General features: G+C 41.6%; 2 protein-coding genes across 2 annotated transcripts in view; both read right to left on the bottom strand.

Moving 5' to 3' along the window:
* Window positions 1-681, bottom strand: part of LOC114639402 (calcium-activated chloride channel regulator 1) — a 29,309-nt gene extending 28,628 nt beyond the window's left edge. Inside the window, exon 1 of the mRNA XM_028788154.1 lies at window positions 497-681. Coding sequence (XP_028643987.1) covers window positions 497-658 — 162 coding nt within the window. The 5' untranslated portion in view covers window positions 659-681. The remainder of the gene's footprint in view (window positions 1-496) is intronic.
* Window positions 682-43,674: 42,993 nt separating this feature from the next.
* Window positions 43,675-70,952, bottom strand: LOC114639397 (calcium-activated chloride channel regulator 2). Its single transcript, XM_028788148.1, has 14 exons — window positions 70,767-70,952; window positions 69,792-69,929; window positions 67,086-67,236; window positions 63,712-63,820; window positions 61,853-62,012; window positions 59,291-59,518; window positions 57,802-58,032; window positions 56,435-56,615; window positions 55,575-55,681; window positions 52,648-52,872; window positions 50,260-50,530; window positions 47,664-47,834; window positions 44,723-44,956; window positions 43,675-44,278 (listed from the first exon to the last, which is right to left on the bottom strand). The coding sequence occupies exons 1-14, from the start codon at window positions 70,950-70,952 to the stop codon at window positions 43,836-43,838; spliced, it is 2,835 nt and encodes a 944-aa protein (XP_028643981.1). The 3' UTR covers window positions 43,675-43,835.
* Between the last annotated feature and the right edge of the window lie 1,137 nt (window positions 70,953-72,089).

The raw sequence follows: 72,089 nt of genomic DNA, 5'->3' as shown, positions 1-72,089 counted from the left end.
TCTGCACACTGGAAGGGTCATCTTTAAGCTAGAGCCTTAAGTTAGAAACCTCAGGTTCCTATTTACCATCACAAGTTAGTTAAAAGTAGAATAAAATCAGGGTCTAATATGTGCTGGTGGTTACATCCTGCAAATAAATTACCTGCTGTGTAGTTACCAATATCTGCTGAATACAGCTGAATTTGCCTTTGTATAGAGCAAAGTAGGCTTTAGTGACAATGTTCCGTCAGTAAATACACCTGTCATTTGTTAAGTGCCAACAGCACAGCTAGCTTGGAGTTATGTGCATTATGCTTACCTTGGTTCTCATAAAAATCCTAGTGGGTGAAGAGTTATTGTTTTCCTTTTCTAGTTAAGGAATCTGAGATTCAGACGTAAGCAACTAGAGCAAGAAGAATCAGGTTTCCTTTATCACAGGTTTATTCCTGTTGAGGATTAGATTAGCGTTAGCTAGTTAGGACTTACCAGAGCATAGGTAGTTGCCGCAGGAACATACCTTTATCTGCTGAATGAGGGCTTCATCTTCAGGCACACCATGGTCTATGGCAATGACAATGCCTTCATAGCCATTGTTGTTCAGCTGGATGATGGAGTTGCTCAGAACCCCTTCCAGAAGGTGGAGGATCAAGAGGAAGACAGGACTCTTCAAAGATCCCATCCTGGCGCTTTCCCTCTGGAAAGGGTTGGCTGTAGAAGTGTCTTCACTCCTGTATATATACACACAAGACAGATGTAGTTTTCTCAACTTATTGGAGGTGATTTATTATAGGCCTTTAACCTCTTGACCCTAAATGGTTCTTTACCACATTTGTCTATAGTATAATAGGAAGTATTGTTGAAATACCAAACTGTGTACTTTTAAGTGTTTCTGATGAAAAGGAATGTTGGGCTTGTCTCCGGCTGTGCCAGGTGTTTAAGCAAGGCTGAGAGATCCTAATCTGGCTCCCCAGAAAGACTCATCCAGGAAAAGCAGGTTGTCCATTGGAGTATCTGTTTACTTACAAATATTTGTCTAGTTAGGGACACTGACCCGCCCACCTCCACCCCTGAACCCCACCTTCCCAGCTTGACATTGGTACATTAAGTGAGCTTTAGTTTCCTGTAAGGAGCCATGCCCGTTCTCTCTCTTGGTGAACTCCACTTTTCTCCTCAGCATCCCCAGCATGCTCCCTCCATCCCATACACACCCAAAGCATCATGGAGTAGTTCAGATGTTTCTAAATACTTCACAGCAGAAAGAAGAGGTAAAACTTCTATTTTATTTTGCAAAACAAACTTCCCCCAGTTCCCTCAGGCCCCCCAGTTCCCTCAGGCCCCCAGTTCCCTAAGGCCCCCAATTCCCTCAGGTCCCCAGTTCCCTCAGGCCCCGCTTTGCTTCTCTACCCCATGTCTTCTACCAGTCAGTAAAGTTTAAACCAATGGCATGGAATTATTTTCCTGAAATTATGTCAATCTAAAACACAAATTATGGAGGGTCGGCTACCCCATAGATTCTTTCAAGCTTACCAAACTTCAGAAGAAAGCCCAAAGTGGCCTGCCATTGCTCCTGACTTCAATTCACTTGGAGATAGTTTTCGTCCATTAGATCTGCAGACAGACACAATCATCCATCTTACCTTGTCTGTCCATTCTCTTTGACATTCGGCTCAAAACAACTAAGTTAGTACTTTCCATATGAAACAATTGAAGACGAAGGATTAAAGTAGAGGTTTAAAGTTCTTGTCCAGATGATTCAAAGTGCTCGTTCATATGAAAAGATGAACACATTTATCAGACACACAAATACAAGGTTGAGATTTGGGGCCAGAGAGATGACTGTGTGTATAAAGAAAGGGGCTTGCTGTCAAACCTACAGTCTGCATTTGTTCCTTGGAACACTCATGGTGATAGAATAAAGAAGACCCCTGGAAGTTGTCTTCTGAATTCTAACCGCATGCCTTAGCACATGTACGTGTGCGCGCACACACACTCAGAGTCAGTTATATCTATACTCCCCCACACACATAGATTCTAAAATATCTGTCTCCAAACTGTAGCTTTGCTCCCCCCACCCCCAGAAAACAGGCCCACAGGTAAGTTTAGGGTCTATCTGAGAGTTAATCACATATTATAAGTAGAGGAAGGGCAACAGTCATGGAGAAATGGAAGCTACTGAATTGGCCACTGCCATCCAGTGGGAGACCAGGCAAGCCAGCCTACAGCAGTCCCTGCCCCTCCTTGGGGACATGTCCTATAAAGAGCTAGACTAGGAAACCTTCCCTGTAATAAACCAGTCATTGGAGTAAGGATAAATATTCGCTTCCTGCTCATCTCCAACATGAGATCTCACCTCCACCCCCCTCCCCCTACCCCCTCCCCCCGCCCCTCTCCCCCCGCCCCCGCCTGCCTGTGTTATCCACTGCCTCCATCAGTTGTGTGAAGAGAACACCAAGCCTTTCAAGAGCCTTCCTGGGGTTTAAGAAGTCAGTGTTTGCAAAAAGCATCTGATTGTCCTATGGTGGTGGGGACTCTGGGGTCTATAAGTAGTGGATCACGACTGAGGTGAGCATGTGACCAAGGATCTAGCGGGCAAATGGAACCCGGAAAACCTGAAGATTCACTAAGATGAATCTGCTGTGTTCTCTAGGAGGAGCCCTTTTTAAACTGCTCAGATTCACTCTCAGCATATTCTGTTCCAATACTATAATTAAAGAGGTTGCCTGTGTGTGTGTGTGTGTGCAAGCTGAGAAGGGCAAGTTCAGTCATTCATAGAATCTCAGGTTGCTGACTAATCATTATTGCCTAAAACATATGAAGTCAGAGCGTTATTGTAACTGTGCTATCAAAACCATAAACAGCTACATCGGTTTCAGTCTGAAATGTTAACGGTTACTCAATAGAATTAGATTGACAAGCTACATCAACTCTACCAGATACAGTTTGTCAAGTTGTCCTGATTTGTCTTGAGACAACGGTTGTTAACAATCACAGATTCTGTAATCTCAGTCTTAATTACTAATGTTAGCTCTGAGATCACATGCTGAACTTCACATAGTTATATATACCTATAGCTATGTATTTCAGAATGGCCACCAAGGGTTTACAGAAGCCACACAGAGTACAAAACAGTATCACTCAAGGCAGAGTTGGAGAGTGCTATAAAATCAGTCACTGAAGATGCTTAGACAGGATGCTTGCTAACAAACTCCAGCAAAGAACTGTAGACACTGAGGCAGTGAAGCACAAGACCTCCAGGTTGAGACACAGGACCAGATCTACGTGCACAAACAGATGTATGTATGTATGTACTTATATACGGACAAACAGCAATTAAAGTGGGTCTTGTCACACAGTAGAGATTGCTAAGCTGAGGGCCCTTGGGAAAGGCTAGGAGTTCTGCTGAGGGCCATGCAGGTGTAATGACAAATGACTTTAGAACTCATGAGATGCAGCCTACTGGTTACATGGGTGGCCTTGGTGTGGCATGGCCCTGAGGACTGTGAGTCCTGAGGACTCCATGCTGTTATGGAGTTCTGCTCTGCCTGCTGCCCTCACATCCCTCTTAATCTAAGAGTTCTAGGAAAACTCTAAGGGGGCTTCTAGTCCCCCAGTATCTCTGGCATTCACAGTACTAACGCTTGATCTCTTTCAGGTATTGCTGCAGGAGCAGATTAGTGACTCTATCACCACCCTAGAGAAGAACTTAGAGATGTAGATCACCACCCTTAGAAAACACTTGGAAAAATAAAATTGTTAGTGAAGCTATACTGAGATGTTTTTACTACTAGATTTGATGTTAAAAAAAAATCTTAGGGAACAATGTGAAGTTCGGAAAGGCACACTCTTATTAGTTAAGCTAGGGACCGTTTGTGGTCAGGGAACAAGAACAATGGCAGCACTGGCTGACCTGACTCTCACTGAGGCTGGACTGGTGAGGATTGATTTCTTACACCCATGTTTGCCCTCAGCTTCCTGATGTGACTTATTCATAATTGCTGATGAATTGATGTACATTTTGAGGGTTTAAGGTAGATATGACTGGCTTTTATATAAAAGATTAGATTTGTGATTCTCTTAAGGTTCTTACAAGATTACTTTTAAAGATCAATAATAAAATAATTACTTCTTTCTCTGTAAACACAAATTGCTGCCTGCCAGTAAGAGAAGCCGGCTGAGAAAACTGCCTTGCTTGTTCACACTTTGTTAATCTACAACAAGTCACTTGGTTATGAGTGTATGTGGATTTTTTTTTGTTGTTGTTTTTTAGAATAATTTGGTTTCCTTACCTGTAGTATATAATGTTACTTCTTGTAAAGGTACTGGAAAACACACTGGTTTTTTTTTTTTTCACTAATCCTTCACTAGAAAAAAACTAAAATGTAATCACATTGTAATTGTATATTGAAAGGTTTTGCTGGGTTATACAAGCTATGGAAGAAAGAATAAAGTATAGTATGGCTGGAACATTGTCTCGACTATGTGTGTATGTGCAAAGTTTGTGTGAATGGGGGTTGAAACATTGTTCCTTCCATCCACCGATTGTGTGTATTCGTGTATATATGTGTGGAATGCTTAAAACCTCCTTGCTGGAGCTTTGCGCTAACCATTCTGTGTGCGTGTATGTGTGTGTACATACACACACATATATGCATATACACACACATATATATGTCTGTATGTGTGTGTGTATATATATGTGTGTGTGTGTGTGTGTGTGTACATGTGTGAATTTTCTCTTTTTCCTTCTTTTTCTCGTCGGTCCCAAGGAGTTAAAAGAGTTTGTAGTTTTTTCCACTGGCCACAGAGAGTGCCAGCTCTAGTAAATGAAGCTTTGTTCCCTCAGAAAGTTTACTGATCAGCTTCTGTAACCGCTGGATACCTTCCTCAGCAGCCCCTGTAGGTATCTGGATTCACCCCGATCAGCGTCTTGTCTCTAAGCACTGACCCCCAACTGCTGCCTTTTTCAGTTTACCCACCACATGGATACCAAAGCCAGTCACTGGCATCTGGTGCCCTTACAGGGACCTGAGGAGGTAAGCCCCTATTGTTTTGAGTAGAGCAGGACAAGGAACTTGAGCCTTTGGAGTTGAGTTCGCCCAGTTGCCCGTCAGCCAACAGCTGAGCCAACAAAGCGTCTGCCACTGTAGATGGAGGCTTCCCTTCAGCTGAGAAGGCTGACCCTGTAAAGCTCCTGCCAGCATGGGTGGAGGCCCCCATTGACTGGGAAGGCTGATCCTGTATATTGCCTGCTGCTTTGGGCGGAGGCTCCTTCCTGCTAAGCATTGACTCCACCAAAATGGAACAAGGTAAGGACACAAGGTTTTTCTTGGGTGTTACTAAACATATACTTAGGAAAAAGGAAATTAGGATAGCACTAGTCAGCTGACTGGTTTTCTCCAGCTTGTACAGCCAGCCAGCCCTTGGTTCCCTGGACCAAGAAACTTCAGATATTGAAACACGGGAGACGGCAGGAATAGATATTAAGAGCTGGTTTACAGAGAATGGAGGGAAGGACGCGCCTCTCACTGCACCTGGTGTCTAGAATACTCTTAAGCAGACGTCGGCAGATGATGGCGAGCTCTGGTCCACTCGGGAGCCCTCTGCTCCCCGTCTTGAAGAGACTCCTTTATTGATGTCTCGTTCAGGATCTAAGAACAATGTTTATTTCTTGATAGAAAAGCACAGGGACAGTATCTCAGGAGAAGATAGTAATGAATCAGAGGAGGAGAACTTGACCTTGGAGAAGGAATCTGACTTGAAAAGAAAGGCAACAGAATACTGTAAACCTGAATGGCTCCAACCGCAATACCTGACCCTAGGCCTTCCCTCAATACCGTAAAAACCAACTAAAGGGGTCTTTGGGATTCACAGCTGCTGTGCTGGGCTTTCAGGCTTGACAAGAGTGTGATTCATTAAGATGTTCTTTTATTTAAAAAATCTAAATGGTTTTCAAAAACGTCTATAAAAATATCACTTGGATTTGTTCTCCCTTAAAAATAATTACAACTAAATTGAAGCCATTGTTTGATATTCTCAGCCTAGATGCTGCCATAGTGTCATTAAGAAAATTGACTTCTACAGTAAAAGTTTTATTAACCCTTTTAGAACCAGATCAGCCCCATCGCCTTGAGAAATCTATGTTTATCTATGGATTGTCCTCAGACACGCTACCTTCATTATTGATGCTCAAACAAAATCTCCCCCACCCACACATCTCCAAACCCCCCTTCCCCTCCCCTTGCTTCTATGAGGGTGCTCCCCCACCCACCCACCCACTCCTGCCTCAGCGACCCTAGCATACCCCTACATTGGGGCATCAACCCTCCACAGGACCAAGGGCCTCTCCTCCCACTGATGTCCAACAAGGCCATCCTCTGCTACATATGCAACTGGAGCCATAGGTCCCTCCATGTGTCCTCCTTGGTTGGTGGATTAGTCCCTGGGAGCTCTGAGGGGTCTGGTTGGTTAATATTGTTCTTCCTGTGGGGTTGCAAACCCCTTCAGCTCCTTCAGTTCTTCTCCTAACTCCCATTATGGTCCCCACACTCAGACTGATGGTTGGTTGCTTGCTTCTTCATCTGTATTGATCAGGTTCTGGCATGACCTCTCAGGGGACAGCCATACCAGTCTCCTGTCAGCAAGTGCTTCTTGGCACCAGCAATAGTGCCTGGGTTTGGTGTCTGCAGATGCGATGGATCCCTAGGTAGGGCAGTCTCTGGATATCCTTTCCTTCAGTCTCTGCTCCACTCTTTGTCCCTGAATTTCCTTTAGACAGGAACACTTCTGGGTTAATATTTTTGAGATGGTTGAGTGGCCCTCATCCCCCAACTGGGGGCCTTGACTAACCTCTGGATATAGTCTCTATAGGTTCTCTCTCCCCTTTCTTGGGTATTTTAGCTAATGTCATCCCCATTGGATCCTGGAAGTCTTTTGTTTTCCTGGTACCTGGGACTTTCTAGTGGCCACCCCCATTTCCCCATCCCCCACTGCTACACACCTCCGTTCAATTTTCTGACCCTCTGTACTTCTCCCATCTCCTCCTACACCTTATCCTGCCCCTCTTTTTCCCTCCCCCTTCTCTCTCCCTCCCGGGTCCCTTCCTCCTTCTAAGTAGGACTGAGAACTAAACAAAGAATTCTCAACTGAAGACTCTCCAATCACCAAGAAGGACCTAAAGAAATGTTCAACATTGCAAATTACAACCCTGAGGTTCCACCTCACACCACCTTATGTTTTTCTACCTGTTAATATTCCCCTGCCTTGATGTGAGGATTTTGCTGAATTTGCATTGAAATGGGTTGCTAATGGTCTCTCACAGCCTAAGAGATTCATTGTTGCACTCTTTTAGATGGTGGGATTTATGTCAGCCTCAACTGCCACTTTGATACGACAGGTGCACTTTGATAGGACAGGTGCACACTACTCATCGTGCAAATCCTTTAACTCAAGATTGGTTTTGATATTAATTACTCAGAAAAAATATAGAGGATTGACCAATACAGTCTGCTCTAGAGGAAAGTATTGTTTATATGGGCTCCAAAACTCAAAATATTAAGACTCACCTGACCACCTCCAGACTTTAATTTATTTTTATTTATTAACTTTAATGTTATATCTCTGCCTTAAAATATTTTGAGAACAGGTTCAGACTTTTTTTTTTTTTTCGAGACAGGGTTTCTCTGTGTAGCCCTGGCTGTCCTGGAACTCACTCTGTAGACCAGGCTGGCCTCAAACTCAGAAATCCACCTGCCTCTGACTCCCAAGTACTGGGATTAAAGGCATGCATCACCACTGCCCAGCCAGACTGTTTTTTTTTTTATTATAAAGAATATTGAGAGTAATGCACACACAAAAGCAAACCTGACTTCTGTCGCTATAAGGGAGGTACATGAATTTAAACTTTACTGCACAGGTCAGAATTATTTTGCAATGCAACCACCTATCTACAATTTACAGTCATAAAATAACACTCATGGGACCAGAATCAGATTCCCAGAGCACACGTTTTAGACTGTATAATTTTCTTCAGGAGCACAGATACGCTCACGATTCTTCAACATAGTTAAACAATGGAAGCTTGACTCTCCTCACAATGTTTTACAGTCCTTCCATATGTGAACACCACATTTGCTGACCTCTTTATGATCATGGTCAAATCTCTTCTGAAGTACTCGCTTTTCTGCTTTCCTGACACAAGGCATGATAACATGTTCCACGTCCTCTAAAGCAGTCATGGACATATGTCTTGTAATAACTAAGGAAACAAGAGAGAAAGTGACTTAATGTTCTCTCCAGGTGAAAACTCTAAGGTCATATTGTAAACTTCCAAGCACTGGGAAGTCTGAATTTAGATGCAGCTTCTGCATGTCTGATTCTGAGTGAGTGTAGAGAGAAGAGGCCCTTCATGACCTGTGTGGATAGAATACTGATACAAGATAAATTGTATCGTGGTAAGTCTGGGGAAGAAATGACTCCTTTTTAGGCAGGTAGCTTGTGTTGCAATCCTGGCTACACTATGTATGAGGGAAAGTCCCTTGACTTCTCTTCTGCACTAGTTTTCTTATGTGAAAATGAAGATAACACTACATTTGTTATAGGAACATTGTAGGATTCAGTGAATAACTGAGGCCTTCCCTCTCGGCACAAAGTCTCTGGCAACTGTACCTTTGTTTGTCTTCCAATATTTTTGGCTTTTAATGCAAAATTTGTCAGTAGTCCCTTATGTATACTTTTTCATATAATGTAGTCAGTGCAACACTGTTCAAAATAGTCCAGCTCTTGTCACATGGTGTGTCATACATAGGACAACTGTCTCACACTGTCTTGGGATGCTTCCTGGAAGACTGACTTGTATCATCTTTCTCTCTGGTGCTTTGGATGTCGAGTACCTGGTGTGGGAAACCTATGGAGACTGGACACTGCAATGTAGTTTGAGAAATCAGATAAGAGAACAAAGTCCAAAGGAAGACTGAGTTTTCATTCTTAGAATTATAAATTGTTACTAGTTTTCTAGCTCCTGAATAGAAACTTGCATTTTCTCTATGGTGAATCAACTCATGGCTTCATTTTATTACAACGTTTTTGTTAAGTATTAGATCAGTGGAATAGTTGCAAAATAAAACAAGTGCAGAGTAAGATATAAAGGAAGCATCTTCATCCCATGCTTGTAATAATTATCGCTGTGTGTAATAATGGCTGTGAAAAGGAGATACACTGCTGGAGACTGGTCCTTTGAGAAGAGTGTATTAACAATGGGTGGGGAAATCAGGGAGTTTCTGTGAATTTATGGCAGCTGTTTTCCAAAAGTGGACACACAGAGCCATTTGCAAGACAAAGAATAAAAGCCAGTCATATCTTGATATATGAGCAATTAATTTCCCAGCCCAGCAAGAAAGGATTGGAGGAGATTGATTAAAGATATGCTTGTGCTTTTAGATTTAATGAGTGTATTTCTTCTGCAAATTTGGTTTCTATTGAATCAAAGTAAAACATTCAGGGCATGTTAAATATTTACCAATTGTTGAGTGTTTTAACAGCAAGGAAACCATGAAATAGGAAGACAACAGTTACTTTTCTCTTTTCTTTTCTTTTCTTTTCTTTTCTTTTCTTTTCTTTTCTTTCTTTTTTTCTTTTTTTGTGTCTAAGTTAAAGTTTAATTCTGACTGGACCCAAGCAGGACTCAAAACTCCATCCATCCGGTCTGTATGAGCAGAGCAAACACATCTGAGTTCAGACAGCTGATGTACAAATAAGAAAGTTGGTTCCCCCACCTTACTCCAAACATACTTCAAATATTTAGCTTCTCAGTTCAAAGTGTTTTTGCTGGATAGGGCTTCATTTTTACATCAGCATGATAAACTACAACATGGATTTATCCTGGGATGTTTTGAGTTTTTTAAAAATCTATTTGCATTTTCTTTTTTTTCTTTTTTTTATTGGATATTTTATTTATTTACAATACAGATGTCGTCCCCTTTCCCCATTTCCCCTCCCTAGAACCCCCTATCCTATACCCTCTCTTCCTTTATGCTTTTATACTATTATGATTACATGCATGTATTAATGTCAGTTCTAGGTCAAGGATCTAGTGATACAATAGATGCAAATAGTCAAGGAACAAGCAATACAATAAATACAAATAATCAAAGAAAAAGCAAGGCATTAAACCCAATTATGTGAACACTCCCATGATCATTGTTTCTAAAGGCTTATCAGGATGACCAAAGTATCTGAGCCTACTTCCCTGTCCTAGCCCAAGGTAATTTTCATATTTGAAGCCTACTTCCTTCTTCTAGACTAAAATGTAGATTCCTGTCTGAAATTACTTCTTTGTTGTAGCCTAAGATTTAAATTCCTACCTGAAATTACTTCTTTGTTCTAGCCTAAGATTTAGATTCCCATCTGAAGTTATTTCTTTGTTCTAGCCTAATGTTAGAAATTCCTGCTTGAAGCCTACTTCCTTGTCCTTGGCCAATGTCATATTCCTGCCAAGCAGCCCATTTCCTTGTCCTTGGCCCATGTCAGCTTCTTGCCAAGCAACCCCAAAGGCTCTCCACCTCTCCCCCTTTTTTATTTCGTTAACAAGACGAAGCTTGTCTTAGGTCATTATGACAAGAATGCCTTCCTTACCTGTCATGGAATATGCTTTATCAAAAGCAATGCACTTAAGTCTTAGGTTGGTAAGGCTCTGTGCACAATCTTACCTGTCCTTGGCTTGCTAGCCTGTTAATTTAATGACTCTGTCTGGGCTTCCATTTTCAGGTTTAAGCCATGTACTTTGGCTGCCTACATGTTGATGTTGTTAAAGATAAGCTTTAACATGATGGGCAGGAATAAAATATTCCCAGGACAAAAAGGGCTAGCCTGATGAAGCTATATATGCTATTCCTAAGGTTTGACCAAAATGGAAATACTGAGATCAGGCCATGGATAATTTTATCGGTATTATCTGTAGCATCAAAGCTCAACAGAGCAACATTCTTTAAATTCATAATCTCACTATGGAAAGTTAATAAACCCAGAGAGGTGTTAGGATTATGCCAAATATCCTACAGGTATCTTTAAACTTTTTTCTATTTATGATAACAATCATTGAGAATTTCAAAAGTAACACTACTCTAATGATATTTGTCATGATACTTGGGATGGCTCCTAACTCTTGAACCCTGAACCTCCTTCAGATAATTTGAATAGGTTATAGAGCATCATCCATTGTTCTAGATACTTATATAAATCCTTTTGTATACGCAATACATTTGTAACATTTTTTTGATAGATGGATAATAAAAATAGTTGTCTTAACTCCTTGTGTCAATGCTATTGCAGAAGCAGTTGTGCTAGCAATTAATGAAATTAAAGCTGTTATACCAGCAATAATCAAGCCCACTAACCTCTTGCTTCTGCTTAAAGCATAACTCACTTCTTCCAGCACTTTCAAGCTTTTTTCAGAGAATCAAGGTTTTCTAATACTCAGAGCAGTAAGACGAAAGCTGGTTGATAGACCCCCATAACAGACATGTCAGGTTTCAACACACTAACACAATTGAAAATTATATAGTCAATGCAACTTACAATAAATACTGTAGAAGAGACAAAACCAATTTTAGCTTGACAATTAAAAGACCTTAAAACATGCACTAACCCTTGTTTGAAATCCAGATCCTGTCCCAACTTTATCTCTTGCTATCATAACATCGTAGTGAGCTACAGATAACTTTTAAATATATCTCTGACAAAGTCCAGATCCAGTCTTCCAAAAGTAGACTGTTATTTCCAATACTGGATTGATTTCTAGACCAGTACATGATTGAGTCCTAATAGCTGGTCACCTTTAAGAAGAATACAAGAGACATTATAATTTCTCTTTTTGATTCTCTATCCAATACGGTCTAAAAACTTGAGGCAAGGCAGCTTGTCCCATCTGGGATATAGTCAAGCAAAGGTGGGTCAGGAACATATGTCCAATACAGCTCCCCAGTCACCCTTGTCAGGGCACTCAGCAAGCTTACAGGTCGGCATCATTCTTTGTCTCAGCAACAGTATGTCTCACCAATCTTTTTAAAGTTCCATGGGCCTCTTCCACAATACCTTGTCCATGGGCCTCTTCCACAACACCTTGTCCTTGAGGATTATACAAAATTCCTGTAATAAATTGTTGACAAAAAGTCTCGACTGCTCGACTACAGTTACCAGACTCATTATCTGTTTTTTTTTATTGGATATTTTATTTATTTACCTTTCAATGTTATCCCCTCTCCCATTTCCCCCCCCAAAAAAACCCTTATCCCATCCCCCCTCCTCCTACTTCTATGAGGGTATGCTCCCACCTTCCACCCATTCCCGCACCCCCTGCTCTTGAATTCCCCAACACTAGGGAATCCAAACTTTCAGGGACCAAGGCCCTCCTCTTCCACTGATGCCTCACAAGGCTCTCCTCAATTACCTATACAGGTGGAGCCATGAGTCCCTCCCTTTGTGTTTTCAGGCTGGAGGTTTAGACCCTGGGAGCTCTGGTTGAGTATTTTGATACTCCTTCTAAGAAGGACCAAAGCATCCATGCTTTGGTCTTCCTTCTTCTTCTTGAGTTTCATGTGGTCTATGCATTGTATCTTAGGTATTGTAAGCTTTTGGGCTAATATCCACTTATTAGTGAATGCATACCATGTGTGTTCTTTTGTGATTGGGTTACCTCATTCAGATGATATTTTCCAGTTCCATCCATTTGCCTAAGAATTTCATGAACTCATTGTTTTTAACAGCTGAGTAGTACTCCATTCTGTAAATGTACCACATTTTCTGTATCCATTCCTCTGTTGAGGGACATCTGGGTTGTTTCCAGCTTCTGGCTATTATAAATAAGGCTGCTATGAACATAGTGGGACACGTGTCCCTGTTGTATGTTGAAACATCCTTTGGGTATATGCCCAGGAATGGTATAGTTGGGTCCTCAGGTAATACTATGTTCAATTTTCTGAGGAACCACCAGACTGGTTTCCATAGTGGTTGTACCAGCTTACAATCCCACCAACAATGGAGAAATGTTCCTCTTTCTCTGCATCCTCACCAGCACCTGCTGTCACCTGAGTTTTTGATCTTAGCCATTCTAAACTGGTGTGAGGTCGAACCTTTGAGTTGTTTTGATTTGCATTTCCCTGATGACTAAGGATGTTGAACACTTCTTTAGGTGCATCTTGGCCATTCGAGTTTCCTCAGTTGAGAATTCTTTGTTTAGCTCTGTACCCCATTTTTAATAGGGTTATTGGATTGTCTAGAGTTTAATTTCTTCAGTTCTTTGTTATACCTTGGATATTAGCCCTCCTATAAGATGTAGGAGTGGTAAAGATCTTTTCCCAATCTGTTGATCACCACTTTGTCTTACTGACGGTGTCCTTTGCTTTACAGAAGCTTTGCAGTTTTATGAGGTCCCATTTGTCAACTCTTGACCTTAGAGCATAAGCTATTGGTGTTCTGTTCAGGAACTTTTCCCCTGTGCCCATGTGTTCGAGGCTTTTCCCCATTTTCTCTTCTATTAGTTTCAGTGTAGCTGGTTTTATGTGGAGATCTTTTATCCACTTGGATTTGAGCTTTGTACAAGGAGATAAGTATGGATCAATTTGCATTCTTCTCCATTCTGACCTCCAGTTGAACCAGCACCATTTGTTGAAAATGCTGTCTATTTTCCACTGGATGGTTTTAGCTCCTTTGTCAAAGATCAAGTGACCACAAGTATAGGGGTTCATTTCTGGGTCTTCTTTTCTATTCCATTGATCCTTCTGCCTGTCTCTGTTCTAATACCATGGAGTTTTTACCACTATTGCTTTGTATTACAGCTAGAAGTCAGGGATGGTGATTCCCCCAGAAGTTCTTGAGAACTATTGTTGAGAATAGTTTTAGCTATCCTGGGGTTTTTGTTATTCCAAATGAGTTTGAGGATTGTTCTTTCTATCCCTGTGAAGAATTGAGTGGGAATTTTGTTTAGCTCTGTACCCCATTTTTAATAGGGTTATTTGATTGTCTAGAGTTTAATTTCTTTAGGTCTTTGTATACCTTGAATATTAGCCCTCCTATCAGATGCATTGAATCTGTAGATTGCTCTTGGTAAGATAGCCATTTTCACTATATTAATCCTTCCAATCCATGAGCATGGGAGATCTTTCTATTTTCTGAGATTTACTTCAATTTCTTTCTTCAGGGACATGAAGTTCTTGTCATACTGATCTTTTACTTGCTTGGTTAGATCACATCAAGGAATTTTATATTATTTGTGACTATTGTGAAGGGTGTCGTTTCCCTAATTTCTTTCTCAGCCTGTTTATCTTTTGAGAAGAAGAAGGCTATTTGCTTGATAATTTTATATCCAGCCACTTTGCTGAAGTTATTTTTTTAAAATCAGCTTTAGGAGTTCTCTGGTGGAAGTTTTGGGGTCACTTAAGTATACTATCATATCATCTGCAAATAGTGAAATTTTTATTTCTTCCTTTCCTATTTGTATCTCTTTTACCTCCTTTTGTTGTCTAATTGCTCTGGCTAGGACTTCCAGTACTATATTGAATAGGTAGGGAGAGAGTGGGCAGCCTTGTCTAGTCCCTGATTTTAGTGGGATTTCTTCAAGTTTCTCTCCATTTAGTTTGATGTTGGCTACTGGATTGCTGTATATTGCTTTTACTATGTTTAGGTATGGGCCTTGGATTTCTGATCTTTCCAATGTGGAGAGCCGCATAGTGCCGCGCCCTTAAGATGGCGCAGGTCTCTGCCTTCCGCCACCTGTTGGCGAGTGCTCTTAGGAGTAAACAAGTCCTTGCCACCTGCTGGCGAGGACTCTTAGGAGTAAACAACCCCTTATTTGGCTGTGGCTGGTGATCTGGCTTGTCTCCGTGTGTGAGGACCTATCTGCTGTTGCCACGTGGCAGACGGGGCTTGGCTATTCCTAGAGTACTTAAGCCTGGGAGACGCTTCCCCTGGGTCGTCAGTCAGAAGCTTATTCAAGGTCCTGAATAAACTGCTTGGAGAAGAGCTCTTGCATTGAGTCTTCCTTGCTGGTCGAGGGTGGATGAGACATTCCAAGACTTTTATCATGAAGGGGTGTTAAATTTTGTCAAATGCTTTCTCAGCATCTAGTGATATGATCATGGGGGTTTTTTTCTTTGAGTTTGTTTATATAGTGGATTACATTGATGGATTTCCGTATATTGAACCATCCCTGCATTCCTAGAATAAAGCCTACTTGATCATGATGGATGATTGTTTTGATGTGTTCTTGGATTTGGTTTGTGAGAATTGTATTGAGTATTTTTGCATCAATATTCATAAGGGATATTGGTCTGAAGTTCTCTTTCTTTGTTGGGTCTTCTTTGTGTGGTTTAGGTATAAGCGCAATTTTGGCTTCATAGAATGAATTGGATAGTGTTCCTTCTGTTTATGTTTTGTGGAACAGTTTATAGAGAATTGGTATTAAGTCTTCTTTGAAGGTCTGATAGAATTCTGCACTAAAATCTTCTGGTCCCAGACTTTTTTTGGTGGGGAGACTTTTAATGACTGCTTCTATTTCTTTCGGGATTATGAGACTGTTTAGATAGTTTATCTGCTCCTGATTTAACATTAGTAACTGGTATTTGTCTAGAAAATTGTCCATTTCATCCAGGTTTTCCAATTTTGTTGAGTATAGGCTTTGCAGTAGGATCTGATGATTTTTTGAATTTCCTCGGTTTCTGTTGTTATGTCTCCCTTTTCAGTTCTGATTTTAGTAATTTGGATACTGTCTCTCTGCCCTCTGATTAGTCTTGCTAAGGATTTATCTGTCTTGTTGATTTTCTCAAAGAACCAGCTTCTGGTTTTATTGATTCTTTTTTATAGTTCTTTTTGTTTCTACTTGGTCAATTTCAGCCCTGAGTTTGATTATTTCCTGCTGTCTACTCCTCTTGGGTGTGTTTGCTTCTTTTTGTTCTAGAGCTTTCAGGTGTGTTGTCAAGCTGCTAGTGTATGCTCTCTCCAGTTTCTTTTTGTAAACACTTAGAGGTATGAGTTTTCCTCTTAGCTCTGCTTTCATTGTGTCCCATAAGTTTTGGTATGATGTGTCTTCATTTTCATTAAATTCTAAAAAGCCTTTATTTCTTTATTTCTTCCCTGACCACTTTATCATTGAGTAGAGTGTTGTTTCCACATGAATGTTGGCTTTCCATTGTTTTCGTCGTTATTGAAGACCAGCCTTAGTCCATGGTGATCTGATAGGATGCATAGGATTATTTCAATTTTCTTGTATCTGTTGAGGTCTGTTTTGTGACCAATTATATGGTCTATTTTGGAGAAGGTACCATGAGGTGCTGAGAAAAAGGTATATTCTTTTTTTAAAGATGAAATGTTTTATAGATATCTGTTAAATCCATTTGGTTTATAACTTCTGTTAGTTTCACTGTATCTCTGTTTAGTTTCTGTTCCCATGATCTGTCCATTGCTGAGAGTAGGGTGTTGAAGTCTCCCACTATTATTGTGTGAGGTGCAATGTGTTTTTTGAGCTTTAGTAAGGTTGCTTTTATGAAAGTGGGTGCTCTTGCATTTGGCACATAGATGTTCAGAATTGAGAACTCATGTTGGTTGACTTTTCCTTTGATGAGTATGAAATGTCCCCCCTTATGCTTTGTTGAAGTAATTATTTAAAATGGCTGTTAGTCAAGCCCACTATCTAAGCTGTGGTGGCTCTGCCTAGCTCAGCCACCATTTTCAGCAGCTAGAGGCCATATGTGTGATGCAGCTAGAAATGACCAGCCCTGCCACCCATGAGACACCAGCGTGGAAGATGGCTCTGCCAATCTTCCATGCTCTCTTTGTAAGGCTGAGCATTGTCCAGAGCATCCCACCATCCACACGGGCCCTGTAGGAAAATGAGACTCTAATGCTTAAATATTAATCAAAGGCTTTATGTGTTTGGTAATGCTCAATATCAATATGCTCATACAATTAGAGTTGTTTCCCAATTAGCTAGCCTAAATATAAGTTGTTACCGGCAACTGCTCTCCATACCTGCATGGCTCTTCATCCTCCTACATCTTTGCCCTCTCTAGCTCCTCCTCTTCCTTTTCTTCTTCCTCTCCTGACTCTTCCCACCTTAACTCCTCCTACAGTCATTTTTGATAGCTTTAAGTTGAAAGTCAATTTTATTTGATATTAGAATGGCTACTCCAGCTTGTTTAGTAGGACCATTCACTTGAAAAATTGTTTTCCTGCCTTTTACTCTAAGGTAGTGTCTGTCTTTGTCACTGAGGTGGTTTTCCTGTATGCAGCAAAATCCTGGGTCCTGTTTACATATCCAGTCCATTAGTCTATGTCTTTTTATTGGGGAATTGAGTCCATTGATATTAAGAGATATTATGGAGAGGAGATTGTTGCTTCCTGTTATTTTTGTTATTAATGGTGACATTGTTTTGTGGCGATCTTCTTTTGGATTTGTTGGAAGAGGATTACTTTCTTGCTCTTTCTAGGGTGTAATTTCCCTCCTTGTATTGGAGCTTTCCCTCTATTATCCTTTGTAGTGCTGGGTTTGTGGAGAAATATTGTGTAAATTTGGTTTTGTCATGAAATATCTTGGTTTCTCCATCTATAGTGATTGAAAGTTTTGCTGGGTATAGTAGCCTGGGCTGGCATTTGTGTTCTCTTGGGGTCTGTATGACATCTTTCCAGGATCTTCTGGCTTATATAGTATCTGGTGAGAAGTCTGGTGTAATTCTGATAAGTCTACCTTTATATGTCACTTGGCCTTTTTCCCTTACTGCTTTTAATATTCTTTCTTTGTTTTGTGCATTTGGTGTTTTGCTTATGTGACAGAAAGTATTTCTTTTCTGGTCTAGTCTATTGGACACTCTGTAGGCTTCTTGTATGTTTATGGGTTATGTTGTTTCTTGTATGTTTCCTGTATGTTATGTTTATGGGGTTTCTTTAGGTTAGGGAAGTTTTCTTCTATAATTTTGTTGAGTATACTTATTGGTCCTTTAAGTTGATAATCTTCACTCTCTTCTATACCTATTATCCTTAGGTTTGGTCTTCTCATTGTGTCCTGGATTTCCTGGATGTTTTGGGTTAAGAACTTTTTGCATTTTGTGTTTTCTTTGACAGTTGTGTCAATATTTTCTATGGTATCTTCTGTACCTGAGATTCTCTCTTCTATCTCTTGTATTCTATTGGTGATGCTTGCATCTATGATCCCTGATTTCTTTCCTAGGTTTTCTATCTCCAGGGTAGTCTCCCTTTGAGATTTCTTTATTGTTTCTACTTCCATTTTTATGTCCTGGATGGTTTTGTTCAATTCCTTCACTTGTTTGGTTGTGTTTTCTTGTAATTCTTTAAGGGATTTTTATGTTTCCTCTTTAAGGGCTTCTACCTGTTTATCTGTGTTCTCCTCAATTTCTTTGAGAGTGTTATTTATGTCCTTCTTAAAGTCCTCTATCATCATCATTAGAAGTGATTTTAAAATCTGAATCTTGCTTTCCTGGTGATATAGGGAATTCAGGACTTTCTAATGTGGGAGAACTAGGTTCTGATGATGCCAAGTACCCTGGGTTGCTGATGCTTATGTTCTTGTGCTTGCCTTTCACCATCTGGATCTCCTTAGTGCTACCTGCACTGTCTCTGACTGGAGCCTATCTTTCCTATTATCTTGATTGTGTCAGAACTGTTTGGGGTGGGTGTTGCTGCTGGGGTTAGAGCTGAGGCTCAAGATCTGCTCAGTACTCAAGCAGAGACCGGAAGGAACCAGTGCACCAGGACAGGAGTGACTTCCTGGGTCCCAGTGGGTCCCAGTTACTCCCTGTTTGGGGTGGGTGTTGCTGTCTCCTTACCTAAGATACTGCCCAGGTTAGAGCTCCTGGGATCCCTGCCTCCTCTGGGTTTTGTGAGATTGGGTGCAGAGCTCAGGGACTGCTCAGTGCTTGGGCACAGACCAGAAGGTGTCCTCAGTCTGTTTTGAGAGATGTATAAGATGTACTTTTCTGCTTTCAGTTGATATACTCTTCATTCACAGGTTAGTACCATTGGTCATATTAAATTATTTGTTTGTTCAGCTGAGGAAATACTCAGTTCTCATGTGAGTTCAATGAAAAGCTTAGTTAGAGATAATTCTTTTTTCATTATTCATTTAGAAATTCTGATTGCAATAATTGTTTTACTTCTATTTCTACTTCCTGTGATTGTCAGATATTTAGAAGCTGCCATCCATTTTATCCAGATAAAAAAAATCCATATAATTTAGTTTAACAAATTGAAAAGTAAGAGATGCTGAGGACCATGCAGGAAGAACAACAAAAGGCTTTAGAACTCCTGGAATGCAGCCTACGGTGCATGGCTACATGGTGGGCCTTGATGTGGCATGGCCCCGAAAACTATACGTCCTGAGGACTTCATGCTGTAATGGAGTTCTGCTCTGTTTGCTGCCTTCACATCCCTCTTAATCTAAGAACTGGATGAAAACTCTAAGGGGCTTCCAGTCCCTCACTGGGCAGTATCGCTGGCACAATAATGCTTGATCTCTTTCAGGCCTTGCTGCTGGAGCAGATTAGTGATTCTATCACCACCCTAGAGAAGAACTTAGAGATGCAGATTGCCAGCAATGACTGCCACCTTAGAGGACATTTGGAAAAATAAAGTTTTTAGTGAAGCTAGGCTGAAATGTTTTTACTACTTGCTCTGATATAGAAAATCTTAGGGGACAATTAGTTAAGCTAGGGTCTTTTATGGTCAAGGAACAAGAACAATAGCAGCACTGGCTGACCTGACTCTCACTGAGGCTGGACTGGTGAGGATTGATTTCTTACACCCATGTTTGCCCTCAGCTTCCTGATGTGACTTATTCATAATTGCTGATGAGTAGATGTACATTTTGAGGATTTAAGGTAGATATGACTAATTTTGATATAAAAGATTAGATTTGTGATTCTTTTAAGATTCTTACAAGATTACTTTTAAAGATAAATAATAAAATAATTACTTTTTTCTCTATAAGCACACATTGCTGCCTCTCTGTAAGAGAAATTGGCTGAGAAAACTGCCTTGCTTGGTTACACTTAGTTAATCTATAACAAGTCACTTGGTTATGAATATATATGGGTTTTTTAAGAATAATTTATTTTCTTTTCTTGTAATATGTAATGTTATTTCTTGTGAAAATATTGGGGAACACACTGTTTTTTCATAATCATTCACTAGAAGAAAACTGAAATGTAATTATATTGTAATTGTATACTGCTTTAAAGAATTTTCTGGGATATATAAGTGATGATGGTGTGGCCAGAAGGAACACTGTTTCTTCCATCCATCAACTATGTGTGTATGTGTAAAGTTTGTGTGAATAGGGTTGGAAAATTGTTCCTTCCATCCACCAGTTGTGTGTATTTGTATGTATGTATGTATGTATGTATGTATGTATTTATGTGTGTGTAATACTTGGAGCCTGCTTGCTGGAGTTTTGCTCTAACTATTCTATGTGTGAATATGTATATGTCTGTCTGTAGGTCTGTATGCATACATGTATGTATGTGTGTAGGCATGAATATCTGTGTATATGAAGTTATTGGACTGTCTTTTTTGTCCATTCAGTGTGTGTTTGTGTATGTGTGTGTATATGTGTGAATTTTCTCTCTTTCCTTCTCTTTCTTACTGTCCCCAAGGTGTTAAAAGAGTGTATAGTTTTTCCACTGTCCACACAGAGTGCCTGCCCCAGTAAATTAAGCTTTATTCCCTTAGAAAAATATCTGCTGAGCAGCTTCTCTAATTGCTGGCTGCCTTTAGCAGCAGCCCCTGTAGGTATCTGGATCCACCCAGGTCAAGGGCTCTAAGCACTGACCCCCAGTGACTCTGTTTACTCACCACATGGATGCCCAAGCCAGCCATTGGCAGAGTTCTCTGTTTGTCTGTCCCTTGATCCATGCTGCAGGTGATCAGATGACAGGAGAATGGTTACATCACCATTGCAGTGTAAGGTGTCCCTCGTTTCAGGGGTACCAGGTGAGTTTGCTGTGTCTTGTTCATTTGACTGTGCTTGATAAGATCATGGACTTGGTTTTCCTGATACGTTTTGAGTGCCCACATGCCGGTGTGTTCTTAGTTGCTCTGTGGTACTATCTTCTTAAGTAGTATTTTATTGATTGTACAGAAAAGTTATTTATTAGCATGTGCCTCATGGTTCATGCTAGACAGATGGTAGCATCCACATGCACAAACAAGATGCAGATTCAGTCTGCCTCGACCTTTGCACTCAGAATGGAAGCAAAGCGAACCAGACTTTAGCTGCACTGTCCTTGCTGCACTGGCTGTGACAGTAGCTCCCATGAGATGGCCTCATGCACCTTCACAGAGGGACTCGGCCTTCCATGACACAGCAGGCTCTGCTAAGCTTCCCTGAGGGAAACAGTCTGACCTAGTGTGGGCACTGTGGATGCTGTGTCTGCTCTTCTGCTCTCTGTGCTACCCTTGAGTGGCCGTTGCATGCACAGCGGCCTTGGCTCAGATAAAGAGCTACAACATGGCAGCTGAGATCTGTCTTTCCAAGCCAACTCTATGGGTCAAACAACACAGATCTCAAGTGCAGGAAATTAACATTCTGGGGGACAACCTTTTCCCAAAGATGGAATATTTGTGGCCTCCTAGGACTCCCTTTCTGAGACCAAAGCACCCAGATAATAATCACTGTTCTGACCTCTGTCGCCATATTGGTTAACTTTGCCTGGTTTTGAATTTCTCATGAACATGAGTTCACATTATGAAATTTTGTGCCTGGCTACTATGACACGGTATGTTCCATGTGCAATTCAGCTGTGTTGTTTTAGGCAGCAGTATGTTCTCTTACCATTGTGTTCTTTGTAAAAGCATGCTCTAGTATATTTCCCATCTGTTGATATAGAACTTTTGTATTGTTTCTAGCTGGAGCTAATGTGACTGAAATTGTCATGTGTTCATTGCATATATTTTAAAATCATAAGTGCTGTGTTGTAGGGTATAATATGTATATGTATATGTATATGTATATGTATATGTATATGTATATGTATATGTATATGTAATATCTCTATCTCTATCTCTTTATCTATCTATATCATTTGACCAACACTCTAGACAGAATCTTAAGCCTTTTTGATGAGAGCTTCCTTCCTTGTAGCATCTGGTTTGAACTTGAATTCTGCTAAGATAGGTTAGGGGAAACCCCATGCTTGGCATGTGGTTAGCCTCAGTATCTTATCTCCCCAGCCAGCCTTCTGCAATTATCCTGTCAGGTCAGTTTGGACAGAAACTCCTTATCCCTTTAAGCGTGCCCTTTGTGTTCATCCACGAACATCACTCTGGTTCTTGGTTTTAAATCTCTCCTTGTCCTCATTAGAGTGGAAGTTAAAGATCACACTCTTCCTCAGGGCTAAACTCCATGGCAGTGGAGGCTACATAAATTACCACAGTCCTTCATGGCATCTTAAATGTTGATTTCCAGGATGTCTTGGTGGGAAGGAAATGATAGGGATACTTTTATCATTTCATTTTATACTTGCTTATTGGTGCTCTATAAAAATATAATCAATTTTATATATCAATCTCAGTGACCTTGATAAATTCACTTGTCTCTAGCAATGTACGGGTCTGTTGCTGGTATTTATGTGTATGACCATTTGTGAGTGGTGACATGTTTAGTCATTTTAGCACTTCATTTTCAGGCACTAGCAAGGACCTCCAGTGGGGAAGAGCGAATATTCATGTTTTGGTTTGCCCAGTCTCAGGGTGAGCATTCAGAAAACATCCCGTATATCATCATGAAGCACACACCTACACCTGATTAAGGAAGTATCCTTCAAGTCTACCAAAAATCTATTTTAAAAATCATGAGTATAGTTGGCACAGTGGCTCACTCCTTTCATTCCACCAATTGGTAGGGCCCAAGGAGCAAGACTGCCACACATTCAAGGCCAGACTTTCAACATAATAGAGTTCCAAAATAGCCGGAGCTACAGGGTGAGAACTTGTCATAACCAACCAAGAAAACAGGGTCATGAGTAAGTCCTGGAAGACACTAGATATAGATATATTTTTAATATCTACTAAGATTATGACATCATCTTCCTCTTTATTCTGGCTACACAGAGTCATACCAATTGACTTTGCAGTGTTAAATCACTCTTGCACCTTAGAATAAATTTTACTTGATTGCAATGTAGGTAGGATTCTCTTAAATGTATTAATATTTTATTAAGAGTCTTTGCATTTGTGTTGAGGTGAGCAACTGGTATGTACTTTTCCCTTCTTATAATAAATACCCTGGCTAACTAGTAATACCAAGCTTGTTCCTACCCTACCCATAGCCTTGAGAAGTCATGATCCTTCATCTATTCACTGAAATAGTTTATATGACTGTTTCTAGTTCATTAAGTTCCACTTAGATTACTCTTGTACCTTCAATCATCTATGTTTGGAAATCACATATTTTAATTATAATTTATTTCAAAATATTTTTGAAACAAATGATAATTATTTAAATTTTATTTATTATTTAATTTATTTCTAATTTTAATTTTTTGAATTCTTTTTAGCTTATCAATTAAACAGAGGTATGCTGCTTAATTTTCAGGCATTTAGGACTTCTTTAACTGATCCTTTGTTGAACTGTAATTTAATTTCAGTGTAGTCTGAAGCCAAGCTTGGAAATTTGTTTAGGAATTTATTCATCAATGTGGGTGTGATGTCAGATGCATATATAAACCTGTGACCTGTATGTTCATGTGAATATGGAGGTCAGAGGTCGACATCCAGTGTCTTCCTTGATTGTGTTCCACTTGGTTTTTGGAGCCAGGGTCTCTTTCTGAATTGGAAGCTTACAAATTAGGCTAGATTTGCTGGGCAGCAAGACCTCATGATCCTCCTGTTCCTCCAGCAGACACATATAGTGCTGAATTAGAAGCGTGATCCACTATGGTGCTGGGTAGGAATACTGACTCTGGTCCTCACTTTAGCCTGGTAGGTACTTCACTGATTACATTTTTCTCTGTATGCTACCATGTCATAAAACTGAACTCTTTTAAAAGGGTCTATTTTGGTAAAATACTTCATATGCATTTGAAAAAAATGTGTATTCTGCAATTGCGGAGTATATTTCTTTGTATATGTCAGTTATACCAGGGTAGTTAACCATACAAGTCAAATAGTCTCTGTTTTATTAATTTGTTGTCTTGTCATTTTAGTTACTAGGAGAGAGAGAAGTGTTGAAAAATAAAATCCAACTTATAATTGAAGATTCCCTCTCTCTTCCTCCTTTATTTGAGGTTTTGCTTTAAATCTATTTCAGCCTATGTTATTTGTTGCATACAAATGTAATAATATTATATAATTATCTCCACAATATATCTTTTCCAATAACTCTACTTCCATCATGGCCGCTTATAATATAATATATATATAATTGTTTTTAATACTGAAAGATTTAAAATCAAAACAAATATAGCATAGCTAGCACAATGCCTGGCATCTTCAAGTAATTCAATAAAAATTATCTTTAAACCATTCATTTTCTTCTATTTAGCCATTACTTGGTTTTGGAAGAGCAGATGTCAAAGTAGCCAACAGGTTGAAGCTATAGATTCATATTAGACACTATTAAGAAAGAATACCCACGGATTTACACAAAGCTATCATTGCTAAGGAGTTAAGTCAATGCTCTTTGTCACACAAAGCCTCGATTTGACTCTTCCCTCATTTTAGTATTTCCTAATAATGCCAATCAATTTCTCATAAGAGAGCACCAATATATTAACAATGGGGAAAACATGCAAATGTTTCAAAATTTAGTCATCAAAATTTAAGTGTGTAGTTTTAACATAGCTATTCCACTTCTAGGTATGTCATTTATAAATACATCAGGTTAACAACTTTTCATATATGAGAGACAAGTTCACATAAACTTATAAAAGTGTATGTATAGGTATGTCTCACAAAATCTTCTTTATATTAGAAATTGAATGAACCCAATGTCTGTTAATAAAGTAAATACTCTTATTTAATATTTACTTTGTTACATCTTATTTATTTATCTGCAATGTTTATAATAAATATCCTTTTAATAATTGAAAAGGTATAAGTAAAAAGTGCTGGATTTGAGACCATTTTGAAATCCTAACCTGTTAAAGTAAGAATGACAACCATGTCTTCTTTATTGATGCTCTAGTCTGCATTTCTCTTTAGGCTACACCCCACTTCATCCATTATCTTCCGTGTGCTCTTCTTCCCAAGGAGAGTTATACTCCTGTCAATTTACACAGTATTCCTTTAGGAGTTTTATTTGTTCGTATTGCATCTGCTTCACAAAACCAGGAAGACAGAAAGTGATTTCCCACTAGACTGATGACCCTGTTATGCTCTGTGCTTGTGGGTCAATTGTTCTTCCAAATAGTCTTGATAAGACACAACAGACTGTAGCTGGAAGAAGGAAATAAAATTAGCTACCATCTGGGTCCCTCTCCACCCATCCCAGGAAACATTCTTGCTGATAAGAGCATTCCGATCTAAGTGCACATGAGATTAATGGAAAGGAATTTATGTTTGTTACTAGAGACAAACTGGAGTCTCCTTCCTGCATATGTGTGCAGCTTCTGAGAGCCCCTCTGTCATCATTTACTTTGTGACCCGTGTCCCTTGTTCTTTTATTTCTTCTCTGTCTTCATGCCTGATTTGTATGCTTCAATTTCCTGTAATATACACAGAAAGATTCTCTCAGACTTCACCAGGCCTCTGATTTCACACCTGCCTTCATTCCCTGTGACTGCAATCACAGATCTTAACACACAATGCAGCACCCTCCCAAAGTTATATAGTATTCCTTTTTAAAAAATAGCTTTAAATAAATATTTATGTGTTATACAGTTTATCCTTTTAAACCTTATCATCCAGTGAGTTTCAGTTTTTTCGGAATTGGCTAGCCATTGCCACAATCAACTATACAACATTTTAATCACCCAAAAAAGAAGATTAGAACCTGTTCTTCCCTCCATTATCCATGCCTTCCGTGGTCCAGACCCCACAAGGTCAATTGTTGGCTTTAAATATCTGTATACTTATCCATTCCGGACACTTTCATAGAATTATTATTTATCCATAATTACATATCCTTTGGCAAATATCTTCTCATTTCTATCTACCCTCTGATATCCCCACATTCTGGTAACTACCACCCTACTCTTTACTGCCATGGCACAGCAATGTTCTTGAATCTACATGAGTGAGGCCATGCGGTATGTGTCTTCCTGTGCCTGGCTCAATTCTCTCAATGCCATGTCCTCCGGTTTCATCTGTGTGGCCACAAACAACTTTGCACATTTTGTGGCTACAGTATTCCTTTGAGTTATGAATCACACTTCCTTTATCTGCTCATCTATTGACTAATGGGTTAATCCTTATCGGGCCTGTTATAAATTACGCTATGCATATGGTAGTACTGATATCTCTTTAACATAGTGATTTCATTTTCTTTGTATCTATATCCAAGAGTGAGACTGTTGAACCATAGGGTAGTCTAAAGTATTATAAGAAACCCATGGTTTTTTATATATATTCCCATTATATATATATATATATATGGATATATATATATCCCATATATATATTCCATGTGTGTGTGTATCTCAAAGACTGTGCTCTCATTCATTCTCTGACTCTGACTTCCTTCCACCATTATGCCATCCCTCTCTCTGTCTCTCTCCCTCTTATAGACAAGGACTTTCTGGTTGGCTTGGCCAGCCTGGCATTTGCCACATAGTCCAAGCTGGTTTTTCTTTATGGCCATCCTCCTGCCTTAGCTTCCCATATAATGAGATTATATGCATGTTAAAATTAAGTGTCTACCTTATGTTGCTATAACTGAATACCACAGGTTAGATAATTTATAAAGAACAGAGGTTCGCTAAAGTTATAGTTCTGGAAACTACAAAATCCCAAAGCATAATAACATCACGATTTTTTTTTGGTATCTACTAAGGATCTTGTTATTGCATCATAAAAAGGTGGCGGGCATCACATGTTCATCATCAGATTGGTTTTTACAACAGATTCACTGTCATGATAATCCATTAACCTTTAATGAAGGAGGAATACACACGATCCAGTCAACTTGAACTTGTACCAGAGCTTTCTGTGCTTGGCACCCCCTCTCTCATTCTCAATATGTGCCCTCTCCCCCTCTGCCCCCTCTTATCTCTGCCCTCATGGCTCTGCTCCCATATGTCTGTCTGTCTACATGTCCACATGTCTACCTTTACCACTTCCCAGGTCCTCACTCCTCTCCCCTCTTCTGATGAACCTCCTTTATACCAGATCAGTGGAATGGTGTGATTTCTCAGGGGTGCATGCCAAAGATACCCCTCACCCCACTGTATTTCACACCATGGGTACTGTGACTCAGTAGGCTTTCCTGGTACTTGTGCTCCTTCTCATGGGTCTAAGCCACACACCGGGATTCTATTTCCAGCCTGCTGCTACCTGCAACAAATCTCCTTCAGGTCTACTGATTGTTCAGCACCTAAGCCACCAGTGGCGAGCAGGTAAGTTTCTCCTTCAGACTGTGTAAACATTACCCCAAATCTGAGAAAGTGACCTTTGAATGTCTGGCACTCCTCTGATATTCTTGGAGGTTGAAATACCTTCAGCCACAGTTTTTAAGGCCACAGATGGCCTTCTTCACCGGACCCTATCCCACCATCCTTGGAGCTGTAGCACTGCATTTCCTTAGGCCTTACAAGCTATTGCACCCCTCCCTACCCTCTTCTACCACCTCCACTTTGGCACTGCCTGTAAATCGTACAGCTCCTTCAGGTCTTTGTAGTTTTTTTGTGACTCTGTTCCTCAATTCTTTCTTGTGAAAAAGACCCTATTCCTAGAGCTCAGGTTTCCTCCTCACCTCCTGGCCTCTACAGAAGCCCAGGTACCAGTCACCAAGTATCTCCTTTGTCTTAGTCAGGCTAAGCCTCTGACCCCACTTTGAATGTGTGATGACCCATGGAATGGCTTGGTCCTAATTCAGTCCTCCCTGGATCCTGGGGACAGCCATGACTGCAGTGAGATTTTCCTTCCCCTCTCTCATCCATAAGAACAGTGTCTTCTTCATCCTCTCATCCCTCTTAGAAGACCTCCAACCGCCACACCTGAAACCAGACCTGAAGGGCCCTGAATTTATTTGCCTTTCTAATCAAGTTTGGCCTCAATATTTCTTATATAATCAATCCAAATGGCTGTCTAATAGCATGCTTGATCCTAATACTATTTGGGACTTTTACAAATACTACAAACAGATCAGGGAGGTGGAAAGAGATTCCCTATTCCCTATTTCTCTTCCCCAAGCCCTGTTTTTTTCTGTCTGGTCTCCTTTCCCACACTGCTCAAATGTCTTGCCTGTAAGTTCACTGCAGGTTGGGGACAGGTGGCACCAGGGACTGCAGCAAGCACACACCCCTTTCCCACTCCTGACAGGTATGTATGGATCTCAACACATCCTGAGGTGTGTATGGATCACTTGTCTGTGAATTTGAGTCCAAATTCTAGAGTCTTATTCCTCTACGTGGCTGTGACTTTCAGCCTGCCCACATAAACTGAATGCCCTGTCCCAGCTTCTGGCTTTCTGCAGCCAGTCAGCCTTCACTAAGCCAATCTTTCTCTCTCTCTCTCTCTCTCTCTCTCTCTCTCTCTCTCTCTCTCTCTCTCTCTCCCTCCCTCTCCCTCCCTCCCTCCCTCCCTCTCTCCCTCCCTCCCTCCCTTCCTCACTCTCTCTTCTGTATCTCTGTCTCTCCCTCTCTGTCCCTCCTCCCTCCATCTCTCTCTGTCTCTATCTGTCTCTGTCTCTCTGTCCCTCCCTCCCCCCTTTGTCTGTCTGTCTGTCTCTCTCCCTCCCTCCCTCCCTCACTGTCTCTTCTGTATCTCTGTTTCTCTCTCTCTGTCCCTCCTCCCTCTGTCTCTCTCTGTCTCTCTGTCCCTCCCTCCCCCTTTCTCTCTCTCTCTGTCTCTCTCTGTCTCTCTCTGTCTCTGTCTCTCTCTCTCTCTCTCTCTCTCTCTCTCTCTCTCTCCCCGTCTCTCTCTGTCTCTCTATGTCTCTCTCTCTCCCTCCATGGACTCAGGTTTTATTACACATTGGCTTGTCTGATTTCCAATTTCTCAGCACCACGGATAAAGATCTCCAAATATCTTATATCTAAACTAGCTCTGCTCTACACTGGCAGTTCTGCCTCCCTACTCTTAATTTTTTTATCTCTGATTTCTTTGTACTTTGCTCTCAAAAAATATCTTAAGACAATGCTGTAAATGCTTATCTAAAGATTTGTAAGCTACTCACAGGATATGGTTTTAAATCTATATAGGCTGCAATGATATTTGAATTTAAACTCATAACAAAAGACTTACAATTAAAAATTACATGATTCAACTCTTGTTTAGGGCATGTGTGTATGTAACTCAAATTCAACTCTGTGTTTATGTAACTTGGATGTAACTATGTGTTCATGTGCATGTAACATTGATGTAACTCTCATTTTAAAAAATACATCTATAGGAACATAAACGTTTTTAAGTAGCAATCATGTCAGCCACATGTCAGTCACATGGCTTGCAGCCTGCCATGTGACTTCACCATCTTAAGGTGACCACATGGAATAAAGCAACAATTGCAAAACCTCTTAGTCCTAATGAACTCTCTGTTTATTATTGTATCTACTTTTAGACTAAGGACCAATAAGTCTCAGATTTTTTAGATGAGCATGAATTTTTGTGCAAGGATGATAAAAATTCAAATTATATTTGCTACAACATACCGTATACGTGATTCAACTCTGGTATGAAACTATCCTGTATATGATGATGAAAATTTAAGGTTATAAAGATCTATTCAAAGTAACAAAAACTACTTTAAGATGTACGTGGCCACTGCATGCTTGTTTTTGACTGGTTTTGAATGTGTTAATAAATGCTGTTTCTTTTTCCTGATCCCACCTACCTAGGCTCAAAATTTACCTCTTGGCTTTCTTGACACTAGATTTAATATAATAGGGATTCAGATGTTATTTGGGTATGAGTAATGTTAAAATTGTTTTATAGTGTTCTTTAAAAAAAATCACTGCCTTAAAATATGTTCAACCTTGTTTTGGCTAATGTTTAAACATTCTGCTAATGGTTATTTTTTTAAATAAATGAAATCATATGGGAAACTATTATGTTCTACAATAATACACCATGTAAAGTTCAGAGAAGTTCCCAGTCTCATTATGGACTGTTTGTGGATTAAAATATTTTGTTTTGATGCTGAGGAAACTCTAATTTAAAACTGTCCTTTTAAATTTCAACCTAAGACAGTTAAAACATAAAGTCCTAGTCTCACGAAAGATATTAAATTATTATAAACTACTAAGGATAATTAAAAAATTATATAAGTTAATAACTACTTTATGTGTTCAGAACTATATTTATCCAATATAATTATAGGATTAAGCCTTATTTAGCCTTCTGTTTTATGTTTGCAAGGTATAGTTTAAAGCAAATAACTAAAACCAGATAAAGATTGTTTGATTCAGATATGCTTGGTAGGTACCAGCCCTCAAACCTGACAGAGAGCTGCTGAATACGGGCATTTAAGATGTTTAAACTGACCATGAGGGACAGAGACTTTCAAATCCTAACAGTGATCCTCCAAGGTCTCCAAGGAGATAAGGGGCACAACCCTAAAGCTCTCCCCCTGGATTATGGTACACTGACCACTGGGCGGGACTGCCCTAATACTTTACCTGCTACTGAGGCCCAGCCTGAACTATAGACAAACAGGACACACGAGAGTTAATTGTCACACATTGCCTAAGACAAGGTTAAGTCGATCTCTCCCACATTCCTCTTCTACAGAAAAAGCCTCTCATCTTGTGGGCTTGATGACCAAAGACTTCCTCCATGGTGCCATGGAGACCACAGGAGCCTGGGACAACTGTCTAGGTAGTGGACTGTGGACTAGTCTCTGTCATTTTAATTGATACATAGGCCATTGACATTAAAATGTATCCTTCCCAGGTCTCTGATAACATTGCTGGCTAAGCTAACTGTAGCTGTATAGCTAGAGAACAACAGGCCACTACCTCCTTACCCCAAGGTAATCCACCATCATGTTAGTTCACTACTTAATTCATTGGTTAGTTAAAACTACCAGGTCTCTCATTTAAAAATCAAAACATGTTTACCTTTTACTAGACTTATTGGAACTCATGTAGCTTAGATACTGTGAAAATAGTTCTTATATACTATGTATTGGGGTAGCAAGAAAAAAGGTAGTAGATGTTTTGGATACTATTTGATGAATTATGTTGAATAGAAGTGACAAATGTGGGAAAACTTATCTTTTCAGACAGAAGACTAAGAGTCTTCAACTGCTTCTGTATAATGCAGCTGTGTGTTGGTCATTTGTGGCTTTTATTATATTAAAATACATTCTATGTTTAATTTGTTGAGATATTTTGCTATGGAAGGTTTTTATCAAATGCCCCTTTTATGTATTCTTGAGATGATCATGTATTTTATCCTTACTTCTCTTATTATAATTGATCATATTTGTTGATTTGGTCATATTGATACAATTCCGTACTCTTGGTGTAATCCTAATTAAATCATAGTGAATGATTTTTTATGTGTTGTTGAATTTAATTTGCTATTATGTTGTTGAGGAACTATGTATCTATATTTATTAAAGGTATTGGCCTGTAGTATTCTTTTCTGCTGTGTGTTTTCTGGTTTGTATGTCTCAGAAGTACCTATCTCATAGATGTGTTTGGAAGTATATATTCTGTTCGATTTTTGGAAAGCTAGAAAAAATTAGCATTAGATTCTTTTTGTATTTGTGTAGAATTCAAGAATGTAACTTTGGAATAGTTGGAGAGAAAGGGTATGTTAAGTCTTCATGTTTGGGAGTAGAATTAAAACAGAAAAAACATCAAGTCTTATATTTTTCTTTGATGGGAGTTTTTTTTTAATTATTGACTTAATTTCTTTGTTCACTATTGGTCTGTTCAGGTTTCTTATTTTCTTATTATTTGATTTTGGAAGGGAATTTATCCATACTTCAAATCTCATATTTGATTTTTTTTCTCTAAAGAGCGTGTATATTGCTGAAGCTAAGTTGTTAAAGTCCCCTTCCATGGCTGAATTGTGACCTGTTTCTCCCTTCAGAACTGTGAATCTTCTTTGTATATAATCCTGTCTTCAAGTCATCACATATTTCTTCTGTAATATCAATCATTAGTTCATTTAAAAATTTTCATTGGTTTTACTTTCTTTAGGATTTCCCTTCCTCCCTTCCTTCCTCCCTCCCTCCCTCCATCCCTCCCTCCCTCCCTTCCTTCCTTCCTTTCTTCCTTTGAGACTTTAATTACTTATTTTAAGTCAACGTTAGTTTCAACAATATCCACATTAATTTATAGAGGCATCAGTATACAATATACACACAGAGTTTTTATATTGTGGACATTTAGACTCATTGGAGCTCATCTCTAATACAGGAGATGTTTCCCTGCTTGTGTTCTTCCACATGCTTGTACTCACTCACTCTTTCTGTCTGTCTATCATCTATCTATCTATCTATCTATCTATCTATCTATCTATCTATCTATCTGACTATCTATCTTTCCCCTTTTATTGAAAATAGATTTTTTCTTATTTCTTATATTGTGACCACAGTTTCTCCTTCCTCTACTCTTTCCAGTCCCTCTCTATGTCCCCACTCATCTGTATCTACTCCCTTTCTGTCTCTCATTAGAAAAGAACAGACTTCTAAGAGAGAATGACCAAACATAACAAAATAAAAGATAAAACAAAAACCATCATATTGAAATCAGACAAAGCGAACCAACATAAAGGAAAAAGCCCAAGAGAAAGCACAAGAATCAGACACCTCTGGTTGACATACTCAGGGGTAGCATAAAAACACAAAGCTGGAAGTCATAATATATATGTAGAGAACCCGGTGCAGAGCTGTGTAGGCTCCATGCTTGCTGCTTCAGTCTCTGTGAATTCATATGAGCTTTGCTCAGTTGATTTAGGGAGTGTTGTTTTCCTTGTGTTCTCCAATCCTCTGGCTCTTACATTCTTTCTGTCTCCTCTTCCATGGGGTTCACTGAACTCTGATGGAACAGATTTGGTGGAGACATCCCATTTAGAGCTGTGTGTGTGTTCTAAGCTCTCTCTCTCTCTCTCTCTCTCTCTCTCTCTCTCTCTCTCTTACACACACACACACACACACACACACACACACACACACACTGTGGGTCTCTGTATTTGTTCCCATATGCTGTAGGAAGAAGCTTCTCTGATGATGGCTGAATAAGGCACAGGTCTAAGAGTATAGCAGAATGTCATTGGTAGTCATCACAGCTTTTTAAAAAGGGAGGTGTTTGAATTTACTAGTTTCTAGGCCATCTAATCTTTGGTTCTTGGTCACCCAGGCAGTGTTGGGTATGGTTCCATCTTGTGGAGTGGCCCTTATGTCACACCAGATGTTGGTTGGTTAATCCCACAAGCTTTGTGCCGTCATTACCCTAGTTTATTTTGCAGGCATGACGACACTGTGGATCAAAGGATATATGGCTGGGTTGGTGTTTACCTTTCTCTTGGTAGCCTGCAGAATGTCTTCCTGCATCAAAGTCACTAGAATGTAGGGATGAAGGTTTTATGTAGACATCTGCTAGATCTTTCTATGTTTTATGAGTTGTGTGAGTGCTGTCTTCAGCAATGGGGCCCTGCTGCCATTTTGTGGAGGGCAACATATTGTTTTGGCAACAGCCTGGGTTGTTTAGGGGCTTTCCATGGGATCCTTTCAGCCAACAACTCAATTGGCTGTAACTCAGTCCTGGTATTGGAAGGTTCATTTGGTGACAAGAGATGACAAGTTAGGACTGAGATGTACATTTGAAATCCAGAGGGATCCCACCCTTTGTAATAGGCAGTGAGTGGGACCTTTACTTATCTGGATGGCATCTATTTGATCTATGAGAGGTAGACCTGAGTGGGTTTCCTGTAGCTTATAAGCTTACAAAACAGATAACAGCATGAGTTAACAACACAAGCAGTCTCTAAGATGCACTTTTGTTGGATTGTATAGTGGAATATTTCAGAGTTAAGCAAGTTACTAGGAACTCAGATAATTTAGGACAGTGGGATAGTAAGAGGAGGGAATATGGAGCATTTAATTGACGGCAACTGAGTTTAGGTAATGAGGTAACAGATAATGTCTGTGAAAGCTTAGCTGTCAATGTAGTCAGAAGTCTGAGAAAGAGTAAACAGTAATCTACCAGTTATATATTATTTTTAAAAATGGACAGAGTCCACTAACCAACAGTTCTCGTGGTTTCCATAGTCTCTTGGGTGAAGTCAGTTTGGCTTCCAAGCGCAGAAGACACGGGGCTTTTTTTCTGTGGAATGGATACTCATCACATGAGAAACGACTTACCTTGATTTAGCCAAGTCATTTGACTCAGGGCGTCCCATTGTGTTTGTTCACATACAATCTAGGCTGCATGTTCTAGGAGTCTGGTGTCCGAGTCTTCTGAAATCATCTTGGGTAACTGTTAGAGGCTTTGGGAATGCTGTCAACCATAAACTTAAAACATACTGTTAGCAGACTTCTGACAAGATTGAGAGCCATAAGGATTGGTTGTAACTGAATAAAAATCTATCAAAACGGGTTAGGAAAGAGTCTTAAGTAACTTTGGCAGGTTGCATAGGAAGAGAAAAGCACATTTTTGTATTAGCACAGAAACATTTTGGCTAAGAAAGCTGGATCGTACAGCTGGCAGGTTAGAGCTGTGAGCCACAGGTGCCACACAGGCAGGTCAGGTCTGCGGGCAGCAGTGACAGGGCGAGACTTCCTGTTAGCATCTGGAAGTCGCTGCCCAGTGACTCTTGGCGGCTCCAGTTAGGAAAAGTAAGCCTGTCCCATATCACTGCAACGTTAGTTTTTGTGGCAAAAGGCATTGACACTCACTTTACAGGTCCCAGGCAGCAGGATTTAAGGGGAAGACCCAGAGCAGAGCTAAGAACCACAGAGGGAAGGGAGCAGAGGAGGCAAAGGGGGAGGAAGCGAGCCCGGTATTGAACCGGATGGCTTTCCAGGCAAGCTGGCGGAACTAAATGGGTCTAGTCAGCCACAAATGACACGGGGGAGACAAAGGGGAGAAGCACTCGAAAGGCAGGCCCTTGGAAGAGACACGCTGGGGACTAAGGTCGGAGCCGGTGCTCTGAGAGAAAACAGTCTGTCCAGGCCTGGCCTGGGGTACTCAGCTGCGAGAAACTGTCTCGAGAGGAGAGGGGAAGTGTACCATCCAAGGGGAGCAATTGTAACGAGGTTCAGGGAAGGACAGGGTTAGCTTCTAGCTCAAGAAATCTTCCCTGGGACCATGTGGACTCTGGCCAGTGTGGGATGGGGAAGCTTACCAGTTCTAGGCTAGTGGAACCTGCAGACATCCGCTAGAGTCACAGTAATTCCCCCATTTTGGTTTAATTAATTAAAAAGGAAAGATTAGAAAGAGGTGTGGGGCAGAACCTTGGGTGGGGAGCAGGCAGAACACATGGAAATGGGTATAGGGAATTTTTTCCAGTTATCAGACTGCTGGCAGTATGTGTCTGTGGGTACGGAGGAAGACAAGGTGCCTATTGGGTGATTAGTGGCTATTACCAAGTTATCATTCGGCGTCCTGAAAGAAAAGAACTGGCAACGAAAATCAGGCTCAGGCCAGATAATCAAGTCATCACGAGAATATCTGGGGGCTTCAGCAGGGCTTCTGGAGCCGGACAGAAAGTAGATCTCACCTGGTACCAGGATTTCCAGCAGCTACGAGAGCTTGGGGAAGCTGGGAGCTACTTTAGAGGGGAAAAACTACCCAACGGGCCAATGTCCTAAGTGGCAGATTGGCTAGAGGCCAGTCGTATATGGACAGGGGCCTTGAAAAGCCAAGCCCTTAGTCCAGGAAGCACTGGCCAGGTGCTAACCAGGTGTTCAGAGTCCCTCAAGCCAAACAGAAACTCCTTACCAATTAATATACCGATGTCTGTTTGTGAGTTTGTGCAGTCTGATATCAGGAAATGTCAAGGGGGGGGTGGTCTACATGCCTGTCCTGCTACCCAGTCCATGTGGCAGAGTACCACGTGGGTGACTGCAGCGGCTCAGTGGTGGAAGTTTTGTGAGCCTCTCAGCAGTGGTGCAAGAGAGGGGTTGTAGCAGTGGATGTTAAGCGCTTGGTGATGGCTGGTAGCCTGAGTGGTGTAGCAGTGGTGGCGGTGGAGTTGTGTCCATCTTGCACGGTGGCAGCAGCCAGAGCCAGTGGCTGCATGGATCGAGGTCCCCGAAGTCTTCGTGACCAGGTTTCGGCACCAAATGAAAGGTTTTCACGAGCAGCTTGGAACAGATAGTCCCAGACCAGGTCCAGGAGGGGAGATTTATTTAGGGAGGAGGGAAGAGAGCAAGAGGAGGGAGAGCAGAGACGAGAAGAGAAGTGGAGGAGTAGAGGCCGGCCATGACCACGTGGAGAGAGGGGGAAGGGAAGGGAGAGGGGAGAGGGAAGCCTGCAGGTGCAGGGTCGAGGGACCAAGAGAGCAAGAGAGTGAGGAGGGGGCAGACAGCCCCTTTTATAGTGGGCAGGGCTACCTGCCTGTTGCCAGGTAACTTTGGGGAGGAGCATATCTGGCCACTGCCAGGTAACTGTGGAGGTGGAGTTTAACAGAATACTAACAAGGACTCTGTCTCCTTCCTTAGGATCACCTTCATATGTTTCAGGAAGTTTTCATTCCACTAGGTTTCCACAGCACCCTTCAAATACCCAGTAAATTTTATTGTTTCCCCTCACATTTCTTCACCCAACTTCATCTTCCATTCATCTCCCCAACTAATTCTCCCCTCCCACGCTCATCTGGCTCCCACTCTACCCAGAAATCTGTTCTATTTTCCCCTCTCAGGGACATCAGTGTACCCACCCCCCAGTCCTTTCTTCTATACCTAACTTGTCTGTAGCTTGGTAATCATTAACTTAACACCTAATATCAATATGTAAATGGTTACACATTGTATTTATCTTTCTGGATCTCTCAGAATGTTTTTTTTCCTCTAGTTCTATCCATTTGCCTGAAAATTCATGATGCCATTTTTTTTTAAAAAACAGTGGAGCAATATTCCATTGTGTAAATTTATCACATTTTCTTTTTTTCATTCTCCTGTTGTGGGACATCTAGACTGTTTCTAATTTCTGGCTTTTATGAGTAGAGCAGCAATGAATGTGCTTGAGCATGTGTCTCTGTGGTAGCATGAAGTATCCTTTGGGTATGTGCCCAAGAGTGGTATCAGAGACCAATCGTTTAAGTTCAGACTCCATTTTAGGGAACCTGAACTCACGTAAACAAACAGGCCAGTACCTAACATTAGTTTCCAAGTTACACCCCCCCCCACCCCAAAACCCAAACCTAGCTCCAGTTTCTAGGCTAACCTCCAACAAGATCAGAGTCTCCATTTCCCCCAACAAATTCAGTGTTTCTAGGTTAATTCTCAATAAGCCAGCTCCCTGCCTAATGACCACCAGTGCAGAGGGAAGCAGATATTAAGTCTATGGTTTGACTCTCAGTACCAGCCAATTATGCTAAAGGCTGTAATTGCTCTCCAATTAGATTTTTGCCTGGCTAGAAATGTTCACACCCTGTTTGATGCTTTCTAAAACGCCTTACCCGGATAAATGTTCTAGGTTCCTCTCCACCAAGCACATTGTGTATTGGAGGTGGGCTGAGGGACCCAAGCTAGCTCGAATAAAAGCACTGTTATGATTTGTATCATATCAGCTCCTTTCTGTTTTTGGGGTTCACTAACACTTTGCTGGAACTACAGAATATCTAGATCTTGAGGTAGATTGATTCCTATCTTTCTGAGGAACTGTCATACTGATTTCCATAGTGGCTGTACAAGTTTGCACTCCCACCAGCAGTAGATGAGTGTTCCCCATATTCCACATCCATGCCAGCATGAGCTGTTATTTATCTTAGCCGTTCTGTCAGGTATAAGATGGAGTCTTAAGGTAGTTTTGGTTTGCATTTTCCTAATGGCCAAGAACATTGAACATTTTTTAAACTGTTTCCCAGTCATTTCAGTTTACTCTATTGACAATTTTGTTTTCACCTGCACTCTGTTTTAAAATTGGATTTTTTTACATAGTTTCTTGAGTTCTTTATATGTTTTGGATATTAGTTCTCTATTGGTAGGCTTAAGCTTTCTCTTAATGATGTTCTTTGCCTTATAGAAGATTTTCAGTTTCATAAGGTCCCATTTATTAATTGTTGGCCTTCATGCCTGTGCTATCAGTGTTTGTTGGGAGCCGACTCTTAGCCGAAAGTGGCTATCATCTTTACAGCCATCTCGAGCCATATACCCTGACAAGAGACTTGTTTCAACAGCCTGCAATAGCTGAGCGCACTCTGAAAAACATCTTGTTACACTGTTTAGTGCCCCCAGCTGCAAGGTCCTCCTGGTATCCATGGCTACAAGGCACGTGACGTAGTGGCTTCAGTTGAGCTTGTCCACGAGGGCAAGTCACGTGGTAAAGGGTATAAATACCCTGGATTTCCCTTCTATAGAAGGAGTAGGAAGTAGGAAGTAAAGAAGGGAAGACGTAGGAGAAGGTAGTAAGTAGTAGGAGGTAGTAGGAAGTAGGAAGTAGAGGAAGGAGTGAAAAGGTAAAGGGTGTCTGGAGACTGAAGGAGTGAGGAGAATATATAAAGAAGAGAGGAGAATAAAGAAGAGACTTGAAGAGACGCCACCGGACTCTGTTTTGTATCTATCTTTTGCGTCTCTCGCCCCTTTTTCCCCCTTCCTCCGTCCCCACTCTCTCTCTTGCTAGACCCTGACCTGCCGACCGGAGCAGCAGAACCGGCCGGCCTTTACAAAGTAGCAGAACCCGACGGCCGTTACAAAAGAAACGGCAGTTACAAGTGTTCTGTTCAGAAAGTCTTCTCTGATGCCAATGAGTTCAAAGCTATTCTCCACTTACTTTTCTGTCTGGTTTAGTTTATCTGGCTTTATGTTGAGGTCTTTGATTCATTAGGACTTGAGTTTTGTGCAGGGTGATAGGTATGGATTTATTTGCATTCTTATACACGCGGACATCCTGTTTGATCAGCAACATTTGTTGAAGATACAGGATTTTTTTCTCCAGTGTGTATTTCTGGCTTCTTTAGCAAAATCAGGTGTCCATAGGTGTGTGGATTTGTGTCCAGGTCTTCAATTTGATTCCACTGATCAACGTGTCTGTTTTTATTATTGTATCTCTGAAGTACAACTTGAAATCAGAAATGGTGAGGTTTCTTTTATTGTCCTTTTACAGTTCTTTTGTTGTTCAGGATTGTTTTAACTATCCTGATTTTGTCTTTTTGTTGCTTGGTGTGTGGGTTTCCATCTAAAGCTGAGAATTGTCCTTTTAAGATCCGTGAAGAATTGAGTTGGGATTTTGATGGGGATTTCACTGAATCTGTAGATTGTTTTTGGTAGAATGGCCATTTTAGTGTTGAGCAGGGGAGATCTTTATATCTTCTGGTACCTTTTATTCTTTCTTTTTCATTTGGCTGTTTTTGTTTTGAGACAGGGTTTCTCTGAGTAGCCCCCGGTTGTCCTGAAACTCTCTGTGTAGATTAGACTGGCCTAGAACTCAGATCCTCCTGCCTCTACCTCCCAGCAGAGTTCTGGGATTAAAGGCATATGCCACCATACCTGGCCAATTTCTTTTTCCAAAGGCTTGAAGTTTTTTATCATAAAAGCTTTCATGGGCTTAGTTGGAGTTACTTACCCCCAAGATGCTTTATATTATTTGAGGCTATAGTGAAAGATGTTGTTTCCATGATTTCTTTCTTAGTCCATTTGTCATTTGTATATAGGAGGGCTACTGATTTTTCTAAGTTAAATTTGTATCCAGCTACTTTGCTATGTGTTTATCAGCTGTAGGAGTTTCCTGATGATATTTTTTAGGGTTACGATTTTTTTCTTTATAAAAGTTTAAAAATGTTCTCAGAATTCTTTTTTTTTTCTGTAGTGTATCATTTTAATAGTTGTTATGTCATCATCTCTTTCCAGATCTGCATAATAATTGTTTATTTCCACCAACAGATTTGCCCCTTGGAGGTATACTTTGCTTTCCTTTTTTTTTTTTAATATACAGGATTGTGTGTATTATTTTCTCTGAGTTCTATTCTAGCAGTAGTTTAATTATTAGACATCTTGATTCTAGGAGGACTTGGTCTCAGGCTTTTCAGGGTGGCTACAAGTTTTGAGGTACAATTTAGTTAGGTCACATGGTCTCTACTGTGGTCAGAGAAAACCCAGTGAGCTTACCACCTGTTGCCTGTGCCCTGGACAGCTCTCTACCCAACCCTACCTGCCCTTAGGGGTGGGAGCAAGTTGCCTCAGAGTCATTGACACAGAGTACAGGAGCAGGTAAGAAGGCTGCACTGCTGTAAGCTCTTTTAACATCCTCCGCCCGCGCCCCATTGGTCCCAAGAAAGCATCTCTTCTAAACAGCAGTTCCTGATTGGCTGGCATTGTCTGCATCAGTGATCCTTGGTCTCTCAGGCAGTCCTCAATTAGGTCCTCCTTTCTGGCCCCCAGCGTTTACATAGAGGTGGCCCCACCTGTTCCTTCCGCAACCACCTTTCTCAAGTAGATGCACTTTCCCCGGGAATGAGGCAGTAGCTAAGTATTTATCCAGCTCTTTTTGACTTTCAGCTATTTTTCTCCAGAAAACTTCCTTTGTAACATGGAAAGGGTACAGGTTTGTGGGCGTGCCTCTGTGACATTTGCTTTCACTACTTTGGCTTGTCAGTTTCCTATTTGTCTTCTGAGTGCCTAGCTCATTCACCCCACACAAGTGTCGCTTTCTGGCCAAGCATTGTCAAATATTCCAAACAAACGGGGAGAGTCTTCTGAGGAGAGCTAAAGTCCGATCTCACCTCAGTGACCTCCCCATAGATATGGTATGATTCTCCGCGTTCAGCCTGCTTACGTTAGGGTCCTGTGTCTTCTCGAATCTTGTTTCATCTTTTGTCTACAGCTTTAATTGTTGGCAGCAAGAAAATTAGTTCAAAAGAAACAACTTCACTTATTAGTGCCACTGGATCTAAATTTTGATACAGCACCAGGTTCAATACTTCTTAGAATAAGTACATTTTAACAACAGACAAGCAAAAGCAAATGAATCTTGGTGGGGCGGGGGTGGATCGTTCTGATATTAACATGCAGTTGTGACAGTGCCTGCTTAGTACTGGCCTCAGCATACGCTCCATCTGTGGTCTATAAAAGGACTACCTTTGTCTGTCATTCATTGAACTTTAATCTTTCTTTGCTAGCACTAAAAACTGGGCAAGACACGGGAAGGCTTTGCTCTCTCCATCAGAGTCCCTTTATGGTATAGGCATTACCGTTCTGGCCGTTAAAGCTAGGCTGTTTGCCTGTATTACTTTCATTTCTCAGACCTCCCTGGCCCCGTCAGGTAACTGAGTGTCTAGCTCATGTTTTCCCCTTGTCTTATAATCTCAGGTCAACTGTGATGACGTCATTAGTCACGTGGTACACGACAGGTGAGTAACACTGCGTGCCTCCTCCCTGTCCCGATTTTCTGTTTCTTTTTCTTTTCTTTTCTTTTCTTTTTTTTTCGTTTACTAATGAACAACAGGAACTTTAGCACAACTCTGATCTGTTGGTTGCTGGGATCTCTAATTCACTATTTCTATTTACTACGTCTTTCTTGTTTCCTCTGCCTTTAGTCCCCCTTGATACTGAATACCGTTTGCCCTCCGCACTTCGTGAGATCATTCTACCCTGTATGCGTGTTGATTTTATGTCTTTGATGTCCTTTACTTTAATTCTGCCACTTCGTGGACTTCTAGACTGAAGTCAAACCTGCTCACACAAAATGGGGGAGAAAAACAAGAAAGCAGGGGACTTCTTTTATTCTTTCTTTGTCTTGTATTTTAGTTTTCTGAGACAGATTCTTGCTGTATGGTCCGTCTGGCCTCAATTCTCTATCCTCCTGCCACCGTCTCTTGGATGTTGGGATTCAAGCATGCATCAAACATTACAAGTGGCTCTCTCTTGCTAATGAGTGGTGGAAGAGTTAAGCATTCTCCAGCATCCTTCAATGCCTGCTTAAATAGCAGAGGGAATGGATAGCTGATAACATAACTCGGCATTCATGCAGCTCTGTTACCCTCCAGCACAGAGCCTTGAATTCCACCCTATTCTCTGTCATTCTGTCTGTAAAACAAGAAAAATCATCAAGAACTTGAACCCCTTACTTACAATCCCATCTCTGTATTTCACCAGCCCTGTTTGAAGCTGTGGAGAAGAGCTGGAGAGATGGCTCAGCAGTTAAGAACACTGGCTGTTCTTCCAGAGATCCAGAGTTCAATTCCCAGCAACCACATGCTGGCTCACGAACAACTGAAGCTATGGAGAAGCAAAGTCCTGGCTATTGGGTATAGCGACAGCACAGGCAGGAGTCAGCTCCTCTCTGAGACCTGAGCTGCAGAGGCTCCCAAGATCCCAGCTTATAATACTCAGCCTAAGTGGCTCTGGGCAGACGTGCAAAGCTACAGAAATTCCAGAGAGGCATTTGGGGCACAGAGAATCCCTGGCTGCTTTTTCCTACTCTGCTCAATCTCTGACTCTGGCTTCATGTCCTTTCTTCTTTTGTTTTTTTCTTCCAGGTCCCCACACTTCCCAGACAACGTGCCCCCCCAAACATGACAAAATCAATCTCAGTTGATCCTGGTTATAAAGCCAAGCCTTCATTTATTCAATAAACTTTTAAATTCTTAAATTTAGAAATGACATAATACTATTAAATAACAATTTTAAAAAGGAGGAAGTGACATTAGATGGTTTTTATTTCCATATTTTCTCTTCCATCTTCTCTCTGTGTCCTTGATGAAGAAGTGATTGAGAATACTTATTTAACCAGGACAGAACTTGCTAGTTGCTTCTAAACACCTTTTCATCCATGACTTCTTGTTTGAGATAGAATAAAACTATATGGTGTATATATTAAAATTATTTCAGAATAATGTCTCTTACCTTTTACTTAAAGCTTCATGGGAGTGGTAACCATTTCTATTCAATTATTTCCAGGGCAATAACTTAGCTGCTTTAGTGGCACTCAGATCTTACGAACAGTAAACTCAGGTGACCACTGTTACAGGTCAGTATCCAAGGCGCAAGGACAGCAACTGCGTTCTCAGGTCTCCTCTCATGGTGAGAAAAGACCTGTCCAAGCATTAGTGGTGGCATATGAGCCACAGTGAATTTAACCAGAGAAAGGACAAGCTATAAGGAACCCTGTAGTGGGGCCTCGTCTATAAAGCAGCTTGGTTGTCAGTTATAAACACGCGTCCTGCTCTGTGCAGATAAGCGGAGATGAGACATTGATGAAAGTAACACATTTGCTTCATACAGAGTTACACTGTCTAACTCAGACCCAACATTCAACTTCAATAAAACAAGCTTTTCTTGACTCCAATTTGATTTTGTCCTTACCTTCCTTGTCTTTCCATCCATTACCTTGAGCAATATATTTTATTATTTTTATATAACTGGAACCTTACACTGTTTTCTAACCCTTTCCCAAAACAAGTATTAAAAGTTGGTGATTTTTTTTTTTTTTTTGCGGGAGTGTGGGGAAGCATCAGCATCTATCTGATATGTAAATGTCCCGATGTTGAGGCTGATTTGATTTTGTTGGCATCTTATTTTGTGGATGTAAAGGCCATCATCATCATATCTAAGAAGGAACAAAAATACAAACAGTACTGCGTCTGTTTGTTCATAGAAATTTCATCTCATTCTCTTTCCTTGACACTCTCTTTTTCCTGTTTAAAGTACAGTGTGCTACAACCATAGCAAGGCAAAGGATTGCTATCAAACCTACTACTGTTAAAATTCCTTTCAGGATCAGATCATCTCTGCTCACTACAGGAGCAGAGTTTGGGGGAAGAGGCATTGATATCAGTGCAATGTTTGAAACAGCTGACCTGAGGGAGCTTCCGTCCATGGCTCTCAGGGCTATATACACTATGTTGGTTTCTTGTGTGTCTTCATCAGGTTCGTGACCAAGTTCATGGGTGACAAGCTTGGGTGAGAATGTAAATGTCTCCCTGGTGCCAGCATGCTGAGGGATTAGCTCTGACGAGTTCACCAGGAAGGCACTGTCAAAGTCTTCCCGAATACTCCGCAGGCTTTTGCTCATTCTTATTTCATAGCTTGTAGCTGAAATTAAAAATACACACAGAAAAATACGGTCACTTTGTGTAAGTTTTTCAGTTGGTTGAATAAATTAGTAATGAAAAGTAGCCACAAAAAGTCAAACTATCAAGAAATATACATGTGAAAAAGCACAGAATACCAAGTGCAATGTAAAGACTCGTGCTGAACCTGAGCCAGGAGGACTTAATATTTTTTGAAAGCAAGAATCAACATAATGAGGATGTCACCCTCGCTTCAAGCAGTTATATAAACTTCATGTTGTGTTATTTGAGCTGTCTCTAGCTATTGCTTTAACTAGTGAAGCTTTTTGGAAAGTTCATAAGGAAAACAATAAAAAACATGACTATGAGTGCGTGCGCGCGCGCGCACACACACACACACACACACACACACAAGAGAAATACTGCCTGTGGAAAGGTACTTAGGAAACAATATCAGCAAGGTTACTTTGCCCCTGGTCGAAGTCTTCCCCAGGTGCCGTCCAAGAGAGGAGCACATCGTCTTCCACTTTCACGGCTTCTAGGTCAGTAATCTTGCATGGTGGAAACACGTCAGGGTGGGGGCCATCTGGGATGCCCAGCACTGAGAAGGAGCCTCCAGAGCTCACTCGACTGAAGCCCCACCTCTCCTTCACAGGTCTTCGGCCTGATGTTTTGGGAGCGTTCATTTGAATAATATTATCTGGAGCACAAAGAAAAAGCCAAATAACAAATTAAAAATTTCCTGAACAGTTTTGACAGATTGTTGAGACACCATTAGAACGAATGAGTTCATTTAGTCAGTAATGCATTCATTCATCTGTTTATTCCCTCCATACATATTGGTTGGTTGGGGACATATCACTGTGCCATGAATCAGACCAAACATCCTCCCTCATGAGATTTATATTAGTCATGATATAAGTGGCAGTCCTATCAGTAAATAGGTATTTATAAAGTGTGGCTAATCTAGAATAATAAAAAGCAGGGCACTCTGCATGATCACACCATGTAGTAACCATGAGGCAGTAACATTTAAGTGTCTTTGGGCTGAGGTGGAGGTAAGACACGAAGGAAGAGATCCTGGTAAAAGAGAGCGGCTTGCACGAACATGTAGGCTCAGAATTGTTGCACGTTAGAGAGAGAGTGAGCTAAAAAGTGGGTGGCTGGAGTTACAGATCAGAAGACATGGTGCCCTGGGGTTTAATCTCCAGAACTACAAACAGAAAGCAGAAAACCTTGAGATGAGCCAGAAGAGCAGGTAATAACTGACCTCAGGGATCAGTGGAGATTTTAAACCCAGTGTGGTGAGGAGCAAGAAGTGACAAGATTCATCGTATTTGCTTTCTGACAGGTCCTTAGAAAATGGATCAAATGCCAGTAAGCAGGAAGTCATTTAAAAAGAGTCATCCAGTAGTCACCATGGGGGAAGATGGTGGCAGCCGTCAGTGGTGACTTCAGGGGGAGGTAAGAGAGGATAGTTCAATGAATAATAGCAGGATAATTTGATAATAGCAATATAATTTGATAATTTGATAATAAATAGCAAGAACAATTTGCAGACACAAATTGGCCATAGATTTGAATGTGAAATGGTGAGAGGAAGGCTGATTAAAGCAGCTGCTCCACCCGTGAGGTGGAAAGAGAACCAGTTCTGACAAGTTGCCCTCTGAGAGCCACACACTTGCCTCAGCATGTACACACACACACTGAAAAACAAATATTTTAATAGTGTAGTGCCGCAAATAGTTTCTACTGAGAGTTTGATAGAAGAAGACAACCAAAGAGTCGGACCAAAAATTAGGTTATGATTCCTCTAAAATACCATTAGTTGAGACGGATTTTAAGATTTAAAAGGTTTAAACTAGATTTATTAATTTAAAATTATGAATTTGGAGGTTATGGGTAGATAAATATTATAAAATGTAAATATGTGGATTAATGAAACTATCTAATGATGATTTTTTAACTATAGTAAGTGTTATTCACTGGCTGCCTACTATGGCCAGGTATTTTAAATATCTTGCTATATCAAGCATTCAATTCCCCTAGCAAGGCGATGCTAGGGTGCTTACGCTTTGCCGTACATTTACTGATGATGAAACAGAACGCAGAGCTAAGTGACTTGCTCCACGTTACACCGTTACATCGTAAATGGGGGAGCTGAATTTCAGGTCCAGGTTGGAGAGCTGGGAGTGGCTCATCCACGGAGCACAAGCCCAGAGGGGTGGGAGTGGCTCATCCAGGGAGCGCATGCCCAGTAGACACAAATCTTCGGGCGTCTTCCACACCAAACAAAAAACAAAAACAAACTAAAACAAATCAGAGCTATCAAAGGGGAAAGAGAGAAAGCTAGTCTCAAAGTTTTTCTATTTTTAGAAATAGAAATGATTACAAAGGATCGGAGAGATTATTTTTAGAGACAGCACCGTACCCGAGATTTCTGTTTTATTTTTAGCTATCGTTTCCTAACAGGAACTAAAGTTATGCTTTTCTATAAGGAGATGTAAGTCTCCTACTATTTGGCATTTTTATAGGAAAGGAAGCAGAGCTTCGGCTCAGTGTCTGTAACAGCCAAGTTCATGTTTAGTCGGGAACTCTTTCCTTTTCTGATCACTGGGGCTGTTTGCATCACGCCTTCCATTGTTTGCTGCTCCCTAAATCTCTATAAAGGAAGTATGGGACCAAATAAATTGTAAGGAATCTCTTCGTGTGTTAGTTATCACAAATAAATAACCACAAGTCAGGATTCGAAATAAATTATTAAAACAATGAGAGGAGCCGGGCGGTGGTGGCGCACGCCTTTAATCCCAGCACTTGGGAGGCAGAGGCAGGCGGATTTCTGAGTTCAAGGCCAGCCTGGTCTACAGAGTGAGTTCCAGGACAGCCAGGACTATACAGAGACACCGTGTCTCGAAAAACCAAAACCAAAACCAAACCAAACCAAACAAACAAACAAAAAAAAGTTAAAAAAAAAAAAAAAAACGAGAGGATCAAACCATAGGAAATACCTACTTTCTGTTTTTCTCTACCACAAACAGTTTAGAATTGAAGAAGCAGTCAATTAATAGTGGCTGGAGTATGATTATGTGTGTGTGGGTGTGTGTATGGGTGTGACTCGGGACAGAATCTCAGTTCATGCCAGGCAAGTGTACCACCACTGAGCAGTTTCCACAGACCTGAGTGTGTCTTGGAAATTCACGTCTCTCTCAGTCCTCTCTTCTCTCCACCTCCCTCAGTCCTGCCTCTGCCAGTTTGTCTCTCCTTCTCCTTTCTCTCTTCTCCCCATCCTTCTCCTCTTTCTCTCCTCTCCCCATCCATCTCTGTTTGCCCATTGCATACACACACACACATCACCAACACGTACATGAAACAGTATTATGCATGTTTGCAGTGCAAATGGTTCTTACCGTTCATTACGTAACCGGGCACATACATAGCATGGTTTCCCGGGACAGGGTGGGCTAGGGTGCTTATGCTGGGAGAGTGATGGACATGCACTGCCCAGCTATAGCTACCACTTACAGCAAAGGAAGAAAAGTACCTGGAGTAAATTCCATCATTTCTTATAACATCAGCACCTGTGTGTGTATAGACAAAAATTCAGCATTAATATGTCATCACAGTTGATTGCTACTATTTAATGAGTTATTAAAACATTTATTCCTCTTTTTTTATTTTATTGGATATTTTCTTTATTTACATTTCAATTGTTATCCCTTTTCCAGGTCTCCCCTTTGGAAACCCCCTATCCCATCCTCCCTCCTCCTGCCTCTATGAGGGTGCTCTGCCACCACACACCGACTCCCGCCTTCCTGCCCTGGCATTCCCCTACACTGTGGCATCAAACCAGTACCAAGAGCCACTCCTCCCACTGATGTCCAAAAAGGCCTTCCTCTGTCACATATGTGGCTGGGGAAGTGGATCCTTCCATGTGTACTCTTTGGTTGGTGGTCCAGTCCCTGGGAGCTCCAGGGGGTCTGGCCAGTTGCCACTGTCGCTCCCCCCATGGGGCTGCAAACCCCCTCAGCTCCTTCAGTCCCTTCTCCAATTCCTCCACTGAGACCAGAGCACACAGAGCTCTTTGCTCCCAGAGAAGCACAAAGGGAACTTGAGGTGTTAAGCACACACGGTGATCCTTCAAGGGAAGGAATGTAGACCTGTTATTCACTCTGATGTCTGGGAGCAGAAGTGCCCTGTACCCTGGTGACACTTGTGCTTTCTGAGTGGCCAGAGACCTCAGCAGATCCTCCCTCAAACCTTCACTATAAGTTTGTTTTTCTCAGTCAGTTTAGAGAATCTTTTATTATGGAAATACCCCATGTGCTTTACAAAGAGTTTCAATGTAGTCACTTTTGAGCTTTACTTTACCTCCAAGAGATTTATGGATGCTTGGCTGGGCCTGTGGGTTTGAGTTAATGATCACCAGACGTTTTTATCAAATTGCTCTGTGCTTAAATATACTTAAAATAAACAACCTGTGTTGGACTTTGAAATTTGAACCAAACAGCCTTCTTGTCTCCTGAAGATTGAGTCTCTGTGGGCCTGTGAAGGACATAGATACCACCACCCATGCAACATGATTTCCATATGGCGGATGTTATTGTAGCTACTTTTGATATCATTGCGAGGTTTAAAATATGACAGTATCATAATTTCTTCCTGGGACTGCTTACTTTCTGTAAGGTTGTCTTCCACAGCCAAACAACCTGTGACTCTATCGCTCTGAATACACACAGCCTCATCTGAAGGCGGACGGCCTCTGCCTACTTCAATGATAACACTTAAAAGTCACCTTGAAAGATTTCATTCTTAGGAGGCAATCTATTTTCTACTAAAAAGCTAATAATAGTTTCTTTAAAAACAAAGCACATTTTTATTACTCATCTTCTCATATTTACTCACACATTTGAAATAAAATATATATCTCCAAAATATGAATTCAAGTGTACATACATGCTTTGGTAGTTTGTAAAATAGTGTGTGTGTGGGGGGGTAGTTGGTTTCCTCACTGGAGGACACACTTGACTGCCAGTGAGAGAGGAAGGTGTTCCCTGAGCTTCACTTAGCAGACTGATTCCTGCCCACTGTCCCTTGCTCTAGGACACATTCTGAAGCCTGTTCAGTGTTGGCTTCCTTCCTTTCACCGAGACTTTCAGAGGGCAGCAAAATTCCAAGCCAAGTCTGTGGCTTAGAGCGGAAAGATCTAGACCCCAGAACAACGGTGCTTTTAAGGCAGTTTGTCACACTGGGCAAGCAGCCTGTCATATCCTCAAGATCATTCCAGTTCCCACATTACACCTCGAGCTCCAAATGATGACACTGTGTTATTATTAAAGTGCTCTGAAACCAGCTGTCCCTGCTATATGGAGAGGCTCTGCAGCATGAGAAAACTGGAGGTCTGTTTACATAAAATAAGTGGTTACCATGTTACCCATGAAGTAACCATATTACCCATGTTTACATAAGATAAGTAGCAACCATGTCACCCATGAAGACTTAGATTGTTATTGTTATTGTATTTTTTTTTTGTGGATGGCAAGAAAACCAAACCTTGGCATTTAGTGGCATTTAGACAGCCATCTTTACAGTGTCTGCAGTCACTTTTCTAATCACTGATGCAGAAAGAAATGGACAGAGCCCTGTCTAGGGAGTCAGGGAACTTGGATTTAAGTTATGGATCTTTACCAGGAGAGCTCTGAAGCTGGGTGCCTCTGAGCCTCGGTTTTATGTCTATGAAATGGGCAGATGTCCCTTTCCTCCCTTGTCACTTTATGTACATCCCTCCCAAAGACGCATGTTCAGAGGAAGCATTGTGCAAGTTCCCCACAGAGGAGGACCAGTCTTTGATCAAGCTTCATATGAGTAGCTGGGGTCTCCTTCCAATACTCGCTCAGGAATTTCATAAGATTGACAAGGAAAGCAGTTGGATTCAAGGAGTTTTCCCGGGACTATTAACACCTCTACAACCTCATCACAGTGCTACACCACGCTACTCCTCCTTACCTGCCCCTTCATCCAAAAGTTGCAGCACAACGGGATCTCCAGACTCCGGCTCAACTGTCGCTACCACGGTGGCGTTGAGAATGGGATACAGACCCTTCCTCACGCTCGCATAAATTATCACCGGCTGAGGGAAATAGGTGCTGTCTCTTTCCACAAAGGCTTCCACAGTGACTGGGGACACGGCCAGGCTGGAGGCACGGGAGGCCACTGTCACTTTCAGAGTTTGAGGAGAATGGTGGGTGTTGTTCAACATATAAGTCCAGTGCCCGTGCTGCAAAATAAGGCATTGTTTTTGTCAAGCGTGAAGAAGAAATAAAATCAACGTTTCATTGATGCTGCATTTTTTTTTTTTAATGCAAGAAAAGATGTTAGGAAAGGTACTCTTAGATAAGTGGCCTCTAGTCAACCACCTTTACTGTTAGGCAGATTTAGGGGTAAATACATCGGTTTATTTGGACCAGTGAGGATACATTTTGACTCCCAGGTTTAGAACATCATGGCAAATGTGCACAGAGTCAAAGGACTTTAACGATATGGACTCCTTTACCCAAAAGAAAATGAAATACTTTAATTCATTTTTAGAACGGAAGAAATTGTATAAATTAAGAATGCCATTGAGGAATCCATAGACATGCTGGGCTAATATAACAACATTCTTCCTTTGCTTCCTGCCTCTCTGGACCCCAAAATTTCAAAGAACAAAAAAATGCACGCAGGGCTAGAGTATATAACCTACCATTATAAACAGGTCAGTAAATAAACTGAACACTGTCTATGCCGAGTAATTTTTATAAATTCTGCTTTATGTCATCCTCTTGTTTATACAAGCTACCTGAATAAACCGCACAAATTAAAAAATTGGGGGAAAAAGACTAAGACTTGGAGTCTCATTTTAAGAACTTATCAGCTGTCCCTGTTTAATCCCTGGAAATAACAAAAAAGAATCAGCAGAAATGCAGCAGGTCACGGTGGGACTCCACCCTCTGTCCACTTCCTCCATGGAGCTGGTGTGCTTTGCCATCTCCCAGGGGGGCCTGAGCCTAGCACCAAGTCACTTCTCACTGTCTTGCTGTGAACTGATGGCTTCAGTAGCCATGACAGGAACCTCCAGATCAAAATCGTTCTCTTTGGTGTTTCTAATCCAGATGAAGGAGTCAGACAAGAGAACAAAACAGAGGCAGCATCCCCAACCCTTACGTGAGAAGCGCACAATGAATTTGCAGAAAAGTTCAGTAGGAACAGAGAAGGAGGTACTTAGGGGAAAGGTATGAGGTGGGGCAGAAGCCAGACATAAACGGTCCAGTAGCGACCATAACTGTTGGCATTTCATCTTCAAAGTGCCACAGAATTCAGAGCAGGATGCAGACTTCAGAAGGGTTGGCTTGAGGGGCTGAGGGGTAGATTGGAGGTCGCCAGCTCAGAATCCAGTGAAGAGGCTACTGCCAATCTGGGCCAGGTAGCAGACCTGTGTGGTTCCAGCGCTTGGCAACTTGGGAAGATGAAGTGGGAGAATCGCTTGAGTCTGGAAGTTTGAGACCAACCTGGGCAACACGGGGAGGTCCTGACTTTAAAAATTATGGGAGTAGGCAGATAAGGGGAGCGCTTATAAGTCCGTCAGAGCTGAGGGATTCCCGTGTCGGCTCCCAGCCTCCAGGGCTCTCTTTACCCTCAGGGTCCGGTCCCTTACTCTCTGTGCTGCCTGGAACAGCCCTTGCAGCTTATCTACAGGGCCCTTCGGTCACCTCTCCTTCAGTCACTTGCTTATACCTTCCCTCAACACACGCTGTTCCAGTTCATCCATCTTATTACCAGCAGCCCTGCTTCATCTTTGAGCTTTCCGACGTTCTAGTTCATCTGTCCAGAATGCCATCCCCACCACCAGCCTTCACTGTCTCCTGTCTTTCCAGGATGATGCCCCTCATCCCTTAGAGAGCTTCTTCTTCCTGTCCTCACATATGTTCTAGTAGAACCTAGTGCTTATGCCTAACTAGGGTGTTTTCGTCTAAGTACAAGACCCAGAACACAGCAGATACCAAAACCTTACACTATTAGTCTTATTATAAAGTCTCCGTATAGCTGCTCCCAAACATCTAGGGAACTATATCTATATGGCTATCTCCTGTAAAGAAAGATAGATATAGGTTTCAAAAAACTACTAACGCTATAGGGAAACACTGTGAGTGTGACAAGGTTTTATCTAGAACTTAACCCTGCAGACACGGATATAGTTCAGTTGTTCTTCTTAACATTTTAACATCCGCAAAAATGGCTTTAGGAAGTTTTGAGGAGTCCTCACGCTTCCTTTGCATACCACATCTGAGCATGGGACACATCTGCTAGCTCTACTCTTGACTGAGGAGTTAGTTACAAATGGGTTGTCACACTGACCTCAGCAGTGCTTGGAATCTTCAGGCTGGCTGTCCGAAAGGCCAGATTGATGATAAAGTCACCAGTGCTGTATTTTCTTCCACTAGGATCCAGTAATACAATCTCAGGGGGACCACCCATCTGCCACATGACTAGGAAAAACGTGTCATTGCCCACAGCGCTATCCACAGTCACAGTATTCGTCAGTCGGTGCTGGGGTTGCACAGTTTCGCACATGCTTTCGAGCTGTTAAAGAGATGTATGTGAAAGTTTCTAGCAAATACATAACATTTCCTTCTTTTATAACAAAAAGATATGAATAGGCAAAAGTAAAAGGCTTTTTTTTTTCCCAGAGCTGAGGACCAAACCCAGGGCCTAGACTGAGCTAAATCCCCAATCCCAGTAAGAGGGTTTTTAATTCAGATTTGTATTGTATATATTTAAATCAAAGCAAAACAGTGCGCATTACGTAAGCAGTTAAAACCTATCTCCTTACAGCTAATGCAAGTGTAATGCATTATTAGTTTTGTTTGTGATAAGGTCTCAGGTAGCTCAGGCTAGCCTTCAATTCTTTATCCTCCTGTCTCCAAATACAGGAATTATATATAGCTGTGTGCCACCATGTCTGGCTTCACTATTCATCTGTTTGATTGTTTCCTGTGATGCTGGGGATTAAGCCAAGAGCTGGTGCACACTGGGCAAATACGATACCATTAGGCTACACTGCCGGCCCCCTCCATCACACCTCAAAATTAATTTAGCTGCTCTCACATTATCTATTATAAAAATGGGCTTCACGTGACCAATCACGATGAGAGTGAGCTCCTGGAAGACTTTGCTTGTTGGTATGTTTAAATGGTTTAAATTTGTATAACGATATCCAGAGGCTTCTACGAGTTTTAGTAAGAAATTTTAAAAAGGAATTTTAAAAAGAATATGGTGGTTGCATTTTTGTTTTGTGAGGGAGATTAGTGGTGTTCTCCTGAATGGCTGGACCCACACTCTCACCAACAGTGTGGAGACTCTCCAGCATTCCTTCTTCACCTTTTTATATCAGCCGTTCTTCTGGAAACAACGGGCTATCTCATTGTGGTTTTAATCTCCATCTCTCTAGTGATTAGCTCCTGGTGGCTATTTGTATGTCTACTTTTTAATCATGTCCACTCTTGGGTTTACTGTCCCGTTGTTTTTTGCTGTTGTTTGTTTTTCTTTTATTGAGACAGGGGTTCTCTGTGTAGCCCTGACTATCCTGGGATTTGCTCTGTAGACCAGGTTGGCCTTGAAATCACAGAAATCCTCCTGCCTCCGCCTCCCTGGTGCTAGGATTAAAAGAGGGCAACCGTACATCTAGCTTATTGTCCAGTGTTAGAAGCTGGGGTAGTTATTGGAGTTCCTGATTTACTTCGCATATCTGCAGCTTGTCAGAGCACAGCTTTAAAATGCTGCCCCCTTCCACGGGCTCTGTGTGTGCTGGCCTCATGCTTTGCTTTGCTAAGTAACATTCTAGCTTAAAGTAATCCAATTAGTCATTTTAGCCTTTATTTTCCATGCTTTGGGGATCTTATCCCCTGTCCATGTCCCCTGCAAAAACTCTTGTTCATCCTAAAGTGCTAAAAATATTTCCAACGGATTATCTAGTAGTTTCAATGTCAGGTTTAACCAGGACAATGTTAATCCCTGTGACTTGGGTTTTGACACTGGTGACTGATACTGGGATACTTTCATTCTTCTACCTGGGAATATTCAATCTTTCTAGAAACATTTATTGAAAAAATTATTCTCTCTTCAGTGCGTGTTCACATTTTTGTCAAGATTTAATTGGCTAGCTGAGCACAGCGGTCCATGTTTGTAATCCCAGCATCTGGGAGGTTAAAGCAGAAAGAGTCGCCTGGCCTAGTGGGCTACCCTCAGTTTTACTAAGCAGAATAATACTAATGGGCAGACTTTTTCTTTAGCACCTTGACTATCTCTCCAGGCCTATGTAGTTTCTGCCTAGATGCCTTCAGTCTGCCAAGTTGGGAACCCCTTATGTGATGTTTTATGAAGCTTTACTTTATCTCTGACCTTTGATCACTTGATGACAATATATCTTGGCTCATTGATTTGACTTCTAGCTAGGAGACTATTATCATCTTGACTGTGCATCTATATCTGCTCGTTACATATTTCCTGACAATAATTCATTGGGTTCAGTGTTTACACCGAGCATAACTTGGCTGGTTTACTCGCCATCTGTGAGGAAACTGCAGGTGAAATTCTGCTAGAAACATTATTCAATTATGTCCAGGTGGAATGAAAAAATGGCCCCTTTAAAGGTAGCTTGATAAGAGGAAGCTTTTGTACCCCAAATCAAATCAGTCATGCTAACTAAAGAGGCAATCTAAAACGGAGGCTGGTGGCTTATGCCTGCGATTCCTTTAGTTAGAAGATGGAACGGAGGACTAGGACTTCACCTAGGCCATGCACTCGCCCACAAACACCAAGAGGGAAGGCAGAGATCTGGATATTTCTAGAACTTCATGAAATAATTAATATTCTTTATCAAGATAGTGATGCAGCCAAAGTGAGACAGTGTGGTGGAGGAAAAGTTAACGGAACTGAAGAAATGAAAACATAGTGTCTTATTTTTGTTTTGGACCTTGTCCCCGCCCCACCCATCCCACCCTATCCTACCGACCTTACTCCACCCTATCCCACCCCCAGCTCCATTTTCTGTCACAAAGGAGTCTTTTCATGGACCTCGAAAGCTGAAGTCATTACAGAAAATAACTCCTGGAAATGAGCCATACAGACATGAGGTAAAATGACACTTGGTTCTGGGGATACCTAGACGCTCCTTAGAGCTTTCCACACAGAGAGAGTTCCATATTCAAAGAACAGTGATGATGCAGAGAGTCCAGTCCATCTGGTCCACACTCCGTCTATATACAGAAGACTGACATTCTGACCTGTAAGCTTTGCTGGAAAATGTCTCCTGTTCCAGAAGAAATTCTACTGAAGGCTTCAGTCATTCCGTTAGAAGTAAATTTATCTGGAATGAAGAACTTTAAACCTCCTGTAATACATAATTTGAGTGTCAAGTATTAAGATAGATACATAAAAATAAATGAGTAAATCTTTTCTGACCAACAGTGTTAGTGGGAGTTAGTGGGAGGTGTACTTGGCTCAGTTTGGATGACATCCGATGTAACTCTGAGGCATGTGGTCTTAAGGAGGTGATTTTGACTGTCAATTCATGGCTGTTTTCTCAGGCTCTAGTACTCTGCTCATTGAAGAAGAACTCAGTAAACCCTTACTGGGTAGTCTGAGATCCAAAAGAATTCTTAATAATGTAGATTAATTGCTAGTAGCTCCATGGCTATGTATTTGTGTTTATAATCTGAGAGCACTATTTTTTTTAAAAAAAATAGCCAAATAAATCTTAACTCTCAATGGTCAATCTGTTGCATTAGGTTTTATGGAAGACAAACTTATTCTTTGCCTCATCTAGAAGAAAGGCAAGCGTACATCTTACACTGCTGCTTGTGTGTCTACTCTAGAATGTGTCGCAGCTGGTCAATATGATTTCAGCCTCAAAATCGTGCATTCTCAGGTTGGTTTAGCAAATCATAAAAATAAAAGTTTTCATTGGGTGTACAAAACTTCAACACTAGAGAAAACATGCAAAATTTAGGGAAAAGTTTAGCTACGTTTAGCATTGATTTGTGTTTTTTAAAATGAAGTCTTTCCTATTTTTTCCTCCACCTATAACCTAGGTTTCATAGCTTAAGGATATGCTCTAAAACACGCTTGCTTAGGAGATTCTTACCTGTAAGATGTGATAATTCTCCCACTTTTCTGGCTGCAGAGGAAGAACCTAGGGCCATGGAATGAATGGTGGATCCACTGCTCACCGTGGTGAGCAGGCAGTTGGCAATGTGTTCATCTGCTCCACTGGTCACTAATATCATGACAGAGCCATCAGCTCTTCCGTTCTGCTTCTCAACCACCTAAACACAGAGACCCATCAGTTGCTTGGAAGGAAATGTAACTCAAACTGTGTGACTAAACAGAGGCGTTCCTTCTCATGTACAATTGGCTCCCAGTGTTGCCTATGACTCTCTAAGGTCCCCTGTGCTCTATGACCACCTCCAAGTCCCTCCTTACCTCACTCTGTTCATTGTGTTCATTATTATATGAGAGCCGTGTCTCTAAGATCTAGCCAGTGACCGGTAAGAGCAATGGTTCTCAACCTTAGTTACACCTCAGAATTAGATGGCAATATTTACAAATTTCATTGCCAGGCCATACCAGATCAGTGACACCAGAATCACAAGACATAAAACCCAGGCATCATGATTTTGGTTTTATTTTGTTGTTTGTTTGTTTATTGTTGGTAGTTTTCGTGCCTGAGATTGAACTTAAAAACTCAAGCTCACTAAGCATGCGCTCTCCCACTGAGCAATGTCACCGCCTCCTGTCTTTCAAGCAGTTGATGTCAGTGGGTAGCCTGGGTTGAGCAGCTGTTGTCTGTGGGTGGCAACAGTCCTAGCTGATGTCTTGTTGTCTACAGATGGTGGACATGGACACCTCACATGCTGGTTTAGATCAGCGTTGTCATTCCTGAGGCACACGTCTGGTCTTAATTATGTGTTTGCGTCCATGTGTGTGCACACGTCTGGTCTTAATTGTGTGTTTGCGTCCATGTGTGTGGGTCCACACATATGTGTGAGTGATTGACTTATTTATCTTCTCGGTTCTTATCTTTGCAATCTGGTTTATCTGTAGGCAGAGATCAAAAGTGATGATTTTGCCTTGAAACTACTGCCACAGCTGGGGCCACTTCAGAATAAATAGGGACAGTTTGGAAAGACTCTGGACATAATACTTAAGTCCCTTAGCCGTGGCCATTGTCCTTATTTATTTACTCATTCTGCCAATGAGCAGTTACTAATTAACTATGACGGGTTACTTTGTCAGGCCCAGGGAGTGCAACAGGAGGAAGAAACGAACCCTGATTTTCGGAATCACCCATCATTGCTCTCTCACAGCTGAGGCCGCTATGGCCGGGCTGTAAGGGCAAACTTCTTCTCATGAACAAACCAAACTAAAAAACCCACTCCTTCAGTCCCCCAAACCTGACACTCAGAATAAAAGAGAAGACAGTAAAGGCAACCGGAACTCAGGGCTCTCTACCTCAAAGCCTTTCTTAACCCCTGCACAGATGTTCGGTTCCGCTCCAGTGGACACAGCGGTCGGCAGGTACGAAACCAGCAGCTTCCGGTCATCGTCACTGTTAATTTGTTGCAGCGGGGCTCGGATTTCTCCTTCGCTATCAAAAGTGACAATGCCTACAAAAGTGTGAGCTTCGACAACCTGCATCAAGTACAGTTCGGCTGCTTGTTGTAATCGGAGGAGTCTGTCTCCCTAGGTCCCCAAAAGAAAAGGGGAAGAAGAAAAAGAGGAAATGACATTTGATTGGCAGGCCAATGCCAATGAAGTAACTCAATTTGCAAAAATATCTGTTAATGTTTTTATAGACACTGTACAGTTCTTAGAGTTTTTTCAATTAATTAGTTATATGCTCAGAAATGTGTGTTGGGGTGTACAGAAGAGTGCTGAGCAGCAAGCTATTTACAGTTAGGACGGCATGGCCTCACCCATCACTCCAGCTCAGAATTTAACAACCTATGATGTCAATTGACAATAGGTGCGTAACTGATTTTTTAAAGATTCAGTCCGAGTGAGAGGAGACATTACAGAGGGATCTGGTGATAGAGGTGTGGCGGTTGGCAGCACCTGTGTCCGTCCCCTGCCGTGGTGGCCATTTGAGGCTGGACACTTTGTGGATAATGCTTGATTAATCCAACTAATCCACTAGGTGCTTTTAGATGGCACTGAAGAGAGGGAAGGAAGCAGTATTTGGAGTCTCAGTGACCAGCTGTTTTTAGATGGCTGTGACCTCTGTCCCCATTGTTACCCCAATCCCCCCTCACGCTTCTGAGGACATGTCATCAATTTAATGTCTCATGGACACCTCAAACACCACAGTGTTTTAATTTATTGACTCTCTCCAAATATTTTTTATCTTACAAGCTGGGAAGAAAATTAGTAGAGTAGATGAAACCTAGACCTTGAATTCTCTCTTTGCCTTTTATAATTTTTCTATGGCTTAATTCTTTTATTGTAGTGATATCCAGTTGCATTTGTTTTCCTGGAAATGCCACACTTCTATTCGAGCGTGTGTGTGTGTGTGTGTGTGTGTGCGTGTGTGTGTTCCACATTCTCCTTCCCATTTCCCTGGAGTTGGATACCTAGCTGGTGTGGGCACAGAAAACATCACTTCTTTGTGGCTTTGATTCCCCTCCTCACAGAGTGCAGGGAGTAAGTAGGGACATAGTAGCTTTTGTCTCCATCATGGGGAAAGGGGAGAAAAGTTACAGTTTGCACCAACATGGGGATGCTAATGGGGTCTGGGATCATGTGTGGGTTTCATTCATCTCACCATCTCAATCTCCGGGCCTCCTGAGTTTGTCCTACCTATTTCTCAAGAAAATAAGATATCTTGGACTCTTTAAGACCCTTTGTGCTGCCACCCATCATACTCTGAAGATAAAAAGAATTAAAACTTGATGGGGGCGGGGTGGGGAAGAATGGTTTTCAATCATTTGGAATCAGTGTTTACCTCCGCCATCTTTCTGGACACATCAATGACTAAGCAGACCACTCGATCACCAGCCTGCAAGAGGGAGAAGGTGGGAGGGGCTGGAAGCTCAACACCAAGCACAGGGAGGCTGTGGCTCAGGTCGGAGGAGTCTGCAATCACATCCCAAGTGCTTCTGAGGCTGCACACTTGGTTCTGGAGGTTTGGGGCTTCTTGGTTGTGGGTACTTTCGTCACAGAATTCAACCACCTGGAGAGGAACAAGGCAGTCTTTGCAGACAAAATATACTTCTCATTTAAGTCAGGCAGCAGGTAAAAGAAGGCCAGTGCTCAAAGAAAGGTCACATGCTTCCTTTTCTCAAAAGTAACAGCAAGCTTGCAAATAACCCTGGGTACCTTTTGATTGAAATAGTAGCACCCTCTGGTCATGAAAGTCATCTCTCATAAAAGCGTGTTTATGCTAAGTAAACAGAACAGGCCGTGTACATAACTTTAGTCTCAAAGAGAGCAACTCCCCTGTCCCTTCCACGAAACTGTGCTAAAGAAACACCCTAAGAGATGTTATTCTGGACAGCCCATTCTTTGGAATCCCATTAAGTTAACACGGTGTCTTGTTTTACGAGTTAGTCAACACGTATTGATGGAGTTCAAATATTGATCTTCGTGAGGGTAGAATGAGGGCAAAACTACTTAAATCTACTTCCTGAAACAATTTTCCCATTTGGAGATCTAGCTATAATTCATTTAATGATAATCAGCCTGTGCCAGCAACACCCCTCCCCCCCAAGGTACAGCTTGCAATAGGCAATAGCTGTCTACTCTCACTGGATCTGGTCCTACAAAGAAGAGACAGTTCTACAAGTAGAGTTGCAGGAGACTTGAAAGACATTTACAGGTTCTCCAGTCCCATCACTGTTCATAGAGGAGGAAGCTGGGTACCACTCATTTGGCTTTTCAGTGAGGTGCAGTCAGGAGCAAACCTGTGCTGCTTTGTTTAGTGATTTTTTTTTTCTACATATCATGAGTGCAGCAAGGTGACTTTGAAACTTGTTGTGACGATATGTGTTTGAGTATGTTTTTCAAATGATTGAAAAAAATTGTATCTAATCACAAGCAACATGGGTCAAATACCTAGAACTAGATTAGAATCAGATACGGAAGTTATAAATTAAAAACAATGGATAAAGGCAAGGTAGATGAACAGTCCTGTTCACCTTGCAAACAATGATTACCATTGACTAAAACCAGACTGAGGAAACAAGTTAGCAAAATGTAGGAAGGGATAGAAGAAGGAAAGGAGAACATTCCAAAGCAAGCAGCAAAGGTTAGCCATGGACAAGGAGAAAATTCCATAAAGAAATGTGTCCACCACACTCCCGGCATAGCAGGGAGAAGATCCACAGTTACTGACTTTCAGGTCTTTGTGAAGTTCAGTAGCTAACTGAAGCCATGCAGGCTAGATCCGTTATATCTGTGACTAGTCAACTCCCTCCGTTCTGGTTCTATGCTCTCTCTTAGTTCAAGGTTCTGGTGCCAGCTTGGCTATAAGTGTGACATCTTTCTTAGAGAAAATAGACTGTCCAGAGAGAGAGAGATCCTCTAACTGAATACTCTTTTAAATATCAGTTTTTAAGTGGATGTCCAGACTCATCTTTTATGAATTAATGTGAAATATTTGTTGACAAGATTTAGATGCTAAGCTGGGATCAGTCCCCTCCCTGGGCTAGCTTGGCTGTCTTTCAAAGTTCGAGATTTCTCAAAACAAAGGAAAGAGAACCTCAGGTGAGAGGAGTGCAGTCATTCATCTTTCATTCTCGAAAACCTCATACCTCTTCCTAGGAGGTGACTGAGAGGGAAGGGCAACACATGGCAGCTCATTCTGTGACCTCAAAAGTCATCTTATTGAGCACTCGCCCTGGAAAGCAGACTTTTGCTTTTCAAAACAATCTGTACTTGTTATCATTTGGAGGAAACATTTTTTAAGTATATAAGATAAAGAACTAAATGAACAGTAGATCCTTAGGCTCCAATGACTCTTCATTGTCAGGAGCCATCTAGGAAAGGCTAAGGACAAAGCCGTAAGTTTTCTGAAGATGGCCCTCCACTTTGCTTGGCTGCAATCAGAAAGTTCTGAATTCCAGGACCTTCAGAGATTTCATCCCAGGATTGCTTCTTACTACTGACATGCCCTTCCTTTCACTATTACATGGTCTAATTTTTCCTAGGTATTGGCTCACCCCCTATCAGGCAGATTTCCTGAAGATCAACATAAAGATAAACTTTCATAAATTAATTTTCTTTAGATGGATTAATGATTTTATAGAACTCCTGATTTGATTCAAATAATTTTTAGGAAGGAAGTTTTAAGAAATGGTTTCAATGGTTTTGCCAGAAACAAATAGTAAGGCTATAAGGACAGGAATCATCAGTCTTTAGGCTTCGTCTGTAGATGCGTCTCACTTCAGCCCATTCCCCAGCTGGAGCAAGCTTCCAGCAATTAACAGTCCCATCTTCTACATACTTAGACATATCTGAGAAAGAAGTGGCAGCTCACAGGAGTTTGTCGTCCCAAGGATGTACTTACAGAAGGTAAACTTTGCATGAACATTATTGATCCAGTTGCATTCTGGGTGCTGTTGTAGAGGAATGTGCATCCTTCCCTAAAAAGCTTGCTGGTGATGCAGTCTTCATGGGGGCAAAGGCCCTTTTCACACACAAAAACGCCCGTGATATCAGATGAACACCTGAAAGTGGATGAGAAACTAAGAACTGAGTATCTTTAGAAATACGTGTTTTCTTCTTGATTATCTTTTCTAATGGTTCGTTTTGAGGACTATAGGTCAGTAGACATGCATAAATATTTTTAAATGGCCTCTTCAGGAAATACATTAATTTGGAAATATAGTCTCTCCATTTGGTTGTAAAACCTTGTGTTGCCAAATTTTTTAGCAAGCAGAGAGAGACAAGGCAGGAGGCAACTTAGAAAGATTCTGGGAGAGGAAGGACAAGGCTAGCAACATCCTGTGTCAGTGCTCCACTGGACATCAGAGAGAATGAATCCATAATGGTGATCTTCGGAAAGATTTTTGTCTTCATTAAAAATTTCAAACATTGCTATGTGAGTGAGAAACAGTGCCATATGAAAATGAAGCTGATGGCCTGTATCTACTAACTGCACACCCTGTGACGCCAAATCCTCTGAAGCTTTTTAATGTATGGATTTCTATGCATTGTAAGAGTAAAAATTAAAATAACTTGGCAAAGACCACAGGACGGCTTGCTGAGCTTGCTGAGAATAGCCATAATAAAAATATCAAGCCCCTCTAGGGACAAGGTGACCAAAAATGTAGAAACAACCAAAGACATATCTTGACCAGTCTAAACATGCCCAAGTGAGTAATGGGTCACCTGGTGTTTATCCTAGAAGGTCTGAGGCTTCATGGTCAAAAATAGTGGGCCATCCAGCCTGTCAAAATGATTGCTTACGCAAAGTGCTGATGTTTGAAATATCCAATTATATGTAACCACACCAGAATTTTCCACTTTTCCCTTCCCCTTTGTGCCTCCCCCTATAAAAGTTCTAAACTTCCTGGGGTCTTCATCGAAATTTTCTCCCCTGCGTGGGATGAGTTTCGATCCAAGGGCCCTTGTTAGTAAACTGTCTTTTGCTATTTTGCATCAAGTCAGTCTCTGGTGTCTCCTTGGGTGCGCGCTGATCGGGACTTGAGTTGGGGGTCCTCTTCGGGGGTCCTTACAGCATAACACACAAGGTGGCTATTAATCTCCATATCTTACAAGAGGGCACTGATTGGGTAAGTTATGTCATAACCACAAAATGAAACATTATGATATTATTTTTTAAAAGGACAAGAAAAATATATATTTGTGCTTATTTGAATTTTCTTGAAGAGACAAGGTAAATAGGAAATGAGTCGAGATGGTTATTCAAAGGTGGTAAGAGGAAGCAGAATGAAGAGAGTCGTAAGTAAGATGGCAAAGGATATTACGCTTTACTGTTCATATCTGAAGCAATAAACATTTGTCCATTTTAAAATTCAATTAAATTAAAGTTGACAATGAAAGAATTTACTCCTTGCTAATACATGCTTGTCATTATTAACTTATTTTTATGTCATACAATAATTAAATCAAGACAAAAATACCTACCTTCCCATTTATCATTTTATTCTTTACATTTTTTGAGACAAGGTCTCACTATGTAGCCCTGGCTGGCCTAGAACTCACAGTGTGGACAAAGCTGACCTTGAATTTGTGACAATCTTCCTGCTTCTGCCTCTCTAAAGCTCAGATTATAACTTTATAGCCATGTGTCACTATGTCCAACTACTTACTGTAAAAAACACCCAAATATTTTCTTCTAGTTTTTGAAATATTCAATATATCCAATCAGTTGTGATTTTATATAGGAGAGAAACCACTGACCTGGTGACTTGAATCTCATTCCGTCCATTCACGTAGAACGGCTTGTCATTGTTATATTCATCAAACACACCCCAGCGGAGATGGGCCCACTCATGGACAAACACTCTGCCTGGAGAAGAGAGGGTTTCAGCTTTTTGAGCTCCTGAAATCTCAGCAACGGGCCTTGCTGATCAGTGAAGACCCAGTATCACTCCACCACACTCTACTTCCAAAGAGTCTAAGTTTGGGTCACTTCCCTCCTCATTCCCTCCTACCTCATCCCTACCATCAGAGAATGAGAGCATGAAAATTCCCAAGCCAGCTAGACCTCATTCACTTGACAGAAGTGGCAGGGAGTACCACGTTCTCTCCCTCCCTGAAGCCATCTAACAAGCTCTTACTTAGCTTCATGCACGCAGCTCAGCAGGTTCAGGACTTAGTGTAGACGGAAGAAATATATTCTTGCAATCAACTAAGCTTTCCTAAGTTTAGCCTGTGCCCAAGCTTGCTGGCTCTCTTGCAGGCCATTTCCCAGTCTACAGAAATGACTGAAACCTAGGAACCAGGGAAGGAGGAAGGATCAGAGATCACGGGATCCCACTCCAGCTTCGATATCCCTTCTCTTTTATCCCATTTTCTAACCCTTCTTCTTTTTGGAAACTTTCATTCTTACCATCAAATCCTTCACAGGCCTATCTCATCCTCTCTAAGCTTACACTTCCTTCCAAGTTCATCTCAGAAGTTAAGTACTCTCCATGGAAGGTTTCCAGGTCAACACCCTTCCCAAAACAAGGCACATTCTCCTTTTTTCTGAAGTAGTTTAGATTCTGTCACTCAGGGACTGCTGGCTGGACTGACTGGTGCTGTGGGACGTTGTGCAATGTTTGCATTTTGGGAGGAGACAGCCACAGCTGAAAATATTAAGAGAAAGTATGTGCCGACTGACTCATGACTCTAGAGGCACTGATGAAATCATAGGCAGATTCAGAGAACATCACACCTCCTAGTTACCACCCAGAAGGGAGGAGATCCAATTTTTAAAAGTTTTATAAAATATCCTATTGCCAAGGACCAGCCTTGGCTTTGGAAAAGGGTCCGGAGAGAAGGGATGTCTGGGAGTGGAGAAAACCAAAGACTGGAAATCAAATCGTGGGCCCAAGCTGGTGGCCTGTGTTCTGCTCAAGACGTGTCTGCAGCTTCGAAGACTGCTTTCTCTCTGCTCTGCTTTCTCTGGAGATCTCCAGACAGCTCTCTTTTGTTCTATCCTCTAGAGATCTCTGGACAGCTCTCTCTTGTTCTATCCTCTAGAGATCTCTGGACAGCTCTCTCTTGTTCTATCCTCTAGAGATCTCTGGACAGCTCTCTCTTGTTATATTTTCTGCTCCAAACAGTTCTCCCAACAGTTCTAGCTATTCTAAAAAAAAAAAAAAAAAAAAAAAAAAATTTCCCTGGACAGCTTATCTCCTGCAGATCATAAGCACCATATCAATCCAGTCATTTACTCCAGGTTTCCCTTTGATTACCCTGTGAATCAGCATTCCATTATCCCAGTCCCTCAATTCTTAGGAGACAGCAAGCACACATATTCCTTTAACATTGCAAAAGAATTCAGAGATCTGCCTGCCTCCCTTAAGCACAGATGATAAAATGGCTGGGTGGGACTCCACTTTGAAGTCACCATTTCTATCACACCTGGGCCTAACCTGGCTCTGTCTCAGGCTGACCCTGAACTCCGGAATCTGTCTTCCTTTGTAAGCATAAGCAAAAACACTTAGCTGGGTGGGATCTCCTGAGACCACCAGTCTCTAAATCTCTTCATTGCCCCCCTTAGTATCTTCCTGACGAGTTGGCACACGGTGCAGCTGCTCTCGCCCTTAAGATTCATGAAGCCGCTCGTATAATTCATCTTTATTTTTTGAGAAGTTATATATTTTTGAACCCATATTTTTAGAGTTCTTTCCCACAGCCTTAAGGGCTGTCCTGAAGGTCTCAGTATTTGACATTTTGCTGAGACATTAACCACACCCTCGACTCTTGGACTCAGGCTGTCTCTGATTATCATGGAGTCAGTAACATTAACAGTGAGGACACTGAAGGGGGAACATAAACTATGTACACTGTTATACAAACAAGCCTTATGCCCGCAGCAGCTATCAACACTTATGCTGGCCCTGTCCCAGGGGCAGTAACCATGTCATTTCTGTCCCTACCAAGGCCATGCCGGACCCAGGATCCTATGATTGCTTTTACTCCTGCTTGCTAAGCAGGGATAACAAAACCTACCTAGTTTTAAATTTCACAAAAAATAAAAATATTTGAAAGGTTCTATTTAAAACTGAACCAAAAATAAAATTGCAGATTGGAGCTAGCCCTGGGCTGGCTGACCCATCTTCACTAATGTGTCCTCAGATCTCACACATGGTGCACCGGTCTTCAGGCTGGCGATCATAACCTATCTCCTGAGTTCCAGACGCCCATATCTGACCACAGCCAGACCCTCTGCATTCAGTCCGCTGCTCCGTGCCATCTTGCCTAATCCATCCCGTGGCTTCCCTTTTCCACAGTCCACCCTATTTCCCAATGCCTTTCTTGTTCTTAATGCCATCTGCACACACCTCTTGCCTTTTAATCTGCAGCCAGCCACTCGGAATTCCTGCACTCTGGAACGCTCACCACTTAGGGCCACTAGGATCTCATAAGGAAATATTTTCAGTGAGATCGGCAGCACATCTGGGCATGGGCCGTCTGTGTTCTTGTATTCCACCTCTGGTCCTTCTCCCTTTATCTCCTCCATTCAAGCCTTCTGAGCACATCCGTGTACTGTTCCCATGTATCTCCCCGCATCCAGAATTCCCTCACAGATACATCTCCTGAAAGCTATATGGTGCTGTTGTTCCCACGTGCGTGAGCCTTCAGTGGGGACTTCATAGTGTGAATATCCCAGGCTGTTCTCACTGCCTGCTTGCTGGGTGCGCATGCGTACCACCTGCCTGCTGGGTGCGTGCTGGCTTTTCCCTCCGGACCCAAGCTCTGCCCTGACAGTGGGTCAAAGGCTTCCCTCAAAGCCGTGGGTTCCTCAGCAGCCTCAGTATTTTGCACATGCTCCCTGCCCTCTCTTCCTTCCATTAATGAAAACGATGTTAACCCTCTCCTTTGTGAGACATGTGCTGACAACCCTTGGCTTGGTTGTCTTCACTGAATTTTCAGAGTACTACTCTATGCGTAATCTGGTCTGTGGTCTTCCTGTTTCATCCTGTCCCACCCCTTCTATGGTCACCTGACCTCCTCTCCTTAAAAGTGAAAGTCCTCGACAGGTTGCAGGTTTTAGAAGTATCTTCTGCACAAAGCAAAAAATATTATACCATGGAGGGGATGTTCTTATGAGCTGAACTTACCTCGTGACCCATATCCTGCGGCTAACTCATCGTTGAGTAGGAAGTTGGGGGTGAAATGGATGTATTTCCCCTCTTTTCCACACCCTCCGTGTTGTAGGGTATATGGGTCATCCCCGGACACCCCATTCTGCTCAGTCACTATGACATTTGCCTAAATTAAAACAGATCCATTTTAAGGAAATTTAAGCTGTAATTTTACTGTAGGCAAGCATGTATGATTTAAAAGCAGATTAAATATTAAAGGAATGCCTTGTAGTTAGAGTTTGGATATTCTGATAGCTAAATACTTAAGCTAAATTCTTTGGCACTCTCAGAAGATTTCTTTTAAAAGTTTATCCAGACTGCATGGAACTTCTTCCCTGCCTTTATTCCCTTCCCATATTCTCAGATATCAATACTGTAAAGTTACGATATCATAACATTGTAAAGAGCTGTGAAATCAAGAAGATTTAATAGTATTTACACACCATCCAGGACTGCCCAGTAAGGACCTAGAGCCATCCTCAGTCTGCTCGTTACTCTGTCAGTGCAAGCGAAAGGACAATGTTTCCCTTTAGCCCCGTCTTTCATTTCCATAACTAGTCAGATCACGGTATCATTCTGAGTGAGTTATGTTTTGCTTCGTCTCTGACCATTTCAGTGACTACTGTTAAAACACAGCATCTTAAATTCAAATCTCGCGTTAGGTATTGTTCATCTAGACATCAAGACTGCAAAACTTTGCAGACAGCATTGTTCCTCTTGCTTTAGAAAGAGTGACAGCTGTCACAAACCAGGCCTCAGAAAGTAAGGATGATGCTCAGTTAAGAAAGGGAGAGGGAGCCAGGTGTAATGGCACACTTTTGCAATCTTAGTACTTAAGAAGCTGAAACAGGAGGATAGAGACTTTGAGACCGGCCTGGCCTAAATAGAAAGTTCCAGAACTTTAGCTACATAGCAAAATCCTGTCCTAAACACTAGAGATAGATAAATAAGAAGAGTAGGTAAACTTGGCATAATGATATAGATTACAAGTACTGTATGTCTTGTGTGCCACTGGGGGAAGATATTTTCATTTCTATTTATTTGAGGATTCCTTTCTAATGAGCATAAGTTGCTTTTATAATAATTACCATTTATTTGTTGGAAGGTAGGAACATTGAAAGGTGGAATATACAAAAGGCCTTGCATGGCCCCTCCTCTGCCCTAACCAGCAATGTCTCTGTATAGAGGCTCATTCAGCTAGGGTTTACGTAATTGACATTATGAGGTTAATGGAAATGGTATGAAAACATCTGATCATATCGCACATGTTGTACTTTTCCTCTTGTAAGATCAGGTACTGCCATTGACAACGTGGTTCTCTTGTGCTGTCTCCAAGACTTCTCAGAGTACTGAAGGACAAGGTCATTAATATAATCTTTATAGAGACTATACAGTTTGGTGCTAACAGTATGGATTTTGACATTAGATAGACATTCAAATTGATAACTATTACTTATTTACAGGGAACAAAGCCCTTACCTTCTGTGAGGTGCTCACATAAGTGAATTCTTGATTCATGACAACAACAACTACCGTGAGGTTGTGTAGGAATTGATAACAGATGTATACATGCATCAGTGGGTGGTTCTTAGCAGGAGCTTAGCGAGCACTCGAGTTGCCTCAGTTTGTTCCCATCCCCCTACTTATCTCCTTGCCAAGCTCCGTCAAATGCTCCTGTCTGGTGGAACAACCAAACTCTTGTGTAAGCCTCTCAACATCTTCTGCATTTGGCCTACATTCTACATTGCTAGGCCATTCAATTTCTGAGAGAATCTTCCAGGGAAAGGTAAGAATTAAGACAATCTGAGGAAGTTGTATGCCAAGCGACAGATAAAGAAAAAGGCACGTGTTAGGTGTCCTAGCCATCCTGATGGGACTGTAGTCGCAGACACCAAACCCACTTCATTGCTGAAGCTCTTCTCTATGCTGTTCCTAGCTCTTCTCATGTATACAGTGGACTCTAATTCACAGTAATTTTTAAAGTGTGTTAGCATTTATTCCTAGGCGCATACCAATGCACAATCACAGATCATCTGTAATTCATTAGTGTTCTTTAAGGTTATTTTGTGGTAGAAAAGAAATTGGAGCCACCTTCCCCACACTCACAATCTTTTTATTTTCTCCCTTCTTTCCTTTCTCCTTTGAATCATCTTAGTTAAGGGCAAAATCTGCTGATTCATCCCATGGCGTGAGAAACAGTTGCATTTTTACACGCACGGGTGGATGTCTGAGCACAAATACATCTGTTCACCGCACAGTGAAAATGAACATCGCCAGAGTTGGATTGTTCAGGTCCCTGTTCACTCTCACCAGGATAAAATGGATTCTTGTTCTTCCAGTAAAAACTGAGCCAGGATCGTGTACACCACAGAATAGAGACCCCCCCCAGAGTGTGCATCACAGAATAGAGACCCCCAGAGAAGCAGAATCAGCAATGGCATCCGACTTAATGTGTGATTGAATGAGTCACACCTATTTATTATGCTTCTGTTGTTCTGTCTTGCCTTTCTCCTGGCACATGATCATGTATGAAGGTCTGTGGGATAACATCTATGTGCTTTGTCAGTAATACTCCTTACAGTAGATCATGTCACTGTGCCAGTATCAAGGACAGAGCACAGTTTGAACGTTTCTCACCCTCAAGTTGAATTAAACTCTTTTAATACAATCCTCAGTCCTTACCTTGTCATAGGATTCTTGTTTCACTCTGTTGTAATTATGAGCTGTCCAAGTAGCAGGTATTAATATCTGTACACTTCTGAAAAACACCCTTCTCTTGGTTGCATTGAACAGGTAAAAGGAAGCTTCAGTTATCATTTCCTATAACCAAACAGAAGGGAAGCCATCAGATGTAAACATGTAATCAGTGGGGAAGCCATCAGACAGGAAGGAAATCCTTGTTTTTCTGATGCCACGCAAGCAACAACGAAAAACAGGTAAACAGACTTCAAATGAACCTAAAAACACAGGGACAAACGTTTTAGGAAAAGACATTGAATTGTTACCTGAAAGAGATTTGGGCACACCAATTACATGCTAGGGCTTGTTCTCATGATTTCCCCAAGTTTCAGAACACCGCTTTAAGTCACACCTCCGAGCACGTTCAGGCCTGTGCCTTTTGAAAACACTTTAGGCAATACCACAGACTAGGCACTCAGGTGATGATCCTCCCTTGCCATGTTACAGTGGAAAACATCAGTTATTTTACAGAACACGAGCGAGCAGAGAGAATTTCTCTCCGTGGCAGCCTGCATAGATGTTCTCTCTTGAGAATTCTCAGCTTTGAAATGGGATGTCACCGGATGATTTTAAGATGCTCCCCCCTGTCATTCAAACATCCGACTTTCTTTTGCTACAATCCACTTTCACTTCTCTAAGCTGTTCTCCAGAGAACAGTTCCATGGGAAAACTACAGCTTAGCCCCAAAGCCGACGGATGGTAACTAATAAAAAGAAGGATGAAGGCTCTGAGAGTGGAGGCTACATATATCGACATGATGCTGTGATGTAGCTGGCATGCCCACAAACGTGCTGTCAGCACTGTCCTTAAGAAATGCTGCTCTCTGTAGTGCTCCAGTTCAAACCTGGTGGGGTTAGCTTCCTAAAGGTGGCAACAGGTCTGAATTAGTAGGCTATTGACTGCATAATTGCCACTCACCTTAATGTTTGTAATCAGCTTCAGATCCTCGGATACCCGAGGATTGATCGCAACAAGTAATCCATCATAACCATTCTCCTTCAGATTCAATCCAGCGCCCAGGAACAGAAGTTCTGGACTTAGGGCAAAGAGAAGAGTCACAAGTGTCAGCCCGCTGGTAGGTCCTGTGTTACCCCCGTGGGTCATCTTGTAGTGAAGCCTCTGGTTTACTCACGGGGAGCCTGCTGGGTACCTTGAGTCAGCTGATCAATGTGGAAGCAGATGACTTATTTCTGAACTTGGAAGGTCTTACAATACATGATGAAGGAGTTACCTTCTTTGAAAAGTCTGGGGTGGATCTATCTGGGACCTGTCTCTACAAGTCCTTCTCCATGGCAATAGTACTCACCTGGTTTGTGGCTAAGCTTCCTCCTGAATCATAGCTGGACAAGAAGCCATCCACCCTTTACTGGCTTCATATCTTCTCAAGGGAAAAGGGAAATGAAGCAAGAAGGAGCTTAAGAGATATAGGCCTGGCTGCAAGGCCATCAGAACAATGAAATCAGTCCGCTACAGGACACACAGGACTGGCAGTGATTTTCCTTCCTGGATCTTGTGCAACCTCGTTCACCAGCACTGCTTCCCTTGCTTACTCAGGAAACTGTGCTGATTGTGAGATTCCCTTGCTTATTTGGAAGATTTGGAAATTATGCTGTATGCCTTTCCCTAGAGCCCTGGGTCAGGCAGTCTGGGTGAGCTCCAAGCTGATGGCTGGGTTTAGGAGATCAGATATCTCCCAAGGGAGGGCCAAGTGCCAGGAACTTGGATGCTGTGCCGGCCATGAGCCCTTTCCTGGCCTCCTTGTCTAGTCTCCTGATGCCAGGGAGAAAAATGAACTTCTTTCTATGTAGGGATCCCCTGAGGATAAGGCCTTGATTCAGTCAATCTGTATCTCCTGCACCACGGCAAGTTGAAGCAGCAGGCTTCACGAATATTTTACAACATCGGATGTGGTAAAATGTCACTGATGTATTTTTATTTCTGCTTTACAATTCTGATAATGCCAGTGGAAGAAGGAGTGAGTACTTCTATTGACTGGTGGGTTGTGTTGTCCCTAGTTTATTAATGACTGTGGTGGATGAATAAGACATGCCCCTTATAGTCTTAGGTATCAAAATACTTGGTCTGAAATGGTGGCACTGTTTAGGGAAGCAAGGAGGTACAGCCTTGCTAGACAACATTCTTTTACTTGGAGGTAGGCTTTGAGAGTTTAAAGCTTTGTGCCATTTTCAGTTCACTCTGTCTACCTCATGGTTATGGTTTAGGAATGGCTTCCTGTTCTAG

This window comes from Grammomys surdaster, unplaced genomic scaffold (genome assembly GCF_004785775.1).
Source record: "Grammomys surdaster isolate TR1022 unplaced genomic scaffold, NIH_TR_1.0 125702, whole genome shotgun sequence".
In the NCBI taxonomy this organism is placed as follows: Eukaryota; Metazoa; Chordata; class Mammalia; order Rodentia; family Muridae; genus Grammomys; species Grammomys surdaster.
The sequence above is the reverse complement of the archived record's forward strand: the minus strand, read 5'-3'. Positions and strand labels throughout refer to the sequence as shown.

Bases quoted from the DNA above. Each gene is read 5' to 3' on its own strand.
- LOC114639397 (XM_028788148.1), bottom strand. From the start codon at position 70,952: ATGACCCACGGGGGTAACACAGGACCTACCAGCGGGCTGACACTTGTG. The intron at 52,873-55,574 runs GTCAGAATGTCA...TCTCTTTAACAG, and splicing joins TTTTCCAGCAAAGCTTACAG to CTCGAAAGCATGTGCGAAAC. The intron at 47,835-50,259 runs GTAAGGAGGAGT...ATACACACACAG, and splicing joins ACTTTTGGATGAAGGGGCAG to GTGCTGATGTTATAAGAAAT.